The 59066-nt window shown below is 43.3% G+C and overlaps 1 protein-coding gene and 1 long non-coding RNA gene across 3 annotated transcripts; one reads left to right on the forward strand and one right to left on the reverse strand.

Annotated features, from left to right (window-relative positions):
* Positions 1 to 4713: 4713 nt before the first annotated feature.
* On the forward strand, positions 4714 to 11708 carry LOC130118653 (uncharacterized). The gene is made up of 4 exons (XR_008810763.1): positions 4714 to 4945; positions 7799 to 7916; positions 11011 to 11112; positions 11334 to 11708. It is a non-coding gene; the product is annotated as an uncharacterized LOC130118653 (long non-coding RNA).
* Positions 11709 to 27801: 16093 nt separating this feature from the next.
* On the reverse strand, positions 27802 to 51061 carry si:ch211-191i18.2 (uncharacterized protein LOC564095 homolog). 2 transcript variants are annotated; one of them, XM_056286389.1, is made up of 5 exons: positions 50909 to 51061; positions 42200 to 42301; positions 41887 to 41942; positions 36158 to 36255; positions 27802 to 28235 (listed from the first exon to the last, which is right to left on the reverse strand). In XM_056286389.1, the coding sequence occupies exons 1-4, from the start codon at positions 50964 to 50966 to the stop codon at positions 36193 to 36195; spliced, it is 279 nt and encodes a 92-aa protein (XP_056142364.1). In that variant the 5' UTR covers positions 50967 to 51061; the 3' UTR covers positions 27802 to 28235; positions 36158 to 36192. The 2 variants fall into 2 exon arrangements, with proteins under 2 accessions (XP_056142364.1, XP_056142365.1); XM_056286390.1 differs by lacking the exon at positions 36158 to 36255.
* Positions 51062 to 59066: the final 8005 nt, after the last annotated feature.

Below are 59066 nucleotides of genomic sequence, written 5' to 3' on the forward strand. Positions count from 1 at the left end.
GTTTCCTCCCACAGTCCAAAGACATGTAGGTCAGGTGAATCGGCTGTACTAAATTGTCCCTAGGTATGAGTGTGTGTGTGTGTGTGTGTGTGTGTGTGTGTGTGTGTGTGTGTGTGTGTGTGTGTGTGTGTGTGTGTCGGCCTGTCCAGGGTGTCTTCCCGCCTGCCACTCAATCACTGCAGGGATATGCTCCAGCATCCCCACGATCCTGAGAACAGGATAAGCGGTTTGGATAATGGATGGATGGAGGTTAGCATTAAATATTACCCCAAGATTCCTAGCAGCCTGCTTAGGACTACCTGGCAGACCACCAAGATTAGTAACAAAAGGGCTGATGGAATTTTCGGGACTTAACAGAATGACCTCAGCCTTAGTATCGTAACATTTGAGAAGATTTTCGGACATCCAGGATTTAATGGCAGAAAGGCAAGTTGTGAGATTTGCTAGGGCGCTAGGATCTGTGGGTTTTAGTGGCATGTATAACTATCATCGGCATAAAAATGGTAGAGCACATCGTGATTTTGAATGACCTGGCCAAGGGGCAGTATGTAGTATATCGAAAAGAGAAGGGGGCCAAGAACTGAGCCTTGAGGGACACCACAACGCAACTGAGCCATTGAGGAGGTAGCGTTACCCAGAACAACAGAAAAAGTTCTGTTGGTAAAGTAAGAGTATAATAAGCTAAGAGCCGAGCCCTTGATGCTAACCCAAGTCTCTAAGCGATGTAGGAGGATGTTGTGATCAACCGTGTCAAAGGCAGCACTTAAGTCTAAAAGAACTAAAATCGAACAGTCACCTGTTTGCAGTCAGCAGTAGGTCATTGGTGACCTTAACTAGAGCTGTCTCGGTACGATGAAGTGCTCTAAAACCAGACTGGAAACTATTAAAAACAGTATTAGTGTTCATAAAAGAAATCAACTGAGAGAAACTTACTCTCTCCAGAACCTTAGATAGAAAAGACAATTTGGAGATTGGCCTGTAGTTACTTAGAGACAGGGGATCTAAATTGACTTTCTTCAGCAATGGGTGAACAATGGCATGCTTAAAACTGTCTAGAAAGAACCAGAGGCCAGCGAATTATTAAGAATTTGCAGAATAACGGGGCTGAAAGTAGAAAATACCTCCTTGAACAGCTTAGTGGGAATGATGTCTAGGATGCAGGGGGAGGAGTACATATTGGAGACTGTACTCTCCAACACTGAAACTGTAATTGGTTGAAACTGGGTGAAAGAGGCAGAATTAACATGGGGAATGGAACGAATGCAAGAGCCTGGCTGGATTTGGGACCTAATATTCGTCTCCTTGTTTACAAAATGAGTGAGAAATTTTTCAGACAACAACATCAAGTTCAAAAAGAGAACTGGAGGGACCATTACTAACAGAATCAGTTACCCTGAAGAGAACTTTAGGATTGTGGTTTTTCCTTGATATTAGTTCAGAGAAGTACGCTGATCTCGCATCCTTAATTGCCTTCTGGTAAATTAACATTTGGTTTTTAAGGGTGTTATGTGCTAATTCGGACTTGTTGACCTTCCATTGTCATTCTGATTTTCTACAGAGTCTTCTAAGGGCACGAGTGTAATCATTTAGCCAGGAGAGGTTATTTGATTTTGTTTCGTAGTTTTAACACTAGAACGACCAAGGCCATCATTTTGACAGTTTTGGATTTCAAAGTTTAATAACTTTGCGGGGGAGAAAAAAGATACAGACCTGCCGCTCCATGAATGCTCCTAAAATTGCATATATTTGCATTAAAATGAGCTTTAGCTCATTAAAATGAGCTTTAGATTAATTGGAAAAAAAAACAAGTTATGATAAGATCTAACTAAAATGACCACAAGCCGTCAAAAAGACCACTCATAATTTGCGCGTAATCGCGCGTGTCGTGTCACTATTTACGACGTGTTTGCATCATTTCCTTCGCGAAATTCATTGCGCTGCCCTAGAAACACAGCGTTCTTCAGTGCAGAGTGATAGTCTAAACTTGATTTTTGATTATTGCCAACATGTCTGGTTACAGACGTTTCCGATGCACCATGACTACCACCACGGTGTTGCAGTATTTACAGGCGCAGCGGCAATTTTAAATTGTTTGAAAAATAGTATTAAAGTTGTTAAAATGTTAATTTTGGTGTCATTTCTTAACAGACATGCTAACATATGCAATGCATTAGTGTCTCAATTGGGTATTTATCTTGACAGAATGTAGAGTTTAAAAACCGGACGTCATATTGACGGCCCATGGTCATTTTAGGTAGGAGTGAAATCCCGGTCGTTCTAGTGTTAAGCGGTGCAATTTGGTCAAGGTTGGATAGGCACTGATCATTGAATGAATTGAATTGTGCCTCTGGATTGAGGGGGGATAAAGAGGGATTAAAGGATGATGAATTAAAAGCATCACAGAATTTAACTGCAGAGCCAGCATTGAGAATGTGAGAGTGTGTTTTAGGATAGTGACTAGCAGTGGCGAGTTGTAATGGGACTTTATGAGCTTTATGATCAGATACAGGCATATTCACCAGATTAAGACCTTCAAGAGAGAAACCAGATGAGAGTTCAAGGTCTAAGATGTGGCCTTTGGAATGTGTGGCCCCTTTAACATATTGAACGAGATGAAAAGAGTCTATAATCAGTGACGTGTGGTGAGGTTCGTGGCTGGTGAGGCACTGACTTTTTCAGTCGGATTTACAAATATATGAACCCAATATAATAGCTTCAATTCACCATTCATTTGGCAGCTTGCACATTGACTACTGCTTGTGTTTCATATCTCATCAGCATTCTTTACACACACATAATTAAGATACATATTTGGACAAGGAGCGGCTCAGAGAAAGAGCGCATTTGCTCTGCACCGTGCGTGTTTTCTTAATTTGCCATCGTAATTCCACAATTACTATTACTATTTTTTATATCGTGTAGTTTTTATCTGTTGTTGCTTTTTGTATTTGTTTATCTTTGTACAGTGTCCTTGAGTGTCCAGAAAGGCGCTTATAGATAAAATTTATTATTGTTATTATTATTACTACTATTAGTATTTAATTAATTACATACTCATTCAATACAAATAAAAGGATGTACTGCAGTGTATGCATGGGCTTACCTTTACTTGAAAATGAAGTCCATTCTCCTATCCTTCTAGACAAAAATCTCCGTGACTTTGTTGTAAAAGTCCTCCTTATCTTCTTTTAGTTTTAGAAGTCTTTCCGTCCTGTAAACCCGTGGGCTCACGCATACGCCCCCCTCAGTGAGGCAGAGGTACTGGCTGCCTCATCTCATGCTTTTTCAGTGCGGTTTTATGTAAGATCAGCAAGACTAAATATGTTATACACATACATGAAATACATTAAATATTTTAAGGAAAGTGAGGACATATAATAAAAGCGTCTACAAACATTACATTGGTGACAAACAGTGAGAAAGCGAAAGGCACGCGCTCAACCCAGTTTGTGAGGGATTGCGCAATCCGAGGTGAGGCTCCACTCCTCGCTGCCTCAACTCGCGTATCTCCCCTCTAATTGAACAGGAAATATGCAAATTCAGCAATTTTGATAATAAAAATGATTTAAATTATTGGAATTGTACATAAATTACATTTATAGCACAGATCAGTAGACAAATATTAATATTTATTTTATTTTATCATCATTTGTTTTTTCTTTTCATGATGAAAGGTGAGGCTCTGCCTCCGCTGACCGCACGTCCCTGTCTATAATATCCAAAAAATGTGAGGTGAGGGAATGGTAAGGACAACACACATGGATATTAAAATCGCCAAGAATAAGCTCTCTGTCATATTTTGGCATGACAATAGATAAAAGGTCAGAAAACTAACTGAATTAGGGGGCCTATAGGATGCAGAGTAAAGGGGGGGCGTAAAGGGAAAGAGAGATTGACATGGCTTGGACGTGTGGAGGAGAGAAGCTAGGTATATTGGGAGAAGGATGCTGAATATGGAGCTGCCAGGGAAGAGGAAAAGAGGAAGACCAAAGCGGATGTTTATGGATGTGGTGAGGGAAGACATGCAGGTGGCTGGTATGACAGAAGAAGATGCAGAAAACAGGAAGAAATCGAAACGGATGATCGGCTGTGGCGACCCCTAATGGGAGCAGTCGAAAGTAGTAGTAGTAGTAGTAAAGGGGGGGCAGTCATTAAAAAAACATAAAACCTCAAATAAGATGGCACTTAGGACCTACGTAACTTATAAAAAACAGCTAGTCCGCCCCCTCTACCAGAGGGCCTTGGAATGGGAAAATATGCAAAATCAGGGGGGCTAGCCTCAATCAGGTGAACAGTGTCACCTGGGGACCGCCATGTCTCAATAATCATAAGAAAGTCCAGATTATTAGAAACAATAACATCATTAATGATAAAGGACCCAGAGATCTCACATTCAAGAAGCCAAAATTGTTTGGTGTCAAAGCAGAATTAACACCAACAGGAGTACAAGAAATAGGACACAAGTTGCAAATATTTGCTCCAGATATTCAGTTGTTGTTTCTGCTCTTAGATATGTCGTGTGGATGAGAGGCACGGTGCCTAATAATAGTCTGTATGGGGAAAATTCCCGGTGAGAGGTTCAAGGACAGATGAGGCCACCGGAGGGAGACACTGGGCAGAACAGTACCTTCGAGTGCCACCACAGGCGGAAGTGGAGACTCCGGGAGGGACGAGTGGGATATAAACAGTCAGTCACGTGGAAAGGATTCGGTAGCATCCAGCTACCCAGCCTGTTTGGGTGGACTCCATCAACTCTGAAGAAGGAGAGACGATCCCAAAACAGATTAAAATGATCAATAAAACCAATATAGTGAGCTCTGCAGGTGGAGATGAGCCATGTGTGCAGGCTGAGGATTCTGCTGAAACGGCCTGCTCCATGGGCCAATGTTGGAATCGGGCCTAGGATAGAGACAGACTTGCTGTACGTACTTAAAAAGCTGAAAAGGTCAGTAAAATCCTTTTTGGTTAGTTCAGACTGCTGACGAGCTGCATCGTTAGTCCCCACATGCACTATCACGCAGTTGGTAGAAGATGGGAGTGAGCTAAGCGGCCCCGGGAGCTTGGCCAGGAGGACAGGCACTGTGGCTTCAGGGAAACAGTGTGTAGCTGCGTTAAAGAAAAGGATGTTCCTGATTATGGAATCCCCACTATTAATGTAGTTGGGGAGAAGGGGAGACGAGGAGCTGGCTGTGGGTTCTCAGGGCTGGAGAGAGCATAATCTGTTTCTGCAGGCTGTGTTAATGTCGCTGGCTGATGAAGGGGTGTCTGGGCTGGCAAGTGTTGTGACTAGGCAGCGACAACAGGGATCCCCTGCAGACTCGGGACAAGGAAGAGTTCCATTTCTGAGCACAGCCTCTCTCAGAGTCTTACGACGGGAAGTCATTGGTTGGGATGAGGGCCAATGATTTGGCTTTGCAGTGGAGCAGGCAAGCCACCTGAACATTGCTAGCCACAGGAGGTGTGGAAGATGGCAGTGTCGGCAAACGTCATTGTAGGAGAGGGGTTCGGAACAGGAGCATCGGCTGGGTTGACCGGGGTGTAGTCAGACAGTGTTGCGTAGCGGTTGAAGAGTCTTAGGCAAGGGGGAGATGCAGCTTCGTCCGAGTCTCTCTTACAACCGCGGAACACCACTTCGGCCCCGGCTGACTGGTGGTTAGGTGTCGAGCAGGAAGCAAGCCATGGGCTAACTGGCATTACCATTGTGCACACTGACAGGCAGCTCATCAAGTATAATAAACTTGTTCTCCGGCAGAACCTCTGTTGAGACATTAGTGGAACTGTGCTTGTTGTGTCTTGACTCTTTCACCCTGGACAACATCTGTCCAGAGCTCAGGGTTTGACACTGCGGGGTCAAACAGCTCTTAGGTTTTGCTCCCTGGTTTAGCTAGTAGCACATACCCCGATCTGATGTGGTGTCAGTCTCGAGCGGCTTCAGGCGGGACAAGGGAATAGTGTTTGCGTAGTCATCGGCGTGGGGCTCATTATCTCCGAAAGCTGCTTCACAGCGCATTTCGTGACCCTGGTTCTGATCGTCAACCGGTTCCAGGACATCAGCTTGGGAAGCAGCAATCAAAGAGTCTATAACTTTTCCATCCTCTTGTATTTGGTAGAGCCAAGAGATTCTGTTTTCAAGCTCTGATTTTCTGGCTGAGTGTGGCACAGCTGGTACACTCAGTGGAGGGAGAAGAGAGGGGAGGCATTTTTCCCATGGCCTGAATACTGAAAATGGGAACACGGCTGAACTTCCAGAAATCAACCAAAAAGCTCAGCGAGGAAGTTTAAATAATTAAAAATAAAACCGCCGATTACGGCCACGGTAGAGGGTTGAGTCTATACCGTTTTCTCACACACAGCGTGCATCCAATCGATGATCCCATAAAATCCAGGAAGTAGTACAGGTAAACCATAAAATTAATTAAAAGTTGTTTAACAGTTAAACGTAACGTAATGTTGGCATCCGGGTGCCGTGGTGGTCTATTCCGTTGCCTACCAATATGGGGACGGCGGTTCGAATCCCCTTGTTACCTCCGGCTTGGTCGGGCGTCCCTACAGACACAATTGGCCGTGTCTGCAGATGGGAAGCTGGATGTGGGTATGTGTGCTGGTCGCTGCACTAGCGCCTCTGGTCGGTCGGGGCGCCTGTTCGGGGGGAGGGGGAACTGGGGGGAATAGCGTGATCCTCACATGTGCTACGTCCCCCTGGTGAAACTCCTGACTGTCAGGTGAAAAGAAGCGGCTGGCGACTCCACATGTATCAGAGGAGACGTGGTAGCCTGCAGCCCTCCCCGGATCGGCAGAGGGGGGTGGAGCAGCGACCGGGGACGGCACGGAAGAGTGGGGTAATTGGGAGGATACAATCAGGGAGGAAAAAAAAGGGGGGGGGGAATCCAAAAAAAAAAAAGTAACGTAAAGTTGACGCTAAAAACTAGATAAAAATGTCAATTTATGACAAAGCTTGTAGCAGTAGAATAAAATGCTGACGCCGACACAACGCTCTGCATCAGCACAATAATGCTTTGGGATTTGAACAAAACAAAAACTAGGAACAGCCTGGCCCTGGAGGGAACACTGACATCTCTAATGACAGTTAAGATGACAGACGTGGGGCCATGCTTCAAGGGGGAGCCATCCCATTCAATGGATCAAGGCTGCATATCAGCAGCCAGCACTTACAACACAGCACATGAGAATTAGTGAATGTGATTATGTTAAACTCTGTGGTTGCGGGTTTTTGGGACAGTCAGCCTCAAGAAGAAATGTGAATTGAACTTTGCATTTTGTCAGTAGATTTAAGGAACTACTGTTCAGTTGTCACATGTTTTGAGATTCTCAATAAAAGTAAAGGCTCACTGTACAATCATGTGATGCAAGGCTTGTTTTTGTTTTTTCCCCCAAAGTTGGCAGCCCTGGAAGTGTTATTGAGTGGAGATGTGGCAGGTGAAATAAAACAGGGTGAGGATCTTTTATAGTGGGTGGTTGTACACTGTTCGACTGGCTCATTGTCCAAACGAATCACAGGAAAAACCCACAGAATAGGACCGCCCCCTGCTGGCTCACTCGCTGTGCTCCCTCCCCTCTTCCATTGTGCCCGGTATCGGTCTTTATCCACTTCCTTGGACAGTGTTTGTGCATTACATATATATCTTCAACAGCTCTGCTGGATTAGGAATATGACTGGTATCTTTTTACTCATTTTATTTGTTTGTTCCTGTTTGTCTTAAAAGTGCTGTACCAGTGCATAATCATCATCAGTCATTATTATAATTATCATAATTCCTTATTCCCACAAATGTACCAGCGTGTAAAGCAGCGACTGGGGAGACTCAGCGTTTGGCGCAGGCTGGGCAGGCCCCAGGCCAGGGGCTTACAGGACCGACGCTTTGCCCGGAAGTACGCCCCCCTCGGGAGGAATAGGAGTGAGTATCTGAGCTCTGCTCCTTTTAAACTGAGATTTGAACTCAAACCAGGTTAGACAACGCATGCCAGTCCACATGAAGCGTGATGTACTGAGGACATACTTTACGCCTGGTTTCTAATGTGACCTGTTCTGGGATCAGCCTTGTCAGTTTTATGAGTTAATTGATCCTTCATTCAGCTGGTTCACTAACTAATAAAAATCAAAAGAAATGCCAGAAGCAAAATGTTGTGCAAGGACATTAAACCCTCTGTGGTTCAGTGATGTAAGTAACATCAAATCAGGCAGGACAGTCTAATTCAGATAGAAATGTAGTGGATAAACCGCACATTCTCCCTCAGTAGAAACCAGTTTACTCTGATGGCTGTGTAGTTCACTGAGGACTGTGTGTGTGAGACAAGTCTTTTTCACTCAGTACCACCATATACACTAGTATTATTTATTATTATGCTTCAAGTAAGCTGGAATATTACACCACTAACTATGATACTATGATGAACAGCTCTTGGTGGTTATAGTATGATAATACTATGCAACTTTTACATAACCAATGGGGATCATACCCCTGCATCCCCCGAACCAACCAAAACAAAACAAAGGTACCACTGACAGAGTATCGTATGACGCGGGAAGGAGTCAGCCAGACAGTTCGCCATCGTTTACTGAGACGGACGGCATAGCAGCGCGACACGTGTCTTTTGGTTTAATTATAAAGACATTATTCCGTTATTCTACAGTATTGTTGTTTGTATTGTTATTTGTTAATAAAAACAGGCATGCATGTTTGTAATCCCGAGGGATTCGGTTGAACGAGGTCTTGTCCTATGCACTTTTTGCGACAACAGCTTGTGGCAATTTTTTCTTACAGTGGATAAATTATCGCCCTACATAAATGCTCACTATAATATGCTCCAAACCGCCCCGTGACAGTGTACAAAGACTGGGTACAAAGAGTGTACAGAGTTCTTAAAAAATGTAGTGAATGTATAGTATGAAGAATGTAACAATGTAACAAATTCAGACCTTTAAACGGTTCATAGTCGTGTTGTGGACAGTGTTACATCTCCGCTTTCAAGTTAAAGAGAAAGACGAACGGAGGCATTTATGTTTCTTAATGCAGTAAGTTCAAAGTGATAGATAGTTGAACAAGTCTATAATGTGATTGTTTTGTTTTTTGTTTTGGGGGGCGGGTGTAGTGTGTGGGTTTGAACATAAACCCTCTATTGTATTAATTGTCCTGCTCAAACTTTATCCCAAGTACTCTAGTGCAGTAAGAGGACCCTAGATGGGCTGTCATTCAAATGAACGCTTAACACTGTCCATAAATCCAACCATGTTGTATATACTGTACTGTACATTGTGTTTATACTGGTACGTTCTGGCATGTCCATCTACCTCAGGCATGTATGCAAGTAACCTGCTAACATCTGTTTCAGCATCTCTGGTATATTCTCTGCACCATTGCACTTTATCGCCTCATTTTCACCTGTATAATGCCCCTTTTCCAGTGCATGGTACCGGCTCGACTCTACTCGTTTTTTTTTTTTTTGGTTTCCATTGGGCAAAAGTTTGGGATAGTACCTGGTACCAGGTACTTTTTTTGGTACCCCCTCTGTCGAGGTTCCAAGTGAGCTGAGCCGATACTGAAAGGTGACGTTAAAATACCACTATAAATATAAAAGGAAACAAATAAAATGTAAATAAATATATGCATATTTATTTATATTTATTTCAGTATGAATAAAATCTTATAAAATAAATAAACAAAATATTTAGATTTAAATATAAAATATAAATAAAATAACAAACAATATAAGTAAAATGTATTTATATTTATTTAAATATAAATATTAAATATTTGTTTCATTTTAAATATTTAAATGTTTTATATTTGAATATTTATTTAAATAGAAATAAAATCTGACCACTGATTTGGTCAGAGAGAAATTGAACAGCTCTGTTTATAACCAGGAAATGCCAAAGCGAATCTTATGGAACTTGTATTATAGTTGATTATCTATGTAAAAAAAAAAAGTTGTCAGCGAGTCTCTTATATATTGTTAATATTGTTCATGTGAGGCACACATTTAGAGTTGGTCTTGTTGATTTGTTAGAAAATAAAACACTTGTGTGGGGCGCCGGTAGACAAGGGAGGAAAAACTAGTCAACACGCCCACAAATGACCAGCGGGGCTTCGCCAAGAGGGGGTACTATCTGCAGTAAAGTAAAGCGAGTAGAGTCGAGTTGAGCCAGTACCATGCAGTGGAAAAGGGGCACAAGTCAATCCTTGTGTCTATATCTGAAGATTGTTGTGTTGTAGTGTAGTCAATAATAATAATGATGATGATAATGATGATAACCTCCCAAAGGCCAAAGACATGTAGGTCAGGTCAATCGGCTATACTAAATTGTCCCTAGGTGTGAATGTGTGTGTGTGTGTGTGTGTGTGTGTGTGTGTGTGTGTGTGTGTGGGCCCTGTGATGGCCAGTGACTGCTGGGATAGGCTTCAGCATCCCTGCGACCCTGAGAGCAGGATAAGTGATTTGGATAATGGATGGATGGATAAATATAAATCTCAAATCTTGACTTTATCGGATCTAGTCTGCTGTTCCTGCGTGTCTGTCTCACAGCGCTTGGTAGGGCATTGTCTCAGATTCGGAGCCTATTATAATGAGCGTTTATGTTGATCCATAATTTATCCATGGTAAGGGGAAAAAAATGTCACAAGCTTTTATTATGTCCCCAAAGTGCATAAATGGGACCTTGTGAAACCAACTCCCTCGGGACTACAGACGTATAAAATACACCAAACCTTCAAGCAATACTGTAGAACAACAGAATTCAACAATTAATGCATTTAATCAAACCGAAAGACACGTGTTGCAGCGCTATGCCGTACAACTCAGCCCAGAATGGAGAAATGCCTGGCTGAGTCGTTCCCGAGCCATGTTAACCCCCCACCCACCACCGAAGCTCCGAATAGTCGCTGCTGATTACTACCGAAGCTCTGTAGCCCAAAAAAGGTCATTCGGGATAGTCCTAATGCAGTCTTGTCCTCCATTACATCATGTCTGCCTCCATCTCACCTGTTGCAGGGGTCGCCCACCGGCAGGGTCAACGTTGGACCCTGAGGATGAGAAACGGACTGGGCATCAGAACAAAATCACCAGTCCGCAGGTCCACTAGAACCAGACTAGGTGAGAGAGGAAGACGTCGGTCTACAGGTTTCACTGGGTTTAGTGCTGCATTAGTTCACAGTCAGGGTTTGTCAAAACAACATTCAGCTCCTACCAACAGTCAGCTCTATGAGTTATACATGCTAATCATGTTTACCTTTTAAATCAAATGTGTGATGTTTTTCTTCTTTTTTTTTTACATCACGATTATTTACAATATGGTATCTATATCTGTTCACCAGGCAGAGGACTTGGTCGTGGTTCCGGGGCCTGGGGCCGAAACATCATGAGGCAAGGGGATGTCAACATTAAGGAAGAGCTAGACCAGGAACCGGATGAATACATGTCCCTGTCCACAACCCAACTAGACAACGAGCTAGATGAAAATATGTCCCTGTCCACAACCCAACTAGACAACGAGCTAGATGAAAATATGTCCATGTCCACAACCCAACTAGACAACGAGCCAGATGAAAATATGTCCAGAACCGAGCAAGACACTTAGCTTGAGAGTGTTGAATATGTGAGTGGATGCCTTGCTTGTTTTCTTCATTTAGACCTGTGCCTGCTGCTGCTTAGTGCTGGCTGTGTTAGCATAAGTTGTTTTTCTTAAGACAATGTGGACACTGTTGGACTGGCTGAAGCAGGTCTCTTGAGTCACAGTGCCCCTTTTTGTTGAATTGTAGGAGGAAACTTTGAAATTATGAAGTTATTTCCATTTTTTAGGTCATTAGACTGATTTTATTTCTATTTTTAGGTCATTACACTGATTTTATTTCCATTTTTAGATCATTACACTGATTTTATTTCCATTTTTAGGTCATTAGACTGATTTATAATTAGGAGTACTGCAGAGGTTCCACTAATCCACTTCAGAAGGCACGGTAATGTGTAATGAGAGAGACGTCTTTTCAGATCAGATGTAGACTCCATCCTGGTTAAGTGTCAGTTAGATACAGTAGAAACTGAGGTGAATGCTATTTAGACAGTATGTTTGGTTAACACCTCTGCTTCCACATTTTTGACCCATACTGAGTGGACACCCAAGCATGACGTGTCAATGAAGAGGTTTATGTGTGGGACATGTTTTCTTGTATTTTACCAGGATTTGAAGTTCCTTGTTTCTGTTCTTGTATTCTATACATCTTCTAAAAACTGGTTTGTAATCATTGTAAGATGACCGTTAACTCGGCTGACCAGCCCGTGTCTTTGTTCATGTTAACTGCACGGGGTTTGATAAAATACATGCTTTGGTGTGATTGCTGTCAGTGATTTTTTTAAATTTTTTTACTTCTGTCATCCATCCATCCATTATTTGAACCGCTTATCCTGCTCTCAGGGTTGTGGGGATGCTGGAGCCTATCCCAGTAGTCGTTGGGTGGCAGGCGGGGAGACACCCTGGACAGGCCGCCAAGCCACCACACACACACACACACACACACACACACACACACACACACACACACACACACACACACACACACACACACACACACACACACACACACACACACACACACACACACACACACACATTCATACCTAGGGACAATTTAGTACGGCCGATTCACCTGGCCTACATGTCTTTGGACTGTGGGAGGACACTGGAGCCCCTGGAAGAAACCCACGCAGACACGGGGAGAACATGCAAACTCCACACACAGGACGACCCGGGACCACCCCCAAGGCTGGACCACCCCGGGGCTCGAACCCAGGACCTTGCTGTGAGGCGACTGCGCTAACCACTGTGCCACCTTGCCGCTGCCTGTGAACCAGGGTAGGGAAAAATAATCACCAAGCAGACGCTGCTAAATGTTTGGCCTGTATGCCAAACATCTGCCTCACACTTTAACCAACAGACCTTTCTCTGCCCTGAAGCTTCTTCCAAATTAAAAGCACGAGCACAAGTACCATGGGGTCAGTCAGACCACTCAAGGGCCACCAGCAGACGGTCGGGCTGGTTCTGGTTACATCAGGTAAGAATGTGTGAAATTCAGCTGTCTCCAGGTAGAAAAACTGGACCACCTTTCCACATCACTGGTCAGCTGACCCAGAAAGAAATCACACCGGATTATTGACACAGCCATCGCCTAACCTACAAATATTTAAAAGCTATTTGCTTTTCAGTCATCTACAACGGCTTGATTTAAAAAAAATTTTTTTTTTTATAGCTTGGATTGTGATGGTCTCTACTGACCAGCAGGATGCGCTGTTCTCTAACCTCATTCTTTTTGCTTTGGTTTTTCTGCCTCAGGTGAGATTAATAAACAGCCATATGCTGCTACACCTGCTAGTAAGGTTGCTTCCGCCAAACGAGCTGCATTTCCTGGGTTTGCTGGAATGTTGGCCGCTGTTCCGGGGGGGGGGGTGGTCGTCACGTGCCAGTTATATGAGAGGAACAGAAAAATAGAAAATAAAAATAAAGCAGCCGTGTCGGTTGACCTCCATTTAACCCTGAAGAGCATGTACTGGTCTTGCAGGGAACCAGCACCTTTTCGTGCCGGCAGCGGAGGGATTTGACTGGACAGGAGGAGCGACCACCCTCCTCGGCTTTTCAGATGGTAAGAAGAACGTGCCTCTGACCTTTGACCCGCCTCACTGCTGGTTGTGATGGGGATGATTTTTGAAATGAGATTACTGTTCGGTCACTCTGACTGTAAGTCTCGGGAGAAACGACTGTATGAGAGTTGGGATGTGAAACACGGTAGTAACGCAGTACCTCTAAATGTCACTGGAGGGGTGCAGTGAGTGTGGCGCAGTCACACCTGTCTCCAGTTGGTGTGATTGGCTGGAGACAGGTTAAAACATGACGACTCGCACCAGAGACAGATGTTTGTGCAAACTACTAATAAGACCCGTTAGCCCCTAGCTAACGAGTCTGACCCTTTAGCCGAGCGGTTAGTGGTGTCGCCTTGTGGTGCAGTACACCGCGTATCGAATCCCGCACCGAGCAAGAAAATAACCGGTTACATTGGTGGCAGCGGTGGGATCCGGAAGCGTGCGGATCCTCGGAGCGCGGGAATAGCGAGGTCGCGCTTCCGGGGCGGGTGACGACTGTAAACTACTAATAAGACACGTTAGCCCCTAGCTAACGGGTTTGACCCTTTAGTCGAGCGGTTAGTGGCGTCGCCTTGTGGTGCAGTACACGTCGTATCGAATCCCGCACCGGGCAAGAAAATAACCGGTTACATTTGTTTCTTCTAGCCTTTGTTCTAAATGGCTTTAAACTCCCGGTGTTTTTAGTCGTTGTGTGTTGAGCCCTCAGCTGACCATCTATGTACTGTCAGTGTGTGTGCCGGAGAGCCCCTTGCTGTGGAGCGGGTCTTTCTTCTTTATTTTGTAGAGGAGCTCAAGCAGGAGTCGTGACAACTTTCTCTTTCGGCTACACAACGTGCACCATTTATTCCTTCACCATTACAACAACAACAAAAACCCGCGCAGCGGAAGTGTGCCACTGTAAACCCGAACCGTGAAAACAGCAGCTGTAAACCAACGTTCCTACTAGCTCAATAAGGGGAATTATGTATCCTCATAACCACTACAATTTAATCTTTATCCATGAATTCTACCAGAGATTCAGAATCTCTTCTGCGAGGGAGACCTAGCCGAGACAGCAGCATACAAAATTACTGCGAACAAATCAAACACAATAAAAACACAAAATTAAAAACACTGCCAGATTTACCACGAGGTGGTGGCTTTCCTTCCTTGCCCTGGAGAGGTCAGAGGTCAGGATCAGGCACAGAACAGCACCTTTGGCGTTGGAAGAGGTTCCGCGGTGTATCGAAATACTTGAGATAAAACCGTTATTCTCCCCCTTTACTTTCCCTTGACCTCCTTGCTGGAAAATTTCGCAAAGGTCAAGGGAACATCACAGGGATATTCAAAAGTATCTTCAGAAGTGGGGAAATCTGACCTCCCTTCAAAACAAACCAGCCCGTTTATAAAAGTAATGAAGTCTATGGCGACAGGCATGGGCGCAAGTCCATGAATACTGGGATGGCAGCCAGCGCTTTACCTGTGCCCCCGTCCACAGGGTTGGTGGTTGTGTCAGGAAGGGCATCCACCGTAAAATTTATGCCAAATCATTATGCGGGCTGGCATTATCGGTGCTGTGCCCTCACAGGGTACCGATGAAAACGATCAAATCCGCTGTGGCGACCCCTGGGAAACTGGGAACAAACCGAAAGAAGAAGAAGATAGAAATGTAACCAGTTACTTTCTTGCCCGGTGCGGGATTCGATACGAACTGTATTGCAGCACAAGGCGACATCACTAACCGCTCGGCTAAAGATTCAGATCTGCCAGCTAGAGACTAACGTGTTTTATTAGTAGTTCACAGAAATAATAAAATGTATTGGGTTGGACGCTAGCTGGGGTCTGGAAAGAAACAACAGAGCACGCTCAGTAGTGGTTTTCAAACCCTGGGGGGTCGCAGAATATTAAAAATGATTTGGTAGACAGATTGTTTTGGTTTTTTTTGTAAATGATATGTCACACCAGTACGCCCCGTTCGTGCAACCAATCAAGCTCTCTAGATATCGCGGCAATTCGTGGGTCACATTCAGGATTTTAAAAAAAAATGACGTATTGCTGTTGCACAGAGAATTTAACACAATGCCCGATCTATCCTAACGTTTAGCTATGTGAAACGTCATCACGTACGATATTTTCCTATCCTGACGCAGCCAGATCCCACCCTGCAATGTTCTACATGTATGCTAGCTAGTGTAACCGGTTATTTTCTTGCCCGGTGCGGGATTCGATACTGGTGTACTGCACCACAAGGCGACATCACTAACAGCTCGGCTAAAGGGTCAGACCCGTTAGCTAGGGGCTAACGTGTCTTATTAGTAGTTTACACTAGCAAAGTTGAGACTCCGTTCTAAGCTGTTTAGCTACCAGTTTAGGCTGGTGTCACTCCAATTAAACTAAAGATGAACAGGCCAAGGACAAGCAACACCATCGATCGTTTTGTTTTTTGTTTTTTTGTTTTTTTTTACAAGAAAAAGAGGGTCAGAGACGCCGACGACCCAGGATCTAACTCCCAACGAGGAGTGAGCTGCTGCACCTGACCCGTGACAGCGTAGCACTAAAACTGTGCAGTGGCTTTTATTTTGAAACGGCGATTAGGACGAGAAACACAGAAGAAGAAAAACGAACTCCGGATGGAGTTAGACCGGCGCTAGCTAGCTAGCAAGCCTCCTGAGCGGTCGGTTCCTAACGTCAGTGGTGAGCAGAGTAGTTCCCTGTAAGTAGCTGAAGTATTAAATAAACGTCCAAGCTTATGGACTTATCTAAACTCCGTGTCCGGTCTGCATTGGACGGCCCCAGATTTAACCATTACAGCAGCATGCTGAGAACACGCCACGAAGCGGAGAAGTTATCCTCATTCTGGACTGGCCTCCCCCATGAGTATCCAGTGCTGAGTAAAGCGAGCATTTTGTTGCTATTGCCTCTCACAACGACACACATCACGACGTGATGATGATTGATGACGTATTTGCTGGTATAAATTACAACATTGGGAAGTCACTGTTTGCTGATGAGGGGGCTTTATGGAAGAGGGGGAAGAATTTAGTGCTGCTTAGAGGGAAGATTCAAGAAGCGATTTTGGTGGTAGAGAAATGGTCACACTCATCGGGATTTAATTTTTCTGTAGAAAAGACAAAGGTTGTATTTAGTAGGAAGAAAATACGGGAAGCAGATGTAAAGGTGAATGGGGAGCACTTAGAGCAAGTAAATACATTTCTGGGGGTTTTATCTGACACAAAGCTGACCTGGAGGGATCATATTAATAAGATATACATAAAAAATGCAAGGTGGTTCTCAATGATGTTTGACAGGGTCAGAATGGGGAGCAAATAGGAGCACTTTGATGACTGAATGCTGCGTTAATAAGATTAGTGTTTGATTATGGAAGTGTAGTGTACAGGTCAGCAGCAAAATCACAATTAAAAAAGCTCGAAGTGATACAAACTCAGGCACCGAGATTATGCTGAGGGGCTATTAAGACCTCCTAATATACCCATTCAAGTGGAAATGGGAGAGATGCCATTGACTCTAAGATATAAGCAGATCATGGTGAACTATTAGGCAAATCTACAAGGGCATAGGGAAGACCATCCTACTGTGAAGGCCCTCAAACCATGTTGGGAAAGTGGGAAAGCAAAAAGAGAATGTTTTGCTTGGGCAGCAAATAAAATGGCTGAAGAAATGGGATTACATGGGAGAAGTTATTGTTCCACAGTGCCATACCCGGTGACTCCGCCATGGTTACCCCCCCCCCCCCGATATTAGATTGCTACATTCAAGAAGAAATGAAGAGAGTGAAAAGAAGAGGTAATTGGGCAGAGATAGTGGACAGCAGATTAAACACAATACATCAGTGATTCACTCCAATATATACAGATGAATCAAAGGAACCTAAAAAAGGAAACACGGGACTTGCTTTTGTTATCCCAGAGTTAGATACACATATTAAGGAAAGAACGCCAGATCACTTAACAGTATATACAACTGAGATATTGGCTAGTGCATTGGCATTACAGTGGATAGAGCAAAACAAGTTTAAAAAGGTCATAGTGGGTTCAGAGTCATTGTCAGCTCTGGTATCATTACAGTCCATGTCATCTCAATGCAGACCAGATACCATCTATGAAATCTATGAGATACTGTTGAGACTACATCATGCAGAGACAGCAGTTCGGTTTATGTGGATTCCGGCTCATAGGGGTATAGAGGGGAATGACATGGCAGACTCACTGGCTGAACAAGCCCTGAAGCATGAAGGTGCCCTTTAGCAAAGCTGAAATTAAAACAATAATAAGGAGCAAAATCAGGACGGCTTGGCACAAGTTAAGGGATGAGGGAAACAAGGGCCGTCATTTGTATAAAATAAAACCGAAAGTGGTAGGGAGGATATCAGTAGGGAAAATTCTAGGGAACAAGCAGTCGTTTCAAGATTGAGGCTAGGGCACACGGTTAAATGGAACAATGCACCTATTAGGGAAGCGCCCATCAGGACATTGTGAATGTGGCTCAGAAGAAACTGTTGAGCATGTCATTTGTCCCTGCCGGAAATGCTCAACACAGAGAAGCGCTGAAGAAGGAACTCGAGACGATTGGGGTGGGAGTATTTAATCTTAAGAATTTATTCAGTATTGAAGGGGAGAGATATAAACCATTGTTTGTGTTCTTAAAAGAAATTGGCATAATGAAGAGGATCTAGTACAATTATTATTATTATTATTATTATTATTATTATTATTGATGGCCTGGCGGCCTGTCCAGTGTGTCTCCCCACCTGCCGCCCAATGACTGCTGGAATAGGCTCCGGCATCCCCGCGACCCTGAGAGCAGGATAAGCAGTTCGGAGAATGGAATGGACTTATTATTGTTGTTGTTTTCCTTTTTCTTCCCCCCCCCCCTTCATCCTTTAATACCCTGACAAACGCTCCAGCATAGTAGGTGGCGGTAATGCACCTTAACCGCTAGTTGTCACCCGCCATTAAATACAAGAAGAAGAAAACGAAGAACAAGGAAGAATGTTGATGATGATGTTCGGCAGCCATTTTGGTGGGCAAGTAAAAGAGCATTTCATTATCCAAACCGCTTGTCCTACTCAGGGTCGCGGGGATGCTGGAGCCTACCCCAGCAGTCACTGGGCGGCAGGCGGATAGACACCTTGGACAAGCCGCCTGTCCATCACAGCTGGACAAAACGGATAATGGATAAAAGAGCATTCCCGGGATCGTGCGGTGTATGGGACACGGGAGTTGCCATTAAAAATAGATCTCTGCCTCTTGACTACGCCTTCCGCCGCAGCTCGCCACAGTATTTAGCCTGAAGTTGTGTGAATGACATGAAATTGTCGCTTTCAAACAAATCGGTGACAAATCTTTGTTACTTTGAATGCCAGTCATTGAAAATACTTGAACCCTCTGGACCTTCACGGTATTCAGTGAATACCCGAGGAAAAATATTGAAAGAAGTTTTGTACTCCTAATAAATATTTTTAAATTATTTTTATTCACTGAAATAATAGTAATAATTTCTAGATCATCGTTATAAACTTGGACTATGTCTTGGGAAACAGTGGGTTAATATAATGGAATGGGATATGGACCAATCACAATTTTTCTTCCGATGGTATCTGGGCGAATCAGCAGCTCCCCCGTGCCAGGACCTTCGGAAGCTGTAACCGAATGCCTGTGTAATTCAAGTCAATGTGGGCATGAATTTGAGTTTGACAGATGTCTTAGCCAATCATATTTTGTTGAGCTGTGGGCGGGACAATATCCAGACATCTTCTGGGTATTTTGCAATTTTGATAACCGGCGAGAAGTGAGTGAGCAAGGGGGAAAAGAGATGACAGAAAGACAACGAACGTACACCGGAGGGTGTACTCCAATTATCGGGGCATCACACTGCTCAGCCTCCCTGGGAAAGTCTACTCTAGGGTGCTGGAAAGGAGGCTCCGACCGATTGTCGAACCTTGGATTCAGGAGGAATAATTCCGTCCTGGCCGTGGAACAATGGACCAACTCTTTACCCTTGCAGAAGTGCTGAGGGAGGAATGGGAGTTTAGCCAGCCTGTCTACATGTGTTTTGTGGACTTGGAGAAAGCTTACGACCGTGTACCCCAGGGCACTCTGTGGGGGGGGGGGGGCTGCGGGAGTACGGGGTACTGGGGGCAGTTGCTACAAGCCGTCCGGTTCTTGTATAACCAACGTGAGAGCTGTGTCCGCATTCTCAGCACAAAGTCAAACACGTTTTCGGTGGGTGTTGGACTCCGCCAAGGTTGTCCCTTGTCTCTGATTCTGTTTGTGATATTCATGGACAGGATGTCAAGGTGCAGCCAAGGTGAGGAGTGTGTCCATTTTGGGAACCTCAGAATTGCATCTCTGCTCTTCTCAGATGATGTGGTTTTGTTGGCTTCATCAGAACGTGACCTCCGGCGTGCACTGGAGCGGTTTGCAGCTGAGTGTGAAATGGCCGTGATGAGAGTCAGCACCTCCAAGTCTGAGGCCTGGGTTCTCTACCGGAAGATGGTGGATTGCTCCCTCCGGGTTGGGCATGAGTTGTTGCCTCAACCCTCAAGTGAAGGAGTTTAACTATCTCTGGGTCAATAACAAGTCAATAACACATTATAACATATCATGTCAACAACTTTCTTTCACATTATATTAGCTGAACAGTTCACAGTTCACTCTTGTTCTATGAGCCTCTCAAGAGGCTTCCTAGGTCTGGTAGACCTTCTGAGTGTCACAGTCATTGGGGAAGGTGAAGGAGGCTCACTGTGGTGCACATCTGGTGTAGCACCCTCTCGCTGTTCAGATCCAGTCTCCTCGGCTTGATTCTCAATGTCCTGAGTCTTTAACAGACTCCTCCTGTTTCTCCTTAACACTTGTCCATTCTCTGTCTTGATCACAAAAGACCTGGGACCTACCTCACTGAAGACTGTTGCTTTCCTGTCCCAGAACTCAGGACCCTCAATCCTCACAACATCTCTTTCCTGAAGAGGTTCCAGATGCCTTGCTGTTTTGTCATAGTTCATTTTCTGTCTGTACTTGAGTCTTATCCTTTTGTCAGTCAGTGTGTCGTTGTTTTTGTTATTCTTGTGTCTTGGAATGTGTGGAAGTGTGGTGCGCAGCTTGCGATGCATGAGTAGCTCAACAGGAGACGCTCCACACTCCAGAGCTGCAGCCCTGTAGCTTAGCAAAGCCAGGAATGGGTCAGCTTTACAGTCTTTTGACTTTTTTAACAGTCTCTTTACAATTTGGACCCGTTTTTCAGCCTGTCCATTAGCCTGTGGATACAAAGGGCTGGAGGTGACATGTTTAAATCCATATTGCTTTGCAAACTTACTAAACTCACCACAGTCATATTGTGGACCATTGTCACCGACGACACATTGTGGAATTCCTTGTCTGGCAAAAAACCCTTTCATGTGTGTGATGACAGACTGTGCTGATGTACTGGACAGTTGTGCAACTTCTGGATAGTTAGAATAATAGTCTATCAGCAGAAGATAGTCCTTGCCCAGTAGATGAAATAAATCACTCCCTACTTTTTGCCACGGTGCAGTGGGTGGGTCTGTTATTAGCATAGGCTCTTTTGTTTGTTTGTAATGATATTTGAGACATGTTTCACACTTCTGTATCATCTCCTCTATGTCTTTGTTGATGCCCGGCCAATAAACTGCCTCTCTCGCTCTCCTTTTACATTTCTCCACGCCCAGGTGTCCCTCATGAATGCGCTGAAGCATGTCCTGACGCATGGATTGTGGGATGACAATCCTGTTTTGTCACAGCAGCAGTCCATTAGCCATACACAAGTCCGCACGCACAGGGTAGAACCCTGGGCAGACTCCTTTTGACCAACCATTCTGGATATGGTGGGACACTTTCTGCAGCAGAGGATCTTCTGCTGTCTCCTGTACAATTTGCTGTAACATGACATCTGATGTTGGGAGTGAAGCAGTCACCATGTTAATGTGTGTTTCAGCATCATCCGTCACAGGGCTGACCAGCATGTCACTGTTTGGGGGTGGTGCTCTTGATAAAGCATCCGCAAGTACAATGTATTTTCCTGGTGTGTAAATAAGTTCAAAGTCATATCGCTGCAACGCCATCATCATGCGCTGAATTCTGGGTGACATGTCATTAAGGTTCTTTTTTCTGATTGATATGAGCGGTTTGTGGTCAGTCTCTGCTGTAAAGGTTGGCAATCCATACACATAACTGTGAAACTTTACACACCCAAACACTAAGCCCAAAGTCTCTTTTTCAATTTGAGCATAGCGTTGTTCGGTCTCTCATCGATCTAGACGCATATGCTACAGGTTGCCATTTGTCTTCATGCCTTTGTAGCAGTACAGCTCCCAAGCCATCTTTTGAGGCATCAGTGGAGATCTTTGTTGGTTTTGATGGGTCAAAGAATGGGAGGACCGGCTCTGTAGTTACAGTTTCCTTTAATTTTTTCCACTCCTTCTCATGTCGAGCAGTCCATTCAAATACTGTGTTGTGCTGTAGCAACTCCCTGAGGCATGCTGTCTTGGAGGTAAGATTAGGAATGAACTTACCCAGGAAGTTGATCATTCCCATGGCTCTCAGGACACCTTTGTTGTCAGTGGGGGCAGGCATATCCAATATGGCTTGCACTTTTGACTGGTCGGGTTCCACCCCTTCACTTGTGACCTTGTCTCCTAAGGTCATCTCTGAGACACCAAAGAGACACTTGTCTCTATTCAGTTTTAGTCCATTCTTTTTTTACTCTCTGTAAGAGTTTCTCCAGTCTTTCATCATGTTGTTGACGTGTTTTTCCCCAGACAACCGACTCATCTATATAAACTCTTGTGCCGTCCAGACCCTCTATCATGTACTCCATTGCTCTGTGGATGATTTCTGGTGCTGATTTAATGCCAAATGGGAGCCTCAAGAAACAGTAACGTCCAAATGGTGTGTTAAAGGTGGTGTACTTGCTGCTTTCTGGGTCCAGCCTCAGCTGCCAGAACCCGTGTGAGGCATCTAATTTGCTAAAAAACTTAGCACCAGTCATTTCACTCATTATCTCTTCTCGTTTTGGGATCTGATAATGCTCTCTCTTAATATTTTCATTTAAATCTTTGGGATCAAGGCAGACTCTTAAGGCACCTGTATTCTTCTTTTTGACACAAGTGATGGAGTTAACCCAGTCTGTGGGTTCTTCCACTCGTTCAATGACACCCATTTGAGTCATTCTTTCAAGCTGTTTTTTCAAGCCAGCTCTGAGTGGTGCTGGCACTCTCCTTGGGGTGTGCACTACAGGCTTGGCATCATCTTTGAGCTGAATTTTGTAAGTGTAAGGTAATGTCCCATGTCCTTTGAAGACAAAAGGAAACTTATCTATTATGTCTGCACTTCCCTCACACTGTTGATGTTCCTGTCTTTGCTTAGCTTGACTATTTTAATGTTGTCCGTGTTTATCTGATAGATCCTCTTTACTAGACCTAGGTCCTCAGATGCTTTGTCTCCTAAGAGTGACTCATGTCCATTCGGCACAATGGTGAATAACAGGTTATGCTCTTTGCCCTTTGCCGTTACTTTACGTCTGCATCCACCTTTTGTTTGTATTGGCTGATTATTGTAAGCCTTCAGGGGCGTGACTCTTTCTGTGTATTTTTTAGGCTTCTCAGTCAGTGCATTCAAATCTTTCTCACTTATCAAATTAGCTTTAGCCCCAGTGTCAATTTTAAATGTTACAATTGTCCCATTAACTAACAGCGGAGCAGTCCATTTGTCTTCTTTCACTGTATTTACAGTCTGACCTGTATCATTTATTCTCGAGGACAGTGTGTAAACATCTTCATCATGTGACACCATCTTTATGAAAAATGCTTCACTCAGATCATCACTGTCATCTGTTTCTTCCTGCACTGTGTGTACACCCTGTCCCTTCTTCTGACACATTCTGGCAAAATGATTTTGTCCTTTACATTTTGCACACATTTTTCCATAGGCAGGACATTGTCTTGGTCTGTGTTTTTCACCACATCTCTTGCAAGTGAACATCTCCTTGTCATTGTTTTTATTTCTGGTGTCACTGCTTTTAAATGTGCTCCGTGGCTTCCCTTTCACGACCACGGCGTTCACTGCCTCGTCTGCTTGGTGCGCTGCTCCGTGAGCAGGCTCTCTGAAAGTCAGAACCTGTTGTCGTGCAAGCTCACTGGCTTGACATATTCTTATAGCCCTATCCAACGTGAGGTCTGTCTCCCTCCACAGTTTCTCCCGGAGCTCCTTCTCATTTGTTCCAAAAACTATTTGATCTCTTATCATAGAGTCTCCGAGATCACCGGAATTACAGGACTGAGCTTTAATCTTGAGGTCAGTGAGAAAATTATCAAATGACTCACCCTGGTACCATGTAAAGTTCTTATGCTTATAAAATAAAGCTTCAACTTGAACTTTATGCTAGCTTCAGCTAGCTGTTTATTTTGTAACTCACGTTGTCTCGCTCTAGTGCTTCTTCTACTAACATTCAATCTCACAGAGGTCCTTCGTCGTCCCTATATCTCTTGATAATCAGTCCTTTGTACTTCTTCTTGAGTTGCGTAATGTTTGTACTTTAAGTTCCATGCTCAGACTGTTCCACAATTTTACCCCACAGACTGAAATGCCCCATGTTCTTCAAAGTTGTACGAACACATAATTACTTGAAGTTTAATTTCCCTCTCAGATTTTATTTCCCTTCTCTGTCTGTGAATATCTTTTGTATATTACTTGGTAGTAGATTGTTTCTTGCTTTGAACACTATTTGTGCTGTGTTAAACTCCACTAAATCCCTGAACTTCCAGGCACTTGACTTTAAAAATAGCTTGTTGGTGTGTTCACAACATCTTACATTATTAACTATCCTTATGGCTCTTTTTTGTAGTATACATAATGGTTGTAGGTTGGTTATGGAATATGGAAGCTGTAAAATGGATGTTAAATTAAAGGTTTGGCTACATGTTCAGTTAAAAGTGCTGTAAGTTGTGGTTACGAAACAGCCTCACTGATGGGCTACTTGTTACTATTTAATTCATGCTGTCTGTGCCTACTGAAATATGTCCTGGAATAGACATATGCTACTTTCTACTTGGAATTTCTTCCCCAGTACACCCCGGTCCTCAAGGCATGTTACACTCAGCTATCTCAGGTTTTTACTGACATTTTTAACCCGTCCCTGGCATTGTGTGTGGTTACACTCTCTGTGTTGTTACACTATCAATACAAAATGTTTTGTTACATAATCAGTTTGTCTCATGTTGAGTGATGTTACATTATACTGCATTATGTTATGTTGTGTTAAGTTACATGATGTTTAGTAATGTGGCATTTTAGTGTTTCATATTATATCATGATGTGTTTGTGACATTTTGTATCTCTTTGTGAAATGGAAGTGCTGTGCTGAGTTTCACTGTTTTCTTCTGTTTCAGCCTCTGTTTTTCTCCATTTGCAGAAGATAAATTAGAACCATGCAGTGAGCAGGACAGGAGCAGGACAGGAAGGAGGACTATAACTCCTGTTGGACAGGTTTTATGAGCAGTCTTATTTGCAGATTGGTGATCATGTGTTTCTGAAGTGTTCTCCAGGGATCTGGGTCAGCAGACTGGTTCTAGACGGGTTCCTACTGGTTCCAGTCTTCTTCTAGATACTGGTTTCAAGCAACAAGGAAACACCGGCATCTCAAAGAAGGTGGAATCAGTTCATCTGGATACAACGTTTATCGACAGATACGTGTCATCCAATGAAACGTTGTATCCAGATGAGCTGATTCAACCTTCTTTGATTTTCTTACCTGGATTATTGAGCATGCATCGAAACATCGCCAACCTTCTCCTCTGACAGACTTTAGTGATCCACAGAAAACACGAATCAGGTGTCAGTTTCTCTAGTTTGCTGCCCATTTGTCTGTCTCTGTCTGTCTGTCTGTCTGTCTGTCTGTCTGTCTTTGTCTGTCTATCTGTCTGCCTGTCTCTCTGTCTCTCTGTCTGTCTCCATAAGGAGGAACGAGTGAGACAGCCTATCTGCCTATCTGTGTCTGTCTCTTATCTGTCCGTCTGTCTCTATCCGTTTGTCTGTCTGTCTGTCTGTCTCCATGAGGAGGAACCAGTGAGACAGCCTTTCTGCCTGCCTGCCTGTCTGTCTGTATCTATCTATCTATCTATCTATCTATCTATCTATCTATCTATCTATCTATCTATCTATCTATCTATCTATCTATCTATCTATCTATCTATCTATCTATCTATCTATCTATCTATCTATCTATCTATCTATCTATCTATCTATCTATCTATCTATCTGTCTGTCTGTCTGTCTGTCTGTCTCTATGAGGAGGAATCAGTGAGCCTTTCTGCCTGCTTGTCTGTGTGTCTAGATAGATAGATAGTCTCTATCTATCTATCTATCTATCTATCTATCTATCTATCTATCTATCTATCTATCTATCTATCTATCTATCTATCTATCTATCTATCTATCTATCTATCTATCTATCTATCTATCTATCTATCTATCTGTCTATCTGTCTATCTGTCTATCTATCTGCCTTTGTCTGTCTGTCTGTCTGTCTCCATGAGGAGGAGCCAATGAGACAGCCCGTCTGTCTGATCACATAATATTTTAGTCATAAAGTGTATTCTCCAATGTTATGCTTGATTATAAGGAACCCTCAGAGACAGCTGGTGGAGCTGTACACCACACAAACCAGGAGGAGGGCAACATCAGTCGTTCAGGACCCCTCACATCCTCTGTTTAAGGAACTGGAAAAAGCCCCTTCAGGAAGGCGATACAGGGTACTCACAGCAATGAGAAACATCGCTACCAGATCTTTTATTCCATCCTCTGCCATCTTACTTAACACATGACTTTTTTTTTAAAATTATACTAGTGACTGCTGCTGTTTTTATGATTTCTATTTAAGATATGTATTTATTGTTAGCCATCACTTGGCAGAGAAAGTTTTATTTATTTATTTATTTATTTATTTATTGGTATGTATGTCTGTGAAGCCAAAGACAGATTTCCACAAGTGGACAATAAAGATATCTAATCAAATCTAGACTGCATATAAAACAATTTGACAAAGAAATTGATTACAAATCACTGTTAGAAATAAGTCTTCTTGATACTTCGATGTCTTCATATACGCTTTATCATTAGAAAAAACATGACACAGACAGAATGAGATGAGATGGAGAAGGAATAGAAGTTGACCCTGGGAGACAGAGCCACCCTCGTTCTGTATGGGGAAAAGAATGAGCGAATGAATGTGGCGGCACTGTGGTGCAGTGGTTAGCATTGTCGCCTCACAGCAAGAAGGTTCTGGGTTCGAGCCCCAGGGTAGTCCAACCTTGGGGGTCGTCGCGGGTCGTCCTCTGTGTGGAGTTTGCATGTTGTCTGCGTGGGTTTCCTCTGGGGGCTCTGGTTTCCTCCCACAGTCCAAAGTCATGTAGGTCAGGTGAATCGGCCATACCAAATTGCCCCTCGGTATGAATGTGTGTGTGTGTGTGTGCCCTGTCTGATGGCCTGGTGGCCTGTCCAGGGTGTCTCCCCAATGACTGCTGGGATAGGTTCCTGCAACCCTGAGAGCAGGATGATGGATGGATGAATTAATGTTTTTCATTAGACACATCTAATAAAATCTTTAGCCAACACCAGCTTATGAGGTGTGGATATTTTCATTGATGGGAAAGGAATGAACAACGCTTCAATTTGGGAATGTTGTCACACCGAACACTGTTCACAGATTAGCCCAGCGTTAGCTTCTGATTCATACCATAGTATTCATGTTTCAAAACGTGGAGTTCACGAGTGAAGATCATCTCAGAGAACAAAACATCCAAATCTCTTTACAAACTGCTGACCACATATCTCTTATTTCAGGAGTTGAATTGACACGCCTGTTATTTCCCACAGAGACGGGGCTGAGATAATCCATGGTTCGAAGCTAACTGCCACGTTGGCCTGCTCACAAAATGCCAACACCGAACCCGTCTATTGCTGGAACGAGGGACAGCAGGATTGAAAACAATGGAGAGGTGTTTAATCAAAGGGCTCTGTCTTCAGCTGACCTGGTGGACTCGGATACAGACCGCCTGCCTGGTCCGCCAACAGAGAGCTGGAGAACCCGAGAACTGGACTGAACTGCTGTGAACAGAACCCAGCTGAGAGAGGAGGCTCATCCACAGAAAGTCTTTTTAGCAATCATTTATTACAGAAGACAACAGTAGAAAATAGTAGAAAAATATACAGCCGGGTATGAGAAGGCATCGGTGGCGCCTATGGCTTCTGTTGTGACTGACGAAGCTAGCACAGCATTGTACACTTACTTTAACAGGTATTTCTATCTCAAGTGGTCATACTGGATGTTCGTTGCGTCTCATTTCTTAACAACCTATAAACATTAGCATGTAAAAGAGGTTTTTATTGACAGGATAATTTCACCAGATGTTCTTTAAACAGAGCAATCTCCTGATGGCTGGTCCTCCTGGTGCTGCGGTCATCAGATTGATCTGCTGCTGTGAGTTCCGTCCCGCTGATTTCAGGTCAGTGCGTCTTCTCTCGTGTTCTGGTCTGAGATCATTTTGTTTGTCTCGTATGATCTGTGGAGATGGTCTGGGGAGGGGAGAGATATGTGTTAGCCGCTCCGCCCCTCAGCTCACCGGTTTCTGAGGAACCATTGAAAGGTTGTTCTCTTACTGCTGACAGGGGAAACAGTTTCATCTTTAAACCCTGACGCTGTGAGGAGTGTCAGGTCCAACCTCGTATTCCCATCAAAACTGAGAAGAAACCTATCGTGCAGCATTGAACAGGGTCCAAGCACAATATGCTAATTTGTCCAGAGATGAGAAGCGTAAGACATTAAGATTAGTTTACCATAATACTAATGCTATTATTATGAGCTTTCAGAGATGACTGGATGGATAGATGGATGGATAGATTGATGGATGGATGGATAGATGGATGGATGGATAGATGGGTGGGAGATATAGATGGCGTGAAAGGCTAATATGTTTTAGAAATCTGTCTTGATGTCCAATAAGATTCTTTGCCACTGTTATCATGGAATCGATGTTTGAAAAAAAAATCACAAGCAAATTGAAATAATTGTAGGGCCCTGTGTGATGGCCTGGCGGTCTGTCCAGGGTGTCTCCCCGCCTGCCGCCCAATGACCGCTGGGATAGGCTCCAGCATCCCCGTGACCCTTACTGGGATAAGCGGCTTGGATAATGGGTGGATGGATAGATGTTTTAAATTTGTAGCCTGTAGTGTAATTCTCTGTTAACTCGTTTTCATCTCTCGACTGCGTAAAATCGACATTTTGATCTAAGATCATCTGGATGGTAGAGCTCATCGGTTTCGGCGTGGTTCTTAAAATCACCTAACACATCACTTTATTACTTTGTCTCATTTTATGTTTCTGTTTCATGTTAGTTTGTGTTGCTATATTGTTGCTCTTTTTTTCCAGCAAAAATTATATTTCTGGTGTTATTTTTGTAAATAAGTGAAGAAAATTAAAAAAAATTAGATTAACGTCTTCTTTTAAAAAGTTTTTGTTCTATTAGCTGGCTTTTATAAAGCATTTTGTGACTGTTTTTTTGGGAAGAGCTATAAATAAAGTTGATCATTTTTATCACTTTAGTCAGTTTTATGGATTCCAGCCCACCAGAGATGGAGAGCCCCTTAAAAGTTTACTGCTAAGAATTATGGGAAATGGTCACTAAGTGGCTGTAGTGCTTCACTCGTGACATGTGCAGGTCAAGGTTCAGCGTGCTTGTCTGTGTTTAGACTGAAGTAACACAGCCTGGGAACGTTTGACTTCAGAAGTGTATTTTACAACAGTTCTTGGTGATACTAACTCATAAAGGGATACGTGTGATTCTCCTGATCCGATTGATGCACATTTATAATCAACATGTTTTAATTGGGTGCCACCGTGGCGCAGTGGTTAGCATGGTCGCCTCACAGCAAGAAGGTCCTGGGTTCGAGCCCCGGGGTAGTCCAACCTTGGGGGTCGTCTCAGTTTGTCCTCTGTGTGGAGTTTGCAAGTTCTCTTCAGGTCTGCGCGGGTTTCCTCCGGGGGCTCCAGTGTCCTCCCAAAGTCCAAAGACATGTAGGTCAGGTGAATCGGCCGTACTAAATTGCCCCTAGGTATGAATGGGTGTGTATGAATCATGTGTGATGGCCTGGCGGCCTGTCCAGGGTTTCTCCCCACCTGCTGCCCAATGACTGCTGGGATAGGCTCCAGCATCCCCACGACCCTGAGAGCAGGATAAGCGGTTCGGATAATGGATGGAATGATGTTTTAATTAGACGATTGACATTACAAAAGGGCTAATCACAGCCCAGCTTCAACTTGCAGACCTGCACTGTCGTGAATATTTATATTCATATAACAAACTGCCACCTTCAGCCAATCACCTGGAGTCTCTGGTAGTCATTTCAGTAGAATGAATGAAGACAGACATGTGGTGTCAAGTTCAGTAACCATGTTAGAACAGATACAAGTGACTGTGTCCTGATGACATATTGACGGACTTCGCCGCAATCCATTTATATTTGCGTTCGTCTTTCGTGGCATCGTCTGTATGTATATTCATATTTTGATATTTATCTTTACTTACATCTAGATATTTGTTAAGTTTATGCCATTTAGTCACCATACCCAGATAGCATCCAGATGTGGGCCACTTCAGGCAATGATGCGGCACTGATGGCCTTCTTCTGGCCCTGACTAAATGATGTGAGCCTGAAGTGGCCCACATGTATAATAGCAAATATGGCCCAAATATGCCAAATCAAATGTGGGCCTTTTTTGGTAAAGATGCGGTGCTCTGGGCAACATGTAATCTGGATGTGACCCTGAAGTGGCCCGTTTGGTAAATGGTGAATATGGCCCAAATATCACAAAACAAATATGGGCCACCTTTGGCAAATATGTGGCACATGCGGCATTGCTATGGCTTGGTTCTGGCCCAGATCTGGCAAACAGGAGCGGACCACCCAAGTGCCATCATTCCACGCAGTATGTGGGCCGCATGAAAGAAAGATGAAAGTTGGGTGTGAGAAGGGTCTGGGCCACAGCAATTTTGCTGTCTGGGACGTTATTAAACCTGTGGACAACACTAACCGTCTTCAGAGTCATAATGTAAGGAAGGTGTTGACAGTGCCCTTGTTCGGTAGCAAAAAGAGGGAAAGACAGTACAAGTGGCTTGTGGTCAGTTTCCGCAGTGATCATCCCACGACCATCTCACCATCCCACTTCTGTCACCATGTTTCAGTGAAGACAGACACGTGGTGTCAAGTTCAGTAGCCATGTTAGAACAGATACAAGTCCCTGTGTGCGGGGTCAATGGCTTCCTAACTGCTTCCGGCATATGACAGCCTGGCTAGTCGATAACCTATCACCTAGACCCCGTAACAGTAGCGTTCAGTCACTGGTAGACAGAATCTTCAAGTTTCTTCCTGCACTGCAGCAGCTCGAGGTTGTGTCTTGCTCAAGGGTTTTCTGATTATAGTTGTTGATGTACGGTTGTGTAGTGAAGTAAGAGACCATCTGTAAGCCAAGACGTCCTTGTTATCAAGCATCCACCCTGACACTAAATACTTACCGGCTGACCTTTGACCTATCTGCAAACTGGGACGATACATTTTTTTTTAACAAGATCAATTATATTTTCCTTTTGAAAACTAGTAGGTGCTGGGAAGTCTTCCTGATCTGTACTGTTTGGTTCTGGAAAGCTGGTGTTTGGATCACAAAAGACCTTGGCTGAACATGGCTATGTTTCCCAACAGCTGGCTGCCATGTATTGCATACTCTGAACCGAACTGTCCCTCCCTCCTGTAGTTTAGGCAGGTTTCTTGCTCCGCGATCAAAGTAGTTGTTTTGTTTTCTCTGTCTTGCCTTAATTTTTTCATGCACTTTCCTGTCAAGCGGAGGCTTTAACAGCTGAGCTGTCGCTGGCAATTTTGTTTTCAGTCATCTAACCACCAACAGTTGGGCAGGAAAAAGATTCACTCCATCCAAAGGTGCATTCCTGTACTCAAGAAGAGCAAGATATGGGTCTCCTCGGCTCTCATGTGTCTTCTTGAGCAGGTTTTTTATAGTCTGTATAGCTTGTTCACTTTGACCGTTGGATTGTAGGAATCCTGGGCTTGATGTCGTGTGCTTAAACTCCCACTCCTCTGTGAACTGTCTGAACTCCTCACATGCAAATTGCAGCCCGTTGCCTGACATGACCTCATCTGGGACCCCATGCCTGGCAAACATGGACTTAAGAGCTACGATGACATGTTTGCTTGTTTTCTGGGGCAGTTTGGCAATTTCAGGATATTTCGAGTAATAATCTACACACATTATATATTCACTTTGATCAAAATGGAAAAGAGCCGCACCTAGTTTCGCCCATACTCTGTCTGGTATGTCATGGCACACAAGTGGTTCTTTCACATTGCTGTTTTTGAAAGTGTTAAGGTAGCACACTTCAACACTGTGTCCTCTATCTGTTTGGACATGCCGGGCCAGAACATCACATCTCTTGCTTTCTCTTTGCATTTTACGATCCCAAAACGGGCTTCGTGGATTTTCTGTAGCATTTCTGCTCTCGTTTTTTGGGGGACCACAAGTCTGGAGTTCTTAAAAACAAGTCCTTCTGAACAACTGAGTTCTTCTCTGAACGTCCGGTATTTCTTTATTCCATCTGGAACTTGGCTAACCTGCTCTGGCCACCCTGACTGAACCGTGTTCATGACTAACTGTAGTTCTCTATCTTCTGCTGTTGCAGTTTTGGACTGACCCAATTTTTCTTCTGTGATTGGAAGGTGTGCTGATCGAAGACTAACTTCTCTTTCCTCCTCTAACAGATGTTCAGCCTGTTCCTGTAGATAAGCCCTGCTGAGTGTATCTGCTATGTGCAAGTCTTTCCCTGGTTTATAGGTACATGCAAGTCAAAAGCGTGCAACCTCATCAGCATCCTCTGGAGTCTGGGAGGAGCTTTGTGTAGTGCTTTTTTGAACACTGACTCAAGTGGTTTATGGTCGGACTCCACTTGTACCCGTTTTCCATACAGATACTGTTGGAACTTTTCACACCCATATACATTGGCTAGGAGTCCTTTTTCGATTTGTGCATAGCTCTTCCGTGTGTCAGTAAGAGATCTTGACCTGTATGCCACTGGTTGTCCATCCTGCATTATCGCAGCTCCCAACCCTTCAGAGCTTGCATCCACTGACAATGTGACTGCCTCGTTTACGTCATAGAATTTGAGCACTGGGACACTGCTTACCAGTTTTTTCAGCTGTTCAAAGCTGTTTTGCTGCTGTGATTCCCAATGCCACTCGATATCCCCTTCCAAACGCTTTCTGAAGAGAGCACTCACATCTGACAGGTTCGGGAGGAACTTTGACAGGTACTGCACCATGCCGAAAAACCTCATCAGTGCTCCTTTGTCATGTGGTTTCGGCATGTCCATTATTGCTCTGACCTTTCCTTGGTCTGGCTTCAGGCCCTCTGCACTCAGTGTGTGTCCGATGTACTGGATTTCAGTCATTCCAATCTTACACTTGTCTTTGTTGAGTTTGTAATTAATGCTCCTTATCCTGTCAAGAAGCTGTCTCGGCCTTTTGTCATATTGTTCCTTGTCTGCACCCCACACTAGAATGTCGTTCATGACATTCACAACTTCTTCCAAGTCCTCCAGTCTCTGGGCGATGCATTTCTGGAAATCCTCTGGGGCTAACGAGACACCAAAGGGAAGGCGTTTCAATCGGTACCAACTGGATGGTGTGTTAAAGATACACAACTCATCTAGCTGTATTTGCCAGAACCCGCGGTTTGTGTGTAACACAGAAAAGACCTTTGCATTTGGCGTCTCAGCTACAACCTCCTCTACTGCCCGTAGGGGGTAGTGTTCCCTCTTTACAGCTTTGCTGAGGTCTTGGGGGTCTATACAGAGTCTTATTTTTTTTGTTTGGCTTCTGGGCTGTCACCATGCTGTTAACCCAGTCAGTGGGTTCTGTCTGTTTTTCAACCATCCCAAGTTTCTCCATTCTCTCCAGTTCTGAACAGGCACCCCGACCGACCAGAGGAGGTGCTAGTGCAGTGACCAGGACACATCCACGTCCGGCTTCCCACCCCTGACAAAGCTGGGGGTAACACGGGGATTCGAACCGGCGATCCCCGTGTTGGTAGGCAATGGAATAGACTGCTATGCTACCGGACGCCCAACAGAACATTTTCTGTACCTGCCCCTCATCAAACAGGAGAGTTCTTCGCAAGTTGATGTCTCCATTGGACCCTACTTGCTGTCAATCAGTTTTCACATTGACGAGGCTCTTAGGCAGAAATTAGGGGGCGGATTATTTGGCAGTATGTTTTCAAACTATAGCTAGCTTTTGCTAACTTCCACCTAAGATTGTTTACCCCCAATGTAAACCTCTATGAGCCAAATCTGTGATCCTCGGGTTGGACATTAGTGGCCTCTCTGGCTTAACTTCCTCTTGTCACTTCAATGTGTTGCAATGTAGGCTGATCTGATCAGCCTGTCAAGCTCACGTCATTTTCCAAACACTGATTATTGTGGACGAACTCAGGCACCTGAAGATGCAAACACCGGAAACTATCAAACCACGTTTATGTTCAATCTGTGTCCCAACGAGTTTGTTGTTTGCCACAGTACAAACAGCTGCATACTCAGGCAAAGAGGCGGGTATACAGGTCACAGAGAAGAAGGTGAAGCTGTCCACAAATGTAATGAAAGTTTTGCCTTCACATTCCTGATTTAAACATGCAGTCTGTATCAGGAACGGTTTGCAGCAGAGACGAAACTACCATTTATGCAGGTAACGCAGCTGCATTGGGGCCCACAGCAGTTTAGGGCCCACACGCATGGACACCTCTTCATCTCGCCACTATCATATCAAAGATCTCGAGCACTGAGTATACGGTATGTTCAAAAATGTGCGAAGTGTGCCCATGCATAATTATTGACATGCATACTACTGCATAGCAAAATCCACACAGAAGAGCTAGCTAGCTGGCAAAGTGTCAAGACATTGCACAGCGAAAAGCCCAGAGAGTGCACTGATGATGTACGTAGAACTTATTATTTATTTGACTAATCAACCTACACACTTGTGTTTTGTGTTTATAAGGCATATGTGCAGACATGAATTAAGTTGTGCCTTCATTAATAATGTTTTCATCTGTGTCAAGGTGCGCCAATTATGTTTTCATAGACTTAGACTGCTTTTATTGTCATTGCCTTATATGCATGTCTCACACATACAAGGGAACGACATTATGTTTCACAAGGACCACGTTTCACATAAAAACAAATAACACACAATAAATATTAAAAACAAAAAGGCATTAAAAAGAAAAATTACTTCACAGGCCTAAACTTCACAAGCACACCTGACACGGTCAGTGAGTAAGACGGTCAAAACGTCATTTTGTGGAAGGTCTAAGTGTTGAGGCTGTTGAGAAACCTCACAGCCTGAGGAAGGAAACTATTGCATAGTCTGGATGCTCCGGTACCTCCTGCCAGAGGTTAGGAGGGTGAAGGGTGGGTGGGGTCCTTCACAATGCTGAGAGCCTTCTGGGTACACCATGCGTCATGGATGGCCTAGATGGATGGGAGAGCGGTTCTTATGATCTTTCCAGCTGTCTTCACTATCCACTGTAGTGATTTGCGATCGGAGGCCTTGCAGTTCCCATGCGGTCTGTGTCAAGGTGCGCTGTCACCCTAACCCTAACACGATTATGATTTTATCTGTTATGGTGCTCCGACACCAGATTTAGTGTAGGCTAGTCTATCACTGACTCGGCCTCTTCTATAGCACGGCAGTCTGTTTTCCTAGTAAGCATTTCATTGCATTTTACTGTCAAGCATCAGTGCACTAACCTGTTTTCTGATCAGTGCATTCAAATGACAGAGGCTGCATTGAAATAAGTTTAAGCGAGGCATTGGAGTTCCAGCCTAAAGACAAAGGCCAATCAGGCCCCCCAGTTTATGGACCAATCTGCCTGAAGGAACATGACTCAACTTGTTATTACTTTTTGAACTGCTGCTCAAAAAAATCATATAAACTAGATTTTTTGTAACAATTGTCTGAGTACTGAGCTTGACGGGTTTGTATTTAAACCATTTTAGTGAGTTTGCTGACACCAAACATGCAGGCTGGTCTTGGTACACTGTGATGTTAGCATAGCAGGATAAACACAGCGGCAGCTAACTACATTATTAACGGGTCTGTTGGATGTAGCTTTGCCAAAGAACCAGCACTGACAGTACTATTGAAATTGTTAGTGCTGGCTCTGTCTTCTGTAGATTGTTGATAGTTGTGCTGGCACAACTGAGTGTCTCAATTCAATTAAGACTCAGTTACTTAATGATAAGAATAATCATCATCATCATTATAAAATAATAATCATAATAATAATATTATAGTAAGAATTATTATGTCTTTTGAGATGTGATGAGAGTCTTTTGCTGGTCCTTTGCCTGATATTTTGTTGATTCCAGTTCAGCTCTTACCTGTTGCTGGCTGGTCCCTGGCTCCACCCAGTCAGTCACATGTGATGAAAAGCCAATCCCATGAGGACAATAAGGCTTAATGGACCAATCCCTGAAGCCTGACAAAAAGTCGCATAAAGGGCATAAACACATTTTCCCACAAAAACGCACTTACAGTGATTACAGTTACTTTGAAAAAGATTGAAACCACAGAAGTAACTTAATTGTAATTTTTGAGTATTTTAACCTAGCTTTAATACCACGCAGCTACATGAACTTACTGAACTAATGAGAATTTCTACAAGAGAACAGAGATAAAGATGATAAAATTCAAATGAACTTCATGCAAGATCTTGATGACGTTTTCCAAAAATCCAGTTGATGCATATCAGGTTTATGAATTTACAGATTTTAAAGGTCTGGGAAACTGGATTCAAATAGTGATAGTATTTATTAGCAATAAATACTAATAGATTATCAGGACCCATTTAGCAGATGTGGAATGGGAGGATGTGTTTGTAAAAAGACATGTAAACAGTTCCTTATGACTCGGTTATGTGTTAAAGATTACAAAAAAAAGATGTAGTCCTACAGCAGTGACATCGGCAGTATACAGCCTTGGTATTCATGTGAACCAGAGGAACCTGAAGTTTAAGAAGAGCCAAAAGGTTTCAGAATGGGGAATTGGCTCCTTTTATAAATTGGTTAGGTACCATGAACAAGCTAATGTACATCGGCATATAAACTACTGAGCATTAGCTAACATTCTCCAGTAATGACTATAATGTAGTTTGTAGTTTTTTGTGGCCCATTTTATCTATTTATTTCTTTAGATTACTTTAGAGTCACTTGTCTGTCTTTCCACCACATATGTGCTAAGTGTCAGTCACTGTCTACAGACAGAAAATATCAGTAAAAAGCTCACCGCTTAATCCACCTTTAGAGTTTCAGCAAGACATAAGTTCAGCTGGTGGAAGTTGCTTAAGTTTGCCTCATGAAAATGTGGACTTCAAATTTTCATCTTGGTGGTTATTATCATGAATGGGTGACCATGGTTCTCGAAAAATGCAATCCATTTTTGAGGAATATCTTTTTTTACGCATGCTCAATAATCCAGGAAGGGAAATCGCAGAAAGTTGAATCAGTTCCTCTGGACACAATGTTCATTGAGAGAAACGTTTCATCACTCATCTAAGTGACCTCTTGAGACCTTGTGTAAACAGGCTGTGTGCTTGTGTTCAGCCAGAGAAGGCACAATATTTAGATACCTTGAATGTAGACTTGCTCAGAGAGAAAGGGCACGGTATTTAACATCATTAAATATTACTGACAGAAAGGCCGTCAATGGTTTTTGGGTCATAAAGACATTCACTGGTCACAAGTAAAATCCTATCTGCTCAAAACGTGATATTTGGACAAGTCAATTTGATCTGTATTGCCCAATATCACAAATTACAAATGTGCCTCAAGGGGCTTTACAGCAACACAACATCCTATCCTTAGACCCTCGCATCAGATAAGGAACAACTCACTAAAAAAAAAAAAAAAACCTTTAACAGGGAGAAAAAATAGGAAGAAGCCCTGGGGAGAGCAAGACAAGGGCAAGAAAAAGTCAATCTCAGATCTGAGGTCTTCCTGGGTTTGGTGTAAAGCTCAATTTCAACTTTTTTTTCAGGACATTTGTTAAGGAAAAATGTAGCAAAACAACCCGTCAGTAAGGAGTTGACAGATTTCAGGTTCCCAGACTTTTTAAGACCAAATCATGGAATTTAATTTCCTAAGAGAGAAATTATCAGAATCAGAATCAGAAACTATTTATTTGCCATTTCATTTCATGCACTTGCGCACATGAAATGAAATAAACATCGTTTCCCCCAGCCCACAGAAGCGCAACACAAACACAAAAACACAAATCCAAAAACTACAAGAACACTAACACACATTTCTAAATTAAAAAAAAAAACACGAACAAACCCCCCCCCCCCCCCCCCACTGTCTAGGAGAACGAATGCCAGCCAGGATGACTGTCGGATCTGCCGGTCTGCATGGGTTAGCAATTCTTTGTTTTTGTTTTTCTGACACGTTTTTTTATTGACATGTTTAAATTCTGCATACAAAACATAAAACAAAAAAGGGGGGAAATAAAAGTAAAGAAACTGATGAAAATTGAACAAAATCAAATACATAAATGAAAGGGAGGGGAGTCCTAGGGGTTCTCTGCAAGTTTAAGTTCTTCTATCAAGTCAGAGAGATCCATAGCGTTCTTCTTCTCCATTAACCTCAGTGACGAGAAATAATGACACAGTTCCCTATGAAATATGAAGAAGTTTGGCTGCGTTTTCGGGAATCTGTTCTTATGTAAATAGCACTTTACAAGAATAATAATTGTGTTAATTGCCAAATCATGTGTTCCTTCTTTCACAAGCATACCAAAAATCACATCCTCTTTTTTTAGCTGAGAGAAATTGTCAAATTTAGGGGAACGAACCAGTGATGCAGGTCGTCCCAAAAGGCACCAGCAAACTGACATTCATAACACACATGCTCTGTTGTTTCACTGTGTTCTTTGCAAAATCAGCAGTTGTTACAGTCTAAACCAAATCAATGTCTTAACAGTTCTCCAGAAGGACATATTCCACAGAGAATTTTATAGAGCACTTCCTTTACATTTAGTGCAATTGGAAACTTAAAGAAAGAATTTTGTTGCTCAAATTTTCAGCTTTATCTTTGGAGAAATATTTTAAAACTGAGTTTCTATTTGATGAAAATGGATCTAATTTTTTGACAAAGACTCTCCGGATTGTGGTGTTGGGCAATTTTAGACCGATGAGATCATGTCCATTCACCAAAAGTTTAGGAAGGTGCGGATCTACATTACTTTGATACAAGTTATAAGACATCACTATTATAGAGTGTGGGATTGCTTTGATAACAGTATCATATTGTTTTTGGTCATTTAAATTAAATGTTGAACAAAAAATCTCTTCAGATATTAAAATTTTTCCTGTATTTTTCATAAAGTGCATTACAGACCATATTCCTTTCTCAAGCCAATTTTTTATAAAACAAGGCTTTATTTCTAAATACCACATACCTGCCATTCCACAATGGAGTGGTATGGGGACTAAAATTATGCTTGTAGATCATAGTAATATCTGTTGATGAAACCTGGATAATTTGATTAGGAGTTTTTTAAGGTATAATCACATCTAAGAAGAAGGTTGATGCCTCCAAGCTTCATAAAAATTTGGCTTTGGATATGGAACCATAAGCTGTTTTCATTTTTCACAAAGGACCTTAACCAATTTACGTTGATAGTGCCATTAATACATTCAATGTCCATGGCTTTTAGCCCTCCTTCCTCAAAATCTTTAACCATAATTCCTTTTCTAATATAGTGTTTTTCTTTTCCAGATATACGTAATTAAAGTTGACCTGGTTTATTGCTTTCATTGTGGCCTGTCCAGGGTGTCTCCCTGCCTGCCACCCAGTGACTGCTGGGATAGGCTCCAGCATCCCCGCGACCGTGAGAGCAGGATAAGCGGTTTGGATAATGGATGGATGGATGGACATCGAGTAAGCTGGGTAAATGAATCTTGAAAAGCACTCCATTCTTGTGAGGAAAATTATGCCAATAATAGAGATGTCTGTTTGAGACCACAAATTCAGATAAGATTTATATTTATCTAGATTATTCCAAATGTTTAGATAATCCAATGTGTTATCCTTTGTAATGTGTATACCTAAGTATTTAACAGTTGATTTAACAGGGATATTATGAATTGTTGAGAGTTATGAATTAGAAGTAATTCAACATTTTTTAAGGTTTAATCTTAAGCCAGATGCCTTAGAGAAGAAATTGATTATATTGAGAATTTTTGGAATTTAATATTCATTTTTCTTGAATATGGTTGTATAATCTGCCAGTTGGCTGACCATCAGCTGTTTTGCCTAAGACTGTCAATTTTTCAAAATCTGAATTTTTCACAAGAATGGAGAGCGTTTCTGCTGCAGTGACAGCATGGGCTAGCATTTAGCTTAGCCTGCCCCACTTCTGCTTCCTGTCAGATAGCCCTCGGTGTTTCCTCTTTGGGCACAGCTCCAGTCAGGGCCGTGGTCCTTGGGCCTACAGGACGCAGCGGACCAAGCTCCCTCAGCCGATCCAATGCTACCTCTCCCAGCCAGACACCTTCGACACACCTCCCCGCACTCCACACGACGACACTAAAAACACAGGCAAGGCTAGTTGACGAAGGCAAGGCCACCGCCGGACCGTCCTCGGTGTTATCGGAACTTCCAGTCTGCATGAGCTAGCAGTTAGCTTAGCCTACCCCGCTTCCGCATCCTGTCAGACAACCCTTGGTGTTACCTATTCGGGCACAGCTCCAGGCAGGGCCGTGATGCCTGGGCCCACAGGACGCAGCAGACCAAACTCTTCCAGGCGATCCAGCGCCAGCTCTCCCAGCCATCAAATGAAGACAAACTTAGATGCAGACGTGAACAAAGACACTGCATGGACAGTCGTACTGGGTGAGGCCGCTGCAAACGTGAATTCGCGCCATCATCTTCCCACACCAGTACTGGGTTAGGCCGTTGCAAACAATGAATTCGTGCCGCCATCTTCCCACACCGGAAGCGGAAGTCTTAAGGAGAGGCTTTAAAAATTATAAGGAAAATTATAAAGGAGCATTTTGTCCTCCAGCAACTAGAAACTATCTTCATTTCAAACTACATTTGGGGAACAGAGCATGACGGTTTGTAGATCGATATGAACCATCTCGGACAGTGAAATGTGACAGAATGTGGTTTTTCTCTGCCCTGAGAAGTTCTAACCACAAATGTACGACACAATGGAAGACATTCTTCCTTATGAACAAAGGAGGAGAATCTCATTTGGTTTTGATGGAATCTTCCGTCAGACATAAACACGTCTTCCTGTGACTGTGATGTCATCCTTCATACTGAGCTCTTTATCCATCAAGTTCTTGTCTGCAAGACTGTTTCAGATGCTAACAAGTCATCTCTGTGTCTCTTCCACTGGCTGGCAGGAATGATGAAAATGTGGATGGACAGATTGGAATGATGAGTGATTCTGGATGAATGATAACAGGCTCATCCCATCATTTAGAGTGACAGTATGATAACAGAGCTTGTCGCTGAATCAACGTTAATGAATTTAACTTCTATACAGAAGATCAATTTCAGTCATCATGCTTTTCATATCGTTATACTCTGCTTAGTCCGGTCTACATTTTCATTGGATAGAATTTTTAGATTTCAATAGAGTTCTCCACTTCTTCTCTTGGATCATTTAAAACCCCTCCGTTCAATCTCTCAATCGCTCTCTCTCTCTCTCTCTCTCTCTCTCTCTCTCTCTCTCTCTCTCTCTCTCTCTCTCTCTCTCTCTCTCTCTCTCTCTCTCTCTCTCTCTCTCTCTCTCTCTCTCTCTCTCTCTCTCTCTCTCTCTGTCATTTCTCTGTCATCCATGATCATTCTCTCTCTGTCTTCTACTGCTGGTCTCTGTAAGTCTCCGCATCAAACTATTACCTGGATAGTTTCAGCTGTGTAGCTTTAAAGATAGGTGGTGTCAGATAGACAGTTTCTACACCTGGATTATTGAGCATGCTAGATCACTAAAATGGAGAAGTTTCTGCTCTGTCTCCTTTGGTGTTTTTGCACATTAAAGATTGACAAACAGAATTGTGAGTAAGAAAAACAGGATTGTAATATTAAAGTAAAGGAGAACGCACCTTGTTGAAGATGTCTGTAGAATTAAGTTCATAGTCCCACTCTTGACCGTTGATAGCTATGATTAAATCAGAATCAGAATCAGAATACTTTATAAATCCTCAAGGGGAAATTGGGGAAAAGATTAATTAGTAGTCAATAATATAATTTATCATTACTTCAACAAGTACACAACTTGATAATAATAATAATAATGAAGACTTTGTGGATAATGGTATTAATCAAGGCTTGTTAGGAGCGCATTAAGGCCAACTCGGCAAAGCACAGAAATAAAACTGAACTTAAAGTAATAGAGCATGCAGGGGTGAGGCTTACTGTAAAACACGTAGTCAAACGTGGCATTGTAGTCGTACTCTGGAGTGGGTGTTTGTATTGAGAAGTCATATTTCTCCTCGTGGCTATTGTTTCCCCCATTTCCTGTGGAGAAAGGAAACGGGAGGTGAATACCTGTATTCACTGAGGAACCGGTAGCATCAGAACTGCGCAGTTGTGTCTGGAAGTGTTCCCACTTTCACTCATTCCCTATCCCCCGCATATGAAAAACTCAATAGTGTACACTAGGGAGTAATAAATGGGAGATTTTGAACACTAGTAAATCATCATTTTGTGGCTTTTTCTCATCCTGTCACATGGTATTTGACAGTGAAAATAGTGCAGAGCAGAGGAAAAGCATTGCGCTGTTACATTTTAGCATAAAGTAATGTACACGTGTTGGACACTACATGTCCCACAATGCAATTTTTATGGGAATTTTTGTACTGTTAGAATTTGGACAAAAAAAATTGGAGGAAGGTGAATGTTGTACACGATATAGCAAATAGGGAGCAATTTCAGGCCCAGCTTGTATCTGTCACAGACCTCCTCACGTCTCTTCCCCGCCTCCGCTCAGCTTCAGATTTATGTTCATTATGGTCAGTCAGATTGCGTAAAATGTTATTTGGGCCTTTGGTAGAAATGATGAAACACTGCTGTCATGCCTTTTTTCCTCTTCAAAACAAACTGTTTCAATGAAAACAGGCATGTCCTGTTCCATGGGTGAATATCTGGGAGACACTCTCATTGTCCTGATCTGACCCAAATCATGCTGGGAAACCCTGCCTCTGTTGTTCTGTCCATCTCAGGAGAGACGAGCCAATTGCTCTTTTCCTGACCGAGACAAATAGAGACAGCTCACCTGCTTGCCTACCGAGAACCTGGACACAGAACAGAGGAAGTGGAAGGAGGTGGGGGTAACTTGGAGGAAGTTAGCTGAGCAACAATGCCAGTGAGGACTTGGACCATCCATCACATCTCTTTAGTGGGGAACAGGAAAGGGCAAATATTCAAGGAAGGTCCTGCCAGATGACCCCCACCCCCCCCCCCCCACCCTCAGCCACCACCAACCCCTTCCCTCAGGCCAAAACCAACAGCTGCATCTTAACAACCCCCATCCTATGTATGGAGCAACATCTAAGAAGACTGATTTAAAGTATTATGTGTCTAGAAAGAGGTCCTAGCTGTTTGCCGCAAAGAATCTAACAAACATGGGAACTGAAGTTGTTAACACTGTCTTTACTGAACGTGACTGAAAGATTTCATACTCATCTGTATGAGCCATGACTCCAGTATCAAGAAGCCTCAACAGAGGCTGTACTTCCTGTGACAACCATCACTGAGTCTATCCTTACGTCCTCCATAATTATTTGGCTCAGGTAAAGAGGTCATATTTATATATACGTATATATCTCTCTCTATCACTTTTCTTTTATGCGGGGATTATGTAATTGAATCTTACAGTAAGAGTAGTTTGGTTGTAGGTCTCACTGAATAAGAAAGTTGGTTGGGGTGTCTACAATAGTCATGTTAAAGCCTGTTAGAGTATCTGGCTGAAGGTGTTTCCAGTTCAGCGTGAAGGGAAGCAGTGAGTCAGATATGGGTATCAAGATGATATACAATACCCAGATGTACTTCCTTCATCTCAAACTAAATGAACTTTCCAGACAAGAGCCTCACACACAATTAGTGTCATCCTGACAAAGCAGAGCGAATGCCGATGAGAAAAACTAGACAAATGCCCCGAAAGGAGCACCTTTCTCTCTCAATTCAATTCAATTCAATATTCAATATGTGCTTTATTGGCATGACATACGTTTGTGTACATATTGCCAAAGCATGTAAAACAACAACAACACAATACAACAATGATTATAATAACAACAGCGACAACAACAATGATGATTATATCAAACAATAACAGTAGCAATAGGTGCCGTCACCCCCTGTCTCTCAGGTTGTGGCAGGAAAATATAAATCTTGCTGCAGTGCTCGCCGCTGGCCCCCCTCCCAGGACCACCTGCAGCTTACCTGCATCGTCCATTTCCTGCTACTCTGGAGTCACATGTTCCAGCTCCTTGACAAAACCTGTCGCTGTTTTTCAAATTTGTCACATTTAAGGAGGAAGTGCACCTCTGTCTCCACGTCATCTGTCATGCACTGACCACATGTTTGATGCTCTTTTGGCAACCACATCTTTTTGTGTCTTCCCTTTTCAATGGCTAGACTGTGGTCACTGAGTCTGTATTTGGTGAGGATCTGTCGCTGCTTCCTGTCTCTGACAGTTAAGAGGTATTCTTCCAAATCATAGTTTGTTTTTAGGGCCCGATAGACTTCTAGTTTGTTTTGAGTTGTGATTTCAGCGTTCCAATTAATTGTTCTTGTGTTGTTTTATAGCCTGATTTATCCTCATGTTTGTTTGTTTTATAGCTGATTTATCCTCATGTTGGTTTGTTTTATAGCCTGATTAATCCTCATGTTTGTTTGTTTTATAGCTGATTTATCCTCATGTTGGTTTGTTTTATAGCCTGATTAATCCTCATGTTTGTTTGTTTTATAGCCTGATTTATCCTCATGCTTGTTTGGAAGGCAGTGCTGGCCTGAGGTTGGTTGGTCTTAGTATTTGTTAAAGGGTTAGTGAGTCTCAGAGCCAGCTGCTTCAGGGGACTCTTTTCGGGGTTCAGTTCCTGGGTTTTCCCGAGCTTTAAATTGCAATGTATATGTTGGGCTTGTATTTAAGTACATCCAGAAATTTAGAGATCTTTTTTGTACATTTATCAATAATGGAAACTGGCCTAATTCTGCCCTACATGCGTTGTTTGGTGTTTTCCTCTGTATTTTCAGAATCATTCTGCAGAATTCAGCATGTAGGGTTTCTGCTGGATGCTTGTCCCATCTAGTGTAGCTGGAAAGACTGAGTGGACCCCATACCTCACTTCCATATAGCGCAATGGGCAGAATTACACTATCAAACAGTTTGCACCAGATGGAGATTGGTATATCAATGTTAAAGAATTTATTTTTAATTGCATATAGAGCTCTGCCAGCTTTTTGTTTTAGGTTATTCACTGCCCTGCTGAAACTCCCCGATGCTGTAATAATTAGACCCAGGTAAGTATACTGCATCGTATGCTCTAAGGTGATGCTACCTAGAGTCAACTGGTATCTATTTCCCTGACATCTGGGCTTCTTCTGGAAGATCATTACTTTTGTCTTTTTTGGATCTATTGCCAGGGCCCAGTGCTGGCAATAGTCCTCAAGCAGGTCTAGTAGTTGTTGCAGCCCATCTGCGGTTGGTGACAACAAAACTAGATCATCTGCATAAAGCAAAAATTTTACTTCCATGTCATACAGGGGGAGACCTGGGGCTGCAGACTGTTCCAGCTGCACCGCCAGTTCATTAATAATAATTCATTAATTTCTCTCTCTCTCTCTCTCTCTCTCTCTCTCTCTCTCTCTCTCTCTCTCTCTCTCTCTCTCTCTCTCTCTCTCTCTCTCTCTCTCTCTCTCTCTCTCACACACACACACACACGTTATTAGGACTGTACTCATACGGACATGTAAAAGATGAATGCCTTCTCTTGAGAACATGTGCTGACAGGGAAAAGGTTCAGTTCAGGACAGTACCAGCAGTATTGTAGTCCCCTTTTGTCTTTTCACATCTAGTCAAGTCAAGTCAAGTCAATTTTGTTTGTATAGCCAAATATAACAAATTACAAATTTGCCTCAAGGGGCTTTACTGCTACACAACATCCTGTCCTTAGACCCTCACATTAGGTAAGGAACAACTCCCTAAAAAAAAACCAACCCTCTAACAGGGCGAAAATATGTTGCTCTCAGGGAGAGCAACAGAGCAAGGATCGCTCTCCCAAGATGGACAACGGGCAATGGATGTTGTATGTAGAGAAGAAAACACGATTTACAGAGTACAACATTGAAAGAGGATAATGGGATTATAAGATATATCGATCCATCCTTTACCCAAACTGCTTATCCCAGCAGTCATTGGACAGCAGACGCTCTAGACAGGCCTCCAGGCCATCACACAGAGCCAGCCAACACACACACACACCTAGGGACAATTCAGTAATGCCGATTCACCTGACTTACATGTCTTTAGACTGTGGGAGGAAACCGGAGCACCAGGAAGAAACCCATGCAGACACGGGGAGAACACACAAACTCCATACAGAGGACGACCTGGAATGACCTCCAAGGTTGGACTACCCCGGGGCTCGAACCCAGGTCCTTCTTGCTGTGAGGAGACCTTGCTAACCACTGCCCCACCGTGCCGCTGTTTATCAGTTAAATGAAGAATAAAAGTACCAGCTTTTGTTGTGGTATGGATCAGTTCATCAGAGAACCTGTCAGTATATTCTACTTTCAGATATCCAGAAAACACCAGGTCTGATTCTAGATTGCTATTGCAACAACACATCAGTAGGATAAAACTGACCTGTGACTTCCTAAATTGAGCTTACCTCCCCTGTTAGTGAGCAATCCAATGTCTCCGTTTCACAATACAAGAACAATAAGAGACATAAATCCTGCAGTGTTTGAAGAGGCATCTGCTCATATCTGCAGTCTAAACCAAGAAGAGACCTGAAACTTGGCTGTAAGGAGCTCATTCCTGTGGACCCACATGGAACCACCTTCTGTTTCTGATGCGTATCTTTAAACATCCCCTGAAAAACAATACGTCGAAAGAAGACCAACTAAAGCAAAATCAGTTAAGGCAATCTAACTGTTACCTTAAAAACACAAACAGTTTATAGCACATGTTGTATGTAACAGATATTCCAATGTACTTTCTATCTAAGGTACTGTAGAAGAAGGTAAAAAAACTGGTACCACTTTTCTATGGTAAATACTTTAACGGGAACCTGTCAGAAGGTCAGAGGTCGGCTTGTATTAGGTATCATTTACTATGATGTGACAGGCTGCCCACAGGCCCTGGGGATGAACCGCAACTATCAACTCAGTAATGACACCGCTCTCCTCCGTGAGCCTGCCTCTGTGCTTTAGCCAATCACTGGTGTCTGTTCAGCTCTGGGGATCTGATGGTCTGGATCAGGAACACTTTGTCATTTCCTTTCATTCAGTTGTGCACACTAAATGAAAGGAAACCCCCCAGCCCTAAGCGTGCAACACAAAGACAAAAAAAAACACATCCAAGAACTCATATTTCCAAACTAACACATCTATCCAAACTAACACATCTGTAACGTTCTGATACGCTATTCAGCATAACCTTTGTACTGTAACGTGCATGGATAAGTAGACACGTTGGCCACTGGCTAACGGGTCGGACCCTTTAGTCGACTGGTTAACGTTGTCGCTTGCAGAGTGGGAACCACGAGTTCGCGTCCCGGCTGTGGCGACGGTCTCGGACTGGCTCCCGAATTCGCTACGTTGGTGTCAGAAGTGGGATGGTGAGACCGTGAGGTCATCGGAAGCGCGTGCACCCAGAGGCGTGAGGGAGTTGATTCCCGAAGGAGGGGGGTAGTGTAACGTGCATGGATAAGTAGACACGTTGGTCCTTGACTAAGGGGTCGGACCCTTTAGCGATGTGTCAGATACAGGCTTGCGTCCCGGCTGTGGCAGTTCCTGTGGTTGCCCCCCGATTTCGCTACGGTACCTTACAGCTTGCCATAGAATAGTGACATCGGCAAGTCCCACGAGATTTGGTACAGTCAGGTATGTGATCCAAGATGGTGGAATGAATAAATACACAGTGCTGAGCCGGAATATTAGTCAAGTTGCATTTTATAATTTTATTCAGTTTATAATTGTGCCATAGGGCAAATACTACAATATCCAAACTAGAAAAAAAATCACTGTCCAGGAGAACGAACGCTAGCCAGGATGACTGTTGGAACTGCCGGTCTGCATGAGCTAGCAGTTAGCTTAGCTTGCCCCGCTTTCGCATCCTGTCAAAACGCCTTCGGCGGTTCCGCTTCGGGTGCAGCTCCAGGCAGGGCCGTAGTCCTTGGACCCACCAGACGCGGCAGACCAGGTTCTTTCAGCCGATCCAACGTCAGCTCCCCCAGCTAGACACCTTTGACACATCTCCCCGCACTCCACACGATGACACCAGACACAGCCAACGCTAGGCGAGGCCGCTGCCAGACTGCCCTCGGTGTTATCGGAACTGCCGGTCTGCATGGGCTAGCAGTTAGCTTAACCTGCCCCGCTTCCATATCCTGTTAGACCGCCCTCGGTGTTACCTCTTTGGGCGTAGTTCCGGGCAGGGCCGTGGTCGTTGGGCCCACAGGATGCAGCAGACCAAGCTGTCCCAGCTGATCCAGCGCCAGCTGTCCCAGCCATCAAACGAAGACAAACTTTGACGCAGACGTGGACAAAGACACTGCGTGGATTGTATTGGGTGAGGCCACCGCAAACGTGAATTCGCGCTGCCATCTTCCCACACCAGTACTGGGTGAGGCCGCTGCAAATGTGAATTCACGCGACCATGAATGAAGATGTTAAGAGCAGCTGTCTTATAACCAGAAGTTAGCCGGTTCAAATCCCAAGACTGCGGTTAGTTCCTCTTGTGTTTGTCTGTGTACTAGAACATATGAGTCAGTGTTTTTGTACAGTCAGTGACCGTACTGTTAGATCACCGGTGGGAATGTTACCTTGAAAGGGCCAGTGTGGGTACAGGCATTTGTTCTTACCGATCACTTACACACCTAATTCTACTAATCAACCAGTAGAGTGTTTGGTAAGGGCCTTGATTTGTTTAATCAGGTGTGTAACTACTTGGTTGGAACAAAAGCCTTATTTCCCACCCGTTTATTACAGTGACAGTTTCAATGCTGCTACAGAGACAATGTCAGTGCTGTTAGGGTCTGTGTCAATACTGTTACAGTGATGTTGTCAGTACTGTTACAGGGACTGTCTGTGTCATGGTGCCAGGCAGAAACAAAAACTTAGCAACAAGCAAAAACTAGTTTTTGCTTGTTGCTGACTGTCTCTCATTGGAAATCTGTCTGCATTGAGAACAAGCAATATACCTCTTTATTGGTCCAGTATTAAAAACACATACTGTGCATCAGTGGCGGCTGGTGCTAAAATATTTTTCGGGTTGGGGGGGCGCAATTTACCTGACAGCTGCTTTAATGTCCACACAGTCACAGAGTAATTAAGAAGGACAATGTAGCCTATAGATTTTATTAGGGTTTGTAGATGGTGGATGATTGACAGTCGAGACGAGGCATGGTGGTGGGTGTGAACATGATTGACAGCCATGAGAGTTGTCCAATCACATTAGATGAAAAAACATTAAAACAATACCAATTCGCTGCCAATAAAAGTGGGAGTGTCTGGGGCACACAGCACTGCGCCCCATGGAAAATCTGAAGAAACCAATCAGACAGCAGCCTCAGGTCACCTGCTCGCCAAAAGTTTGACAGCTTGCATAAGGTATAATTTGGCCGACGCCCCTCACCCAGGAAGTATATGTATTCAGACAGAAATCAACCAAATACCATGTGGGACCAATATTTAATGGCTGCTGACAGGCGCTCACAGACTGAAAAAGACTTTTATTTCACAATTATTTGCGTTACACAACTAAATTATATTTAACATGCTTAAGTAGATTTTCATCTCTTGATATTTGAAGGGGGCGGCACCCCAGCGCCCTGTACTGGCCAGCTGCCACTCCTGTGCATTAAACCACAACAGACAACAACAGACATATTCAGCACTTTCATCTTAATGACCTCCTTTCTATTCGAAAGAAAGAAAACTAAATCTGTTACTCCCAGGAGCATCTTTTCATGCTGAAGACGTCTGAATTGAACTTTATTTTCCTGTTTTATTCATAGTTAGTCTCTCTAGATATGTATGCGTCCACACAGATTCTGTTCAGGTTCTCAGGGTGTGTGTCTTTGTCCTTGGTTGTGTGTTTGGAGGTTATGTCATGGATAGGACAGAATGCAGGAGAGCTGGCTGATCAGGTGTCAGCAGATGGATTTCATGTTTTAAGACTAAAGACGTGACCTGAGGACGTGACAAGATGTTAAACTGGTGAAACATCAGATCCTGGCATGAAAAATCCTGAGAAGACTTCTTCTGAGTAACACTTTCACTTCTCCTTCCATCTTTATTGCTCTTTCTCTCCACTTCTCCTTCCCTTTATACATCTCTCTCTCTCTCTCTCTCTCTCTCTCTCTCTCTCTCTCTCTCTCTCTCTCTCTCTCTCTCTCTCTCTCTCTCTCTCTCTCTCTCTCTCTCTCTCTCTCTCTCTCTCTCTTTCCCCTGAGTTTTCGTTTCAACACTAAAAACCTGCTTTTCTCTCTCAACTTAAGTGAAACAATATCTGAACTGGAACCCATCCAACACAACCAGCTCAACCGCAACAAAGGTAAAACCCAACAATCCCAGTGTTAAAGTCCACATTAGTGACGTTCCCAAAACTAGAACTCCAAGTTTTCGTTTTTGTTTTTTTTGGACTTAAAGTCCATGTGGAGAGAAATTTCCCTCTGCCGAGGCTCCGACATTACAGCAACACACTGCTAGCTTCTGACTCACAATAACTTCACTGACACTGGCACTTCAGGCTCAGAATTGCATTTCAAATTTCATTTCAACTTGAGGTTCAGGCCATCAACCTGGAGACGGTTTATCTGTGATGTCCCGTCTCAACAGACTCGCAGGTCCTTACCACAGGCTCAGAGAGGTCAAAAGTCATGATTGAGTACTCACCCCAGCAAGAGGGCAGCAGCAGGCAACCAGCCAGCCAGAAAGACAGCAGTCGTATCATCCTGCAGGCAGATAGGTTCTGGAGAGATGTTACAGAGATGGGTATAGACAGAGAGAGAGGGAGCGTGAGAAAGATGGGGGCAGAGGGGGGATGGGTAGGTCTGACTGACTGGGAATGAAATTGAGCCTGAAGGTTGTTGTAGAGGGGGTGTGGCCACCGGCGATGGGCATGTCTCTCTCTCCCCCCCCCCCTCTCTCTCTCGCTCTCTCTCTCTCTCTCTCTCTCTCTCTCTCTCTCTCTCTCTCTCTCTCTCTCTCTCTCTCTCTCTCTCTCTCTCTCTCTCATCTCTTACCGTCTTTCTTTAAAGGAAAGTGAAAGTAACAGGAATCTGTGTGTGTCCAAGAGTAGTATGAGGAGGAGGGTGATTAGCGCAGAGATTATTCACACACACAAATACCTCCAGGCACAAGACATAGTACTAACGAGACAACATGCTGAAACACCTAATGCTCCTCTCCTCTGTGTGTGTGTGTGTGTGTGTGTGTGTGTGTGTGTGTGTGTGTGTGTGTGTGTGTGTGTGTGTGTGTGTGTCCCTGATCTGGTGCCAGGGTCTGTAAACTGTGATGAAATCTCAGGTCGTGTCTGAGCCTGTCATTTACCAGACTGACGGTGTACTACATCAGACTGATAGTGTACTTCGCCAGAGAGTTAGCGTACTACATGAGAATTATAACGTACCACCTCAGAATTTACTGTGACACCCTCTGGCATACCACTGTATATCACAATTCAGTTTGTCCCTTGAAGAGTAATAATGATGCTGGGTTCAGCCGACAGGAGATGTTTGAATGTGTTATAACCTCATTGCAGGTGGCAAAGCTGTGTCGGTGATAACTTCAAATATGATGTGGCTTCAGTGTCCGTTTGTTTTAAGGTCTCAGATTTTGAATGTGACATCCCTGATGAAAGACAGGTAAAACGGCCGCCTGTAGGTCAAACAGAAGCTCAAACTGCGAGTGTTGTATGTTCAGTCAAAGTTCTGATCGGACGTCTTCATCAACAGCCGATGTCTGTTGTGGACGATGGAGGACCACGTTAGCTATCCCAACAGTCTCCACTTCTTCCCTCCTCTCTTTTAGGCTCATTCCATATAGGAGACAAGCAGTAGTGAAGAATTCTGGGACCCCCGCCCCCTGCAGGGGTCCAAATTACTCAAATGGAGGATGTTTAAAGGTCAGAGGTCAGGCCATAAGGTGCTCTGTGTGAGCAGACCAGGAACAGGAGCGGACAGAGAAAGATAATCTGTTTTTTACTTACTCTCCTGCAGTCCTCCCGAGACAGCGTTTACATTACTGAAGCCAAAGGGGCATATATAAGATCAAGGGTGAAATGGATAGAGGAGGGTGAAAGAAGTTCAGCATATCTCTGTAGATCAGTGTTTCTCAACCGGGGGTCCGCGGACCCCTAGTGGTCCGCGGTGTAATTGCAAGGGGTCCGTGAAAATAAAATATCTTTAAAAAAAAGATCCTATGACATTTATAGAAATAGGATTATTTTACTCAAATGTGACTGAGACCTTTATCTACCTAAACTATAAAGGGTAACAGGACTTTTTTCTCTAATTACATCTGTTTCACAAGTGTAATTTGTTGTATTTTAATAAGAGATCTCGCTCCCGTTTGCATTGTTAAAAGTTACTGCATAAAAATTCTGTTGTTACATATATCTGAAAGTTACTGAATACATATTCTGTTTTGTTACATATATCTGAAAGTTACTGAATACATATTCTGTTTTGTTACATATATCTGAAAGTTACTGCATAAGAATTCTGTTTTGTTACATATATCTGAAAGTTACTGAATACATATTCTGTTTTGTTACATATATCTGAAAGTTACTGCATAAGAATTCTGTTTTGTTACATATATCTGAAAGTTACTGAATACATATTCTGTTTTGTTACATATATCTGAAAGTTACTGAATACATATTCTGTTTTGTTACATATATCTGAAAGTTACTGAATACATATTCTGTTTTGTTACATATATCTGAAAGTTACTGCATAAGAATTCTGTTTTGTTACATATATCTGAAAGTTACTGAATACATATTCTGTTTTGTTACATATATCTGAAAGTTACTGCATAAGAATTCTGTTTTGTTACATATATCTGAAAGTTACTGAATACATATTCTGTTTTGTTACATATATCTGAAAGTTACTGAATACATATTCTGTTTTGTTACATATATCTGAAAGTTACTGAATACATATTCTGTTTTGTTACATATATCTGAAAGTTACTGCATAAGAATTCTGTTTTGTTAACTATATCTAAGTTACAACTGAAAGCTCTTATTCTTGCCCCAAAGAGTGAATAAATGCTATAATGCAATTTAAAATGCAGTTTCTACTGTTTCTATCAAATTGCAACCCCCCCTCCCCCAAGATCAGGTGGAGGGGTCCTCAGGGTAGATCAAAAATACGCAGGGGGTCCAGCACCCCAAAAAGGTTGAGAGCCACTGCTGCAGATTAGAAGAAAAAGAGAAGAGCTGAAGGCTGTAACAGCACTGCTAAATGATAACCAAGAATGTACGGACCCTGATAAGATCTCTAAGGAAATTTCCCGGTTCTGCAGTAAACTTTACTCTTCCTCTTACTCGTGCTGATGCTTTCTCTGAGCACGTCAAGGAATTGCTCCCTAAATTGGACGAGAGCTTCAAAAATGTATGTGATGCAGAGGTCAATATGGGCGAAGTGGAAAAATCCATGAGATGTTTATCCTTAGACAAATCCCCGGGTTTGGATGGTTTAACAGGTAATTTCTATAAGCATTTTTGGGAATGTCTCGAAGAACTTTTTTTTCCATATGTTAATAGAAATCTCCGAAAGCAAGGGATCATCACCCCCGTCCCCAAACCTGATAAAGATCCAAAATTAATCGACGATTTAAGGTCCATAACCCTGCTTAACAATGACTATAAAATTCTAACTCATGTTTATGCGAACAGATTGAAAACCGGTATCACACAGATTATCTCGGAAACACAATCAGGCTTTATAAAAGGAGGGTCAAGTCATAACGATATACGACTTGTGCTTGACTTATTGGATTACATTAAACTTAGCACAAAAAGTAAGGAAATTTGTGTTTGGTAGATTATGTCTTTGTTGTAACAATGCTTCTTGGCAATAAATCTTATATCAGGCACCTGATTGTCAGCACCTGGGGTACCAGAAGCTCAAAACAAGAGTCAATAGCAACAGCAAAATAAGCTGTTTGGCATTGGCAGGGAAGATTTGGCAAATTTTTCATGGGTGCAACCCACAAACTCAGCTCTGCTGCTCATCCCCCATAAATGCATGTCCCTTACACTTAAAAGGGGAATAAACAGGCTTTCCAGCGGTATTAGATTTATTGCCAAGAAGCACTGTTACAACAAAGAAATAATCTACCAAACACACATTTCCTTACTTTTTGTGCTGAGTATATTTGATTGAAGATGAAGGTTTTGTAATGTTTTGGATTTTTTTTAAAGCCTTTGACATGATTGAACACAAGTTTATGTTTCATACTTTAGAATTGTTTGGATTAGGAGAAAACGTTATGAATTTAGTTAAACTCATTTATAAGGATACTGATAGCACGGTCTTATTACCACAAGGTCTGTCTCATCTTATTTACCACAAGGTCCGTCTCAAAGATTCTTAATTGACGAAGCAATTAAACAAGGTTGTGCCATCTCTCCTCTGCTTTTTAATCGCTGCAGCGGAAATGCTCCCCATTCTTGTGAAAAATTCTGATTTTGGAAAAATTGACGGTCTTAAGCAAACAGCTGATGATAATATTCATGAAAAATTGTAATCAAATTCCAAAAATTCTCAATACAATCAGTTTCTTCTCTGAGGCATCTGGTTTAAGATTAAACCTTAAAACATGTGTGAATTACTTCCAATTCATAACTCTCCTCTGACAATAATTCATAATATCCCTGTTAAATTAACTGTTAAATGCTTAGGTGTAAGCATTACAAAGGATAACACACTGGATAATCTCAACATATGGAATAATCTAGATAAATATAAATCTTATCTGAATTCATGGTCCCAAAGAGACATCTCTACTATTGGCCGAATTTTTCTCACAAAAATGGAGTGCATTTCAAGAGTCATTTACCCAGCTTACTCGATGACACTCCCCAAAAATGCAATAAAAGCAATAAAACAGGTTAACTTTAATTATATCTGGTAAAGAAAAACACACTATATTAGAAAAGAATTGTGGTTTAAAGATTATGATGAAGGAGGGTTGAAAGCTTTGTAAAAAAATGAAAACAGCTTATGGTTCCATATCCAAAGCCAGATTTTTATGAAGCTTGGAGGCATCAACCTTCTTCTTAGATGTGATTATGACCTTAAAACACTCCCTATCAAATTATCCAGGTCTCATCAACAGATATTACTAGGATCTACAAGCATAATTTTGATCCTCATACCGCTCCATTGTGGAATGGCAGGTATGTGGTATTTAGAAATAAAGCCTTGTTTTATAAAAATTGGCTTGAGAAAGGAATATGGTCTGTAATGCACTTTATGAAAAATACAGGAAACATTTTAATATCTGAAGAGATTTTTTGTTCAAAATTTAATTTAAATGACCGAAAACAATATGATACTGTTATCAAAGCAAACCCGCGCTCTATAATAGTGACGTCTTATAACTTGTATCAAAGTAATGTAGATCCGCACCTTCCTAAACTTTTGGTGAATGGACATGATGTCATCGGTCTAAAATTGCCCAACACCACAATCCGGAGAGTCTTTGTCATAGAATTGTACCCATTTTCATCAGACAGAAACTCAATTTTACAATATTTCTCCAAAGATGAAGCTGAAAATTTGAGAACAAGATTCTTTAAATTTCAGCTGCACCAAAAGTAAAGGAAGCACACTTTAAAATTCTCAGTGGGATATGTCCTTCTGGACAACTGCTAAGACGTCGATTTGGTTTAGACTGTAACAACTGCTGATTTTGCAATGAACACAGTGAAACAACAGAGCATGTGTGTTATGAACGTCAGTTTGCTGCTGGTGCCTTTTAGGAAGACCTGCATCACTGGTTCTTTCCTACATTAGACAATAGTATGTTTACACTTGACCTGGAGTGTAAAGTTGTGTCTGTCTGGTACACTGTGGTCGCATTGGTGATAGTGCACTGTGGAGTAATTTTAAAGCAATTTGCAAATAAAGAGACAGACCGTTATTGGTAGAGCAGTGGGTGGGTCCTCGAGCGCCTTTCACCGGCAGACAAGCGTCCTCTGGTGGTGGGATCCTGTCAACGCATTAAGTTTGTCCATAAAAGAAAGGAAATAGTCGAAGTTAGATGAACTGTGTACACTCTTCATCACTTAGAATAGTTACTTATCACTTAAGATCTTTTTTTAATTGATTGTTAATACAAAAGTGGCTCACACGTATTCATTCACATTTAATTCACCTTTTTCCTTGTTCTTTAGACATTGGCATGGCAGCCCTGCTGGCTGACCATAGCCTCTTTCTCAGTCGCCTCGTCGCCTTCACCACAAGGACGAGCTCAGCCAGCAAGCCCCTGCCCTCGGTTTTCGCCTTAATACACGTCACCTTTCTTTTCCAAACCAGCTTTTATTTCTGCACGTGCATCTGTTACCCATTTGTCCACACTGCCATTTTCACAGCCTAGCATCCATATCGCAGTGCTGGGGGCGAAACGTAGCGGACCTTTAGAGTTTAGAGTTCATTTGCACACAACAGAACAGGAGAAACAAAGCAACAAAATGTAACAGAAGGGTGCAATCGAGTATGAAAGTTACTACATCTAAATAAATAAATACTTATATACAATTAACAAGAAATATAAATATATAAACAGTTCTATTGAAACGGAATAAACGGTAAGATAGTAAACAAATATTAACAGAACAAAGCAAAAATCTCGCCATATAAAAGGTATGTGGTGAGTTCTTGAAATAAAGGATCAAAATGTATGTACATATGTATGTATGTATGTATGTATGTATGTATGTATGTATGTATGTATGTATGTATGTATGTATGTACATATGTATGTATGTATGTATGTATGTACATATGTATGTATGTATGTATGTACATATGTATGTATGTATGTATGTATGTATGTACATATGTATGTATGTATGTATGTACATATGTACGTATGTACGTATGTACGTATGTACGTACGTATGTATGTATGTATGTATGTATGTATGTACATATGTACGTATGTACGTATGTACGTATGTATTGTGGCGAGCCGGCATGGAAGGAGTCGAGAGGCAGAGATCTTTTTTTCTTATTTCTTTTTGTTGCTTACCCCCCCTTTCTCCTCCAATTGTACCCGGCCAATTACCCCACTCTTCCGAGCCGTCCCGGTCGCTGCTCCACCCCCTCTGCAGACTACCACATGCCTCCTCTGATACAAGTGGAGTCACCAGCCACTTCTTTACACCTGATAGAGAGGAGTTTCACCAGGGTGACGTAGTGTGTAGGAGGATCATGTTATCCCTCCCCCCCCGAAGAGACGCCCTGACCAACCAGAGCAGGCGCTAGTGCAGCGACCAGGACACATACCTACGTCCGGCTTTCCTCCCGCAGACACGGCTAATTGTGTCTGTAGGGACGCCCGAACAAGCCGGAGGTAACATAGGGATTCAAACCAACGATCCCTGTGTTGGTAGGCAACGGAATAGACCGCTATGCTACCTGGACGCCCCAGAGATCTTGTTTTATTAGCAGCTCCTGTGTCCCGTACGCCGCACAACCTCGGGAATGCTCTTTTATTTACACACCAGCCAGAACCAAGAACACAATGACCCCCACCCCCTAACCCCTGAGGTCACAACTGGCGACATTAGTCTGAGTCATGGTCCTGTAGTCAGTCAGTCTTCGTCTTCCACTTAGTCCAAGTGGAATCTCCAAACAAACAAGACAAAAATAACCACGACATGAACACAAAATCACTAAAACACAGTTTTAACATAAACGTTAACGGACCCATCAGCCATTGCACTCCCCCAGCGCAGAATCACTCACAGTCAGAACGACCGCCTCCACTGGTTGCTACATGGCCCCTACCTGAGGGTTCAGTTGTGCTTGCTGACCCCATCACCCAATACATAGTCCCTCATATGTCCAGGGTGGCGTTGCTGGCGAATAGGCCGCCTGGGGCTCACAGGAAGCATAACTGGGGAGAAGCACACTGATCCGCATATGGGGTGCTACCGTCACCCTCGGCCCCAACAACAGGCAGAGCAAGGGGGCAGTATGAGGAGAGTCTGTCCTGGTGCAACACCACCATGCGGCCCTGGCCGGGCATGTGCACACGGTACACCACCTCAGACAGCCAACCCATGACCTTGCTGGGCCCCTGCCAGTGGCTGCGAAGCTTGGGGGAAATCGCCTTCTTGCAAACGGGACAATCCACTCATACCGTGTCCCCTTTCACAAAGGCCTGCCCAAGGCCCCATGTGTCATAGGCCTTCTTCTGCCGCACTCTAGAGTTGGCCTGGGCCCAGCAGGTGCAGGAGTCGCAGCAGTGCACGTGCAGCTGCACGTCTCGTCGACAGCCAGGCCAGTAGAACCGCCCCCAGAGGTGGTGGAGGGTCTTGGCGTTCCCATAGTGCCCCATCCCCACCGAACCATGGACCATCTGGAGAACCTGGGGACGGTGCACACGGGGCACCAATAGCTGCAGGACGTTGTTCTCTCGTTCGGGAGGTTGCCACCTCTGGTACGCCAACCCATCGTTTAGCTCAAAGTTACTCCATTGAGAGCGGTAGGCCTTTATCTCGGACCCAAGCGCTGAAACCTCTGTCCACTCGGGGCGCTGCTCCTTCTCTAGCCAGCCCCTCACAAGCGCTAGGGTCACGTCTGCCTCCTGCTGCCACTTCAGTTGTTGCATGGTCAACGGGAAACACCTCTCCTCGTTACAGGCAGTCTGGACAGCCGCGATCGTCGGCGTCATCTGGTCCCATTCCTCTGCCCTGGCAGTAGTGGCATCCCAATGCCACACCGGGGCTCTGTGCCTGCTAAGTGGCGGCTGCTCTGCGATTGGCCTGCTGGTCCCTGAGCCCACTCCTCCCCCGGCCGGACCG

This window comes from Lampris incognitus, chromosome 9 (genome assembly GCF_029633865.1).
Source record: "Lampris incognitus isolate fLamInc1 chromosome 9, fLamInc1.hap2, whole genome shotgun sequence".
Taxonomy (NCBI): domain Eukaryota; kingdom Metazoa; phylum Chordata; class Actinopteri; order Lampriformes; family Lampridae; genus Lampris; species Lampris incognitus.

Coding starts and splice junctions, on each gene's coding strand:
- si:ch211-191i18.2 (XM_056286389.1), bottom strand. CDS start 50,966: ATGATACGACTGCTGTCTTTCTGGCTGGCTGGTTGCCTGCTGCTGCCC. Junction 42,302..50,908: donor GCTGCTGCCCTCTTGCTGGG/GTGAGTACTCAA, acceptor CTTTCTCCACAG/GAAATGGGGGAAACAATAGC. Junction 36,256..41,886: donor CTACAGACATCTTCAACAAG/GTGCGTTCTCCT, acceptor ACTTTTTGTCAG/GCTTCAGGGATTGGTCCATT.